General features: G+C 42.8%; 2 protein-coding genes across 2 annotated transcripts; one reads left to right on the forward strand and one right to left on the reverse strand.

Moving 5' to 3' along the window:
* Positions 1-15,203: 15,203 nt before the first annotated feature.
* LOC140710778 (centromere protein V-like protein 1) lies at positions 15,204-17,007 on the reverse strand. Its single transcript, XM_073013208.1, has one exon. The coding sequence runs from the start codon at positions 17,005-17,007 to the stop codon at positions 16,189-16,191; it is 819 nt and encodes a 272-aa protein (XP_072869309.1). The 3' UTR covers positions 15,204-16,188.
* A 16,505-nt stretch (positions 17,008-33,512) lies between these two features.
* On the forward strand, positions 33,513-35,316 carry LOC103231996 (centromere protein V-like protein 1). The gene has a single exon (XM_007991740.3). The coding sequence runs from the start codon at positions 33,513-33,515 to the stop codon at positions 34,329-34,331; it is 819 nt and encodes a 272-aa protein (XP_007989931.2). The 3' UTR covers positions 34,332-35,316.
* Positions 35,317-72,089: the final 36,773 nt, after the last annotated feature.

Here is a 72,089-nt window from a genome sequence, read left to right on the forward strand (position 1 = left end):
AGCCAGTTCACAATAAAGTATCTGACTGTTATGAATCCAACTTGGAAGAAGTTCGTCCCGGTGACCCACCTGTGGTTCCCAGAAGCAGGGTTAAGCACCTTAGTCCTCAAAGCAAACAAATGTATCGGGGATATCCATCTCCCTTAGGAAATGCAGGGTGAGGCTTTCCCTAAGGGTCAGGCCTGAAAGTTGGTGGGAAGAGTTGGTGCCTATCTTCTAGGTATTGTCCGGTTTGTCTTCAAACTAAGAGTGCCTGTTGGTGTGCCATTTTCATGCTTCCATAGGACAGCAGGGCTCATAGGTCCAGCCATCTTTCCTGTCCTCAGCCCAGAACACCATCCTCTTTGCCTCTACCTGCCCTGCCTTCCTCATGGGTTTGGGTAGCTCTACTTTTCATTCACCACAGTGCCATCATCCCTGTCCATGCTCTGCTCATCAGAGATACTCCAGGGTATGTTCCCTTCCCCACAACTCCACTAACATGGTATTCATAGTCTTCCAGGCCCCGCAGAGCCCGGCCGGCCTATCTCTCCAGGCTCTTATGCCAATTGTGTGCAAATCTCTCTGCTTTTGAGTCATATGGTGAAAAATTAGTCTCAGACATCCAGACACTTGCCTCACACTTATAACTAGGTCTCTGCACTGCTAAGAATCTGGCCTTTCACCCACAGCTGGTCCATGTTGTTCTCCTGATGGACATAACAGAATTGCCCAACAAAAACGCAAATCCTATAATAGGTTCTTTTTAACGCAATATTTCTGAAATGCTCCAGGCTTCCTTATGGCATGCATTCTATTCTCCTTCATTGCAATGACTGATAAACCCAATTTGTTTAACTGCCTATGTACTCCTGGTCCTCTTTGACTGGAAGGCATTGACAATTCTCATGCTGGCCTTCCTTCAGTTTATCAAACATGCCGATTTCTTTACTGCCTTATAGCCTTTACACATACAGGTCCCTCTGCCTAGAAAACTGTTCTCCTCATCCTTTTGCCCTAGGTGAAACTTCTCCAATTTATTTACTAATTAAATAATTCATTCCACAATAAGCATCTAACATTTGCCAAGGGCCAAGCACTGTGTAAGTTACAGGCAATTCAGTGAGGAGCAAAACCAGACATGGTGCTATCCGTCCTCTTGCTTACAGGTCTGCAGATAACATTAACCAAACATCACATTAATGAGCATACAATCTGTAATGACAGTGTCCTGATGATAAGAAGCAAATTTCTATGTGGGATCACAATAATGGGGCCCTAACCTAGACTTGATGTGGGGCACAATTGAGTGGCACCAGAGCTGAAATCTGAAGGAGGAATGGCACATCCTTAAAAAGCCATGGTTGGGCTGGACACGGTGGCTCACGAGTGTAATGCTAGCACTTTGGGAGGCTGAGGCTGCCGGGTCACTTGTGGTCAGGAGTTTGAGACCAACCTGGCCTACATGGTAAAACCCCATTTCTACTAAAAATACAAAAAATTGCCAGGGCCTGGTGGCGGGCGCCTGCAATCCAGTTACTCTGGAGGCTGAGGCGGGAGAACCCCTTGGACCTGGGAGGCAGAGTTTGCAGTGAGCCAAGATCATGCCACAACACTCCAGGCTGGGGAACAGCGACTCCGTCTCAAAAAAAAAAAAAAAAAAAAAAAAGCAGTGATGGTCGTTCAGTCCTTACTGAGGGCAACAGCATGTACGAAGGCCTTGTGGTCAGCATTATTGTAACAAGTCCAAGGAACTGACTGGAGTGAAAAGCACAAGTAGGAGAGTGCTGTGAGATGGGGAGTCAAAGAAGGAAAGTGGCTGAGGGCCACTCAGCCTGATAACTGAGTCTGTGTAATCAGATGGCCTGCATTTGGCCCAGAGCTCTCTCAGTGAGTAGCTCTGTAACAGGGGGCCAAGTAATTGAACCTTGTGGGGCCTTTACCTGTATCCCATCGGATGATGAAAAAAGCTACCTTACAGGGTTCTTGTGAGAATTCAGTGACATCGTGACTGTAAAGCACACAGAACCATCAACTCTGATGACCAGTGGCGGTCATTCAGTGCATGCGAGCAGTCATTACTGTGACTACGATGGATGGGCTAGGATGACAGGGCTGAATCAAGAGTGGCATCACAGGTGCAAAACTGCAACATACACCCATTCCCTGTTGCCGACACTCCACTGGCACGACTCTGGCTGTGAACATTCTCTTAAATTTTGCATCCCAAGTGCCTCTCTTGTCGCACCCTAGTCCTGAACCTCAGGGAGAGGTCAGAACACTTAGGCTATGCTAAAGATTTTGGCTTTTACCCTGAGAGCATGGAAGAGCTCTTACGGTTGTAACTAGGTGGAGTGACTGGGATGTGCATGTGTGTATGTGACAACCTCTTCTTGTAAATATCATGTGGACAGATTTGGACTGGAGAGAGGCCAGAGTGAATGTGGGTAATGGCCAGTTAGGAAACACTTCAAATTGTCAAAGTATGACATGGTGAGAACTTGGGCAAGAATAGTGATAGTGAAGATGGAAAAAAGGGAGAAGTTTGACGGATATCTAGGAGAAAAATCTGTAAGAGTTGGCAAGAATACCATGCAACAGGTAAGGGAGAAAGAAGTGACAAGGATGATGCTTAAATTGCTGGCGTGTACCACTGAATAGAGTCTGATGCCATTGAATGGGATGACAACACTGAAAAGGAACCAAATACAGGGGGACGAGCATGCATTTGTCCTGGGTCCTGTGGAGTCAGAGTTGCCTTTAACACACTCAATCGGATATATTGCACGGAGAGTTGGTCATTCTAGTCTGGAGCTGTGCTGACGGTGTGGCCTGATAAAGAAATATTCTTGGTGACTTATAGATGGCTAGTTCAAGGTGAGGGTCAGATTGGGGTCGCCTTAGGGAGAGAGCACGGATTGATAATAAGTGGCCCTAGGACCAAGCCCAGAGGAAGTCAAACACGCAACGCCCGGGTAGTGGAGGATGAGCTTATGGAGGAGCTACGTGAATGGCCAGAAAGGGAGAACAACATCGGGAAAGCAGTGGCACAGAATTGAAAAGATAAGAGTGTTTCTAGGAGGAAATAGTGCTCCGTGGTATCAGAGAGGGAGGAAGGTCATGCAATTGAAGACTGGACAATTTTCTTGACGTGTAGTGAGCCAGAGGCCACAGGAGATATTAGTCAATGAAAGACAATGCGTGCGGGTGGGTGCCAGAGTGAAGGTCAGGTGCAGGCTGACAGGTGAGAGAGAGGTGGAGGAATGGCGGTGGAGCACCCACACCTTCTTCAAGACACCTGGCCGTGAAGGGAGGGAGAGAGAAAAGACGCTTTGTGGAGGGGTTCATTAGTGAAAGGAAGGGTGATTTTAGAAAAAATAAAGGAAAACGAGATAACGTGCCAAGTTTAAATTTTCAACATTACGAGTTTTCTCTGGCTCCAGGCTGTGTGCTCAGCACTTTACATCCATTAGGGGGCATTGAAGTCTCTCAGGATTCCAACGGTATGGGGTTATTACCACATTTGAGGGATGAAGACCCAGGGTTGGAGAGGTTATGTGACTACACCTAAGTGGCAAGGTATGTACCAGAGTGACAGGAAGACTAGGCACCTCCCCAGTGCAGTACCCTATCATGTTTCCCTTGAATTTTGGCTGCTGCTCCTGGATTCCTTCAGTTGTCCCTGTCTTTCCCCTACTTTGGCTGTGTGTGTCATGTGACAGAACCAAACCAGACTTCCCAGCCTCCTAGAGGGAGAGGGGAAGTTTCTTGAAGGCAGGAATGGGAAGGTGGGGGAATGCTTCTGGGGTACCCCTGAGCTTTGTCTCTGGCTCTGTTGAGTTGTAGGGGTGGCTCTCTTCAGCATGTATTCAAGGACTGGGAGTGGAGGTTGATGATGGCCAATTGTCTGGAGACTGAGTACAGGATACGGTAGATGTTTTCTCTGGCTGCTCTGACTTACTCCTGAGGAGCAGGCAGTGAGCTCAGGGACAGACAGGAACTCTTTTGTACAACAGGGAGATTGCCTCCTAGGGCTCACATCAAAGGAGAAAAGTGACAGGGACAGGAGGGATGGACACTGTTTGAAATCCCAGCACCGGGCCTTCTTGAGCCTTGGACAGAAGTGCAGCCACCTGTGCAGGTGGATTTCTGTCATCAAAGGCACCTCCCGCAAGGAATCTGGCAGTGCCCCTTCAGCCCACCCTGAGCAAAGCCTGTCTGCTGCTCTCCGTGGACCTGCAGGAAAACGGTTTCTGTCTCTGCCTTAGTGTCACCTTATAGATTGATTGAGGGGACACGCAAGTTCATCAAAAATTAGGTTTGTGTCTCCTGCTCTCTTCTCTAACACGCAGAACAGAGTTAACTTTATGAATGAACAAAGTAACTGCTTCACATCCAACTCCAAGTTTATTCAATGTAGGTAATAAGAGCTAAAAACATGACACAATTGTATGTTGAAATGGTGCTAGTAGTTAAATTTATTCAGTGCTTGCTGTGTGGCAAACACTCTTCTATGTGTTTGTATGAATTCTTTCACTATGGCATGTGATAGGAAGAAAAGGCACCTAGGCTGCTGTAACATGGTGACCTGACCTAGTTTGAGGGGTCAGAGAAGACCGCCCGGAGAGTGTCATTTACAATATTGTTCAAAAACACTTAACATGAGATCTACCTTCTTACCAAACCCTAACGTGTACAAGACAGTGTTAACCGTGAGCACAATCTTGTACGGAAGTCTCCAGAGCTTATTTTTCTGGCATAACTGAAACTTGACGCCCACTGATGAGCAACTCCGCATTTCTCCCACCCCATTCAGCCGCAGGTAACCACCATTCTACTCTCTGCTTCTATGAGCTGACTACAGTATATTCCTCGTTTCAGTGGAATCACCTAGTATTTGTCTGTCTGTGAGTGGCTCATTTTTAGGGCACTATTCACGATAGCCAGGGTACACAACATATTAAATGTCTATCACTGGGCCGGGCCGGATGGCTCACGCCTATAATCTCAGCAATTTAGGAGGCTGGGGAGGGCAGATCACTTGAGGTCCGGAGTTCAAGATCACCCTGGCCAACATGACCATACCCATCTCTAGTAAAACTACAAAAACTAGCCGGGTGTGGTGGTGCACGCCTGTAGTCCCGGCTACTCAGGAGGCTGAGGCACAAGAATCGCTTGAAACCAGGAGGCAGAGGTTGCAGTAAGCCGAGATTGCACCATTGTACTCCCACCTGGCCCTGTCTAGAAAGAAAAAGAAAGAAAGAAAGAAAGAAAGAAAGAAAGAAAGAAAGAAAGAAAGAAAGAAAGAAAGAAAGAAAGAAAGAAAGAAAGAAGAAAAAGAAAGATACATTCTATCACTGGATGAATGGATTAAGAAGATGTGGCATACACATGATACAGCTTTAAGGAATGAAATCCTGCCATGTGGGACCACATAGATGAACCTCGAAGGTTTTATGCTAGGGAAAGTTAGCTGGGCTCGAAAGTACATAGACTGTGAGATTTCACCTCTGTGAGGTACTGAGAAGAGACAAATGCTTAGAAAGTGAAGGTAGAGTAGAGATCACCAGGGGCTGTGGGAAATGGGGAGAAAGGGAGTTACTGTGTGAGGAATACAAAGTTTCTGTTTGAGAAGATGAAAACTTCTGGAAATGGATAATGGTGAGGGTTGCACAGCAATGTGAATGTACTTACGTGCCAGTGACATGTAAACTAAAAAGGGTTTAAATGCCAAATATCATGGTCTGCATATTTTACCACAATCAAAATGTTGCCGTAAAGAAAAAATCGTAGGGAAACGTTGTCGCATTTTCCTTTGCCCTCGTTCCACCTTCTCCCCGACCTGATGGCGGCATTGCACCCAGCAGCCTGTATCCCCCGTGTGGAACCCTGGTACCTGGTTCCGGAGGGAGCAGAGCAGAGCTTATTCAAAAATCATGGTTTTCATCGGTTCTAACCTGTCTAGGGGCTTCCTGAAAGACAGAAGCAAGATGCTCCTCTCTGTTTGACCTAACAGGGAAGTCAGAGCAGAAAAATGTTGGGCAGCTCCTGAAAACCTTATAAGGCAAATCAAAAAACTGCAGCTGCATGAGGCAGAAACTACAGTTGAAACCTATAGCAGATAACACAAAACCTGGGGGATATGCTGGCGGACAGACCATTTGGGAAATTAGAACATTCAGAAGCAGTCCCGAACCCTGGGGATTGTCGAAAGCCAGGTGCGTGCCCAGGATTGGATGCATGCTCAGAAAAGACCTGAGAAGACCCTAAGCTTTCACCAGCTGATCTCTGGACTCAGTCTAAACAGGAAGTGACAGCCAAGACAGAGTTGTAAGTGGCCTGGCTGAGGGTTGAAGGAGTGCTGCAGCCCAGAGCAAATCCACAAAGTCTGACAGAGGAATTTTTTGCTTTTTTTTTTTGTAAGTTCTAGGCTGTCAAGGAAATTGCTGTCAAAATACAAGCTGAAAACAAACTAAAGGAACAGAGAGTTCAGTGGCCACACATGACAACGAAAGCAGGCTCTCCCAAAAGGGTTTGGAAAACCCTCTAGACAAAATCAACGACCGTAGCTTTTAGAAATCAACAACTGCAAATCCTGAAGAAGGTAGAGGATCTAATTTTCCGTGTTACCACATTACCACACTCAAAGTCCTAGTTTTCAGCAGCAACAAAAGAATCCAAAAGCCTACAAGGAAACTTGAAAGTATGACCCATTCAAGGGAAAATTGCAAACTGCCAACTCAATGGTAGTTTCTCAAAAAGAAGAGTGTTTCCTCCTGTTCATAGAGTTGGAGATATAAAATGACATGAGGACAGAACATTCCATTGTGCTCAACTTTATGAACACCACGGTGACCTTTGAGAGAGCCATTTCATTGGGATGTGGGGTACAAGAATGAGTTTTAGGATGAATAGGTGATGAAGTAATGACAAGTGTGGAAAGCTCTAAGTTTCATTGTGAATGGAAGGAGATAAGGTAGTGGATGCAGGGTAATATGGGGAAGACGGAGGGTGCTTTGAGCGTTTGATTGTTGATTTTTATCATTATAAGGTTTTCATGACCAGTGCGTGATTTAGTGCTATTGGAAAGATATGTTTGGGAAGGACAGGTTGAAGTTGACGGGGGCCATCGGGAGCATAAATGTATCATGGATACTATAAGATTCCTGGGAAGATGGGAACAGTGAGATTCAAAGCACACATTGAAGGATTACCCGGAAAGAGCAGGAGGGACGTTCTGTCATAAATGGAGGAAAGGCAACAACTTGTGCCTGTACATGCAGGTAGGTGTTCACAATTGCTGGTAGGAAATGGAGAGAGTCTTTCCTGAGGTCTTGGATTTTCTCAGGAAAATAGGAGGTGCGGCCAGCTTCTGAGAGTGAGGGAAAGGAGATCAGGGGTTTTCAGAGTCATACAGTTGTATAATAAATGGTCATTACAGGTAGTTGGAGAGAGAGCTGGTTGGGAAAATACAGTAGACTAACTGGCCCCCATATAGGGCTTGGTTGAGGTTGAGGTCTACGATTGTCCATGGTACTGGTCTCCGGACTCATCTGACTTTTCCCCAGTCTTCTGCTGTTTCTTGACTTCAGGCCTAAGTTCATCCAGTCTTTGATGAAGGAACGTTTCTGGGTTGGATGACTGAGCAATGCTAGCGTACTCAGTTGAAGCATTAAATACAGGGGCATGCACAAATTTGCAGCTGAGGGGAGTGCACTGAGATAGATCTGAGTTTGAGGTTCTTGTGAAAACATCCAGGATGTACAGAAGGCAACTGGATGTTTCAGTGTGGTGCTCAGCGATTACTTTCAGACCAGGAATACACGTTTGTGAGTCCTCTCAGCAATCAGCCAGACGAAGCCATGAGCGTGAGTTAATTCACCCCAGGATGTAGGAAAGATAGCATGGAAAGAGCTGGCCGAGGACCAAACCTAGGGAATAGTAACACTGAAGCACACAGGGAAACAGAAGCCCAGGAAGGAGATGGAGAAAGGAATCTCCGAGGGATAGGATAGTAACTAGGAGAAAAAGTAGAACCACAGATGTGAAGGAAGGAGGGAGGGTGATGCTGTGGAGATGTAAGGCCAGATCAGAAGGGAGAGAGGAGTCCATTGGGATTCATTAGGTAGGACATCCTTGTTACATTATGGATACCTATCAGTTGGGACAGCTTGGGGGCCCACGTGAATGAAGACAGACTACATGAAATTGAAGAGTGAGGAAGAGAAGTCCAGGGTACTTCATTTAAAAGGAAATGAGGAAGAGTTTGGTAGGTAGAGTGGAAGACAAAGGAAGGTTATTTGGGCTGAAGGATACTTGAATACATTTTTAGAATCAGGAAAAGAAGACCTTAAAAAGGGAGAAAGTGAAAACGCAGGAGTAACAAACTCCATTTTTATCATTCTAATCTCTTATTCTGAGCGCAACCCTCCAGGGAAGGTAGTAGTATCGCTGTGGCAGAGATGCAGTGTTGGCAGAGATGCAGAGTTGGCAGAGATGAGGCGACTGCAAGGGAGAATTTCAGTCACTTGCCTGTGGTCACACAGCTTGTAAGTGGGATCCAGGACTTGAACACAGTTATAACTCCAGAATGGTTGCACTCCCCAGGGTAACTTCTCACAAATACCTTAAACCTTGTTCTTTCTTGGAAAAAAAAAGAAAAAAGAAAAAAAGAAATTGACATACTAGACTCAGTACATTGTTTAAACATTTACCTTCTTAATGAATCCTCCCCGTACTCTGGTAAGTAATATGAGTTTCACCCTTCCTGGAGTGTCTGTTAATCCCAGGCACCGAGTTGAATGTTTCATATTCATTGTTATTTAATTCCCACGATGTCATGTCAAAGTAGATGTAGGAAATGAAGTTTCACAGCGGTCACAGCTATTGCCAAACTACATGTTAACCATTGATTTCTGCTTCTCATCTCCCAAAAATACATCAGGTTATCAGTGCTTTTCAAAAGTCTCAACCAATTAGTGGACATGAATGTTACTCATGTACATTTGGAAATAAATAGAGGTAAGTGCACATAAAGTGGACGATAAATGGTAGTTTTGAAAAAAGACTTTGTTGGCATATAATCCACATGCCATAAACTTCACCCATTTAAAGTGTACTATTCAGGTGTTTTTTTTTTTGTTTTTTTTTGTTTTTTTTTTTTTTTTTTTCCATTCTGCGTATTCACAAGGTTCTGCAACCATCACCACAATCGCATTTTAGAACCTTATAATCACGTTGGAAAGAAGCCCCATACACATTAACAGTCACTTCCCACCCTGTTCTCCTTCTCCAAGCAAATGGCAATAAAATTTCTCAGTCCATAAGTTTACATATACTGGACGTTCTTCCAAATGGAATCACATAATATGTGGTCTTTTGTGATTTTCTTTCACGCAGCATCACGTGTTCCAGGCTCATGTTATGTTATGGCATGTATCAGTATTTCATCCCTTTTTGTTGCCAAGCCATACTCCCCTGAATGGAGAAACTAAATTCCATCCGTCAGTTCATCAACTGATGGACGCCTGCACCCGTCACAGCCTTTGTCCACTAGGAATAACGATACCGTGTATGTTTGTGCACAGGATTTTGTTTGGACATAGAGTTTCATTTCTCTTTTGTAGAAAGCTAAGAATGAACCTCCTGGGCCATATGGAAATTCTGTTTCTAGTACTGAGGAGCAGCCAAATTCTTTCAAACCAGGCTGCCCTATGTTATAGTCCCACTAGCAATATATGAGGACTCCAGTCTCTCCACATCCTTGTCAGTAATTGTTATCGCCTGTCTTTTTTATTCTTGTCATCCTACTGAGTATGAAGTGGTAGCTCACTGTGGTTTTGATCTGCATTTCCCTACTGGCTAATGATGATGGTGGGTGGCTTTTCGTGTGCCTATTGGCCGTTTGTATACTTTCTTTGCCAAAATGTCTATTCAGATTCTTTGCTCATTTTTGAATTAGGTCATTTGACTGTTGATTTATCAGAGTTCTTTATATATCCTGGATACGTCTACCATCAGATGTATTTTCTATGGGTTGTCTAAAAGTCCACGTTATCTACTTTTTTGTTTTGTTGCTTGTACTTTGGTGTTGAATGCATACACAAACACACAAAAGCCTTTGCCTAAAGGAAGGTCACAACGTAAGAGTTACGGAAGAGAAACGTAAGATTTAGTCTTATATTTCCTTATAAGAGTTTTATCATTGTAGCTCTTATATTTAGGTCTCTGATCCGTTTTGAGTTAATTTTTGTATGTAGTGTGAGGTAAGATCCAATCCACTCTTTTGTGTCTAGTGGTCCCTTATCATTTTGTGAAATTAGTTTCTTTCTTTTCTTTTTTTCTTTTTCAATTGACAAGTAAACATTGTATATATTTATGGTGTACCTCAGGATGCTTGGTATCTGTATACGTTGTGGAATGGTCAAATCAAGCTAATTAACATATTCCACCCTTCACGTATTTATCAGTTTTTGTTGTTGTTGTTGGTGGTGGTGGTGGTAGAATCACCTAAAAGCTACTGTCTTAGGAATTTTCAAATAACCAATCTATTGCTATTGAGTATAACCACTATGACTTACAATAGCTCCCTTGAACTTATTCCCCCTGTCTAACAGAAATTTTCTACCCATTGCCAACACTCCCTATGCCCCCCGAACCCTTAACCTCCAGTAGCCACCATTTGTACTCTCTGCTTCTGTGAGTTCCAATTCTGAGACCCCACATGTAAGTGAGATCACTTGCTATTTGTCTCTCTGTGCCTGGCTTATTTCACTTGACCTAACATGCTCCAGGTTCATTCATGTTGTCACAAATGGCAGGATTTCTTTCCTTTTTAAGGAGGACTCATGTTCCTACCACGTACTCCACAACTCGGGGAGACAACGAGGCTCCGCCTGAGTTCCTCCTCCCGCCAGTAGGCTGAGGCAGGCATACGGCTCGACATGTCTCTTTCTTCTGTCTTGCAGATAGTTCTCTTCCATTGCATTAGGTCCATATCTTGGGAACCATTGTCATCTCGGTTCTTTCGTTGCTTTTCGGGGGAAGGATCAATGTGGTGCTTTTATTTCCCTCCAATACAGCCAGAAATGCAATCTCCTGAAACATAATTTTTAATATCCCATATTTAGCGAGATCTTATTCAGGTTGGCAGAAAGAAAATGGGAAAGAGAATCTTCATCAAAGTGTCTCTAGGAAAGATTTTCCAATGTGCAAGAAGATATACTCAGGCAAGACAGTCGGTTTTTCCCATGGACACCCTTGTGCCTGCATGTGATACTGGAAACACTTATTTTAGAGATGCGAATCCTAACCAACTACCTCTGGGATGCTGGGAGCAATCTCCCTGGGTCTTCTAGAGGCGGGAATTGGCCACCTTGCAATGACGAGAGTTTATCTCAGAGACCATGCGGCTGTAATTTGGTTTTCCCCAGCTGGTATCTGCAGCTCTCCCCGGCTGTTAACAATTTCTCCAATGCCCACTTGTGGGTCCGAATTCACTGTTGCTTACATGTTTTACAGCCTGACCCATGAGAACGACCTTCACTCACTTCAAGTCTACTATTTAAGCGAGAGACAGCGATGGCATCAACCCCACCAACCGCACACCTCACATTGGGAAGAGCATGCAGACTGTGATAGTGGCTCAGAGTCAAGTCTCAGGAATTGTGGTGGAGTCACAGAAATTGTGGTGCCATTCCCAGAAAAACCTTGATCCTGGTCATAATGGAGGAGGGGAAAGTTATCAGGGTAACTCATTGAGGCATTTACTGCAGAGTCCCAGGCAAAAGTGATAAGGTCTAGGTCCCTTTGGCCCAAATATCGGGGGTATAATAACATAAGTCGTATTAGGAACAGCGGGTGACATTTCTTGATCATTTGACGCATCAGGGCATGGAGCTCCATATTCTCCTTCCAGCACTTCACTTAAAATCCTCAGTAAATTAAGATATATGTAGTTCTGTCGCCGTTGTACAGATGAGGAAACCAAGGCCCAGAACGGTGTACTGACTTGTCTGACAAAGGGTGCCCTATCGCTGTGCTCCTGCAGGACCCTGTACTTTGCTGACCCATGCCCCCGTCACACAGTTTTGAACGGAAAAGGCTATCTCTGTTCCTCACACCATACACTGGGAGATGACAGGGTCTAGGGCAAGTTGTAACTTAATAAGGAACCAGAAGGCCTATGTTCTTCCCTCCCCCTACCTTTTTGTAGCTGAATTGCTTTTATGCTCAGTTTTTACATCAAAGAAGTGTGGATGACAGCTCCCGAGATAGTGGTCCTGGAAGTAGTGCCTACACCTCAGTCTGTGTGCAGTTAAGACAAAAGCTGCATTTGGATTTTTGCTCAAACAACAACAGGATGAATAAAAAGGGCTCAAATGCAGTAAGTGCTTATATAGGCTAAGCTCCATCATTCTTTCATGTGCATGCTCTCATTGAAGCCTCACAGAGAAGGTGAATGCTACTCTTAAAACTTGTTGCCATTCCAGGCAGGAACAAGTAGCAGAGTTGGGACACAAGCCCAGGTGGATGTCCGTTCAAAGCCTCTGTCCTCAAAATAAGTGTTTTCCAAACTGTGATATGCAGGTCGTTTGTGGCCATAGACACAAGTATATTGGCGCGTAAACAAACAACGTGGGGGCTCATGAAATAGCAGAGCATCTAATCTATGGTCGTTTCAGATTTTTACAGGAGGCCCGTATCATGGTGGCGTGCACTGGGCAGCTGGCCAAAGGATCTCGGCCAGGGATGAAGAGCTGCCTTTGATGTGAGGTGGAGATAGGGTGAAATGCGTAGAGAATTGGATCCATGAAAACAGAGAGGGGCCAGGATGAATGGGGCAGAAGTGCCTGAGAGCTACTTTTTCCCCGGTCCTTACTGACCATGCTGTTCAATCACCCTAGCTTTCCAACTTCTCCCTGCCACCTGCCCCCTTGGCATCCATGGGCTTGGTCCTTCCATTATCAGCGTCTCAGTTTTTTCCTCCACCAATTGAGATTAACAGTAGGAGTTCTGAAAGATTTTAGTGAGAAGTAAATAAAGGAACACACGTGAAGTATTTGTTAGAGAGAGAGAGAGTGCTTAGGTCTATTTCATATTTTTCATTTTCAAAGGTACATGGACACATTATGTATCACACCTGTAATCTCAGCACTCTGGGAAGCGAGGCAGTTGGGAAGCTTGAGCTAAGGAGTTCAAGATCAGCCTGGTTCACATGACGAAACCCCATCTCTACAAATACAACAAGAGATTAGCGGGCTGTGGTGGCACGTGCCTGTAATCCCAGCTACTTGGGAGGCTGAGGTGAAAGGATCAGTTGAGCAGGGGAGGTGGAGGCTGTAGTGAGCCGAGATCGAGCCACTGCACTCCAGCCTGGGCACCAGAGCGAATATCTGTCTCAAAAAATAAAACAAAATAATAGAAATTATGTATAATAATAAACATTTTCATTACATCTATTTCTAGTTATATTTTATGACCAGTGATATTGTCTTCCATTTGGTTTCATGATGGGAATTTTCCTTTTTAAACACATTTCCAAGTCTTCCCTTGACACTTGTCAGAAAGGAAATTCACCTTCTAGTCTGGAGTTCGTCCTAAGATGTCATCTGAAGAGCCAGCATACAAACAGGCGGCCTTTGTGGATCCGGTGCCAGATGTGCTCTTCCATTCTACTGAGAGGGGGGTGTTTCCCTTTCCTTCCCTATGGTATTCTATGGAAGAACTGAGCTACATTCTAAGAACCTCGCTTGAGCATCTTTACCCGACTCCACTTTTTGTCCATAGCCTTAAGTCCTTCTCACATTCTGTTTGACACATTCCAAACCCGCTGTAAACGCTTGTGGAATGGATGAACAAGTGAACAAAGGGCTTAGAAAGGATGGAGGAAAGGGCAGTCAGTGGCATGGGGCTAAGGCAGTCCAGCATATGCAACCAGCAGGAAGTTAACTATTTCTGGTGGGGTCAGAAATACCTACGGTCCCGAAGACAATAAGACTTCTACCCTGGACTGGGTTTGCGTGGGCCAAGGTCGGCTCCAGGACTAAGCAGCCAGCCCCCTTCTGACTGTCGTCTTCCCTCCGTACCTCCAGTCATTCATTTAGTCTGCTCTTGGTCTTGCTCAGAGATAGGAGTCAGTCACCTATTTTGTTTCCTTCTTATGTCTTCAGTCACACACAGCTGTACACAAACAATATGTGACCCATTAAGCACATCTGAGTGGCCACCATGTGGGAGAACCGAATGAAACATAACCAGCTCCCCAGCTAACCTAGCCCACTGTGCCAGACTGTATGGCCACAAGTATATCTCCCATCTCTCGTACTGTGATAAAAGTTGCCCCGTTCATACCGAGACCTGCGATTTAATCTCCCTCCCACGCCTGAATCTGAAAAGACTGTGACTCACCTCTAATCAACAGAGTATGACACAGTTGACTCAACATGACTTCTGAGTCTTGCCTGTGAGAAGTGATGCAACATTCACCTTGGATACGGAAGAGTGCTACTTGGAGCCTGAGTCATGAGGTGGGAAGCCTGACTACTGGGAGGCCCACCCTGCTGTGAGGAAGCCAAAGGCCATGGAGTGGTGACACGGAGGCCCTCCACTCGCCAGGCCTAGTCTTCCACTCCTCTCTATGCAGGCACCAGGGATGTCAGTGAATGAGCCTTCAGATGGTTCCAGTCCCCAGCCAATCAGGCCTCTGCAGCTGAGGTCCCAGACCATGCAAGGCAAGCCATGTCCACTGCGCCCTTTCTGAATTCCTGCCTCTGATATTCCATGCATATGATACAATGGCGGTGATTTTATGGACTCACTGTGGGACCGTTTGTTACATAGCAAGAGGAACAGGAATGCAGGACACACCCCCCACTCAAAGCCATTCCTCTTCCGTAGAGTTAAACCTTAATCTGATGCTGGCTTAGATTATTTCACTGCCAATTCTTCATGGTTTTCCCATGTGTATGGACGCCCCTAAACAATGCAGTTTCATATTGTCTGGGTGCCTTGATAGGAGGAGTTTTGGGGGCCTGAAATGGAGAAAAAAAGCATTCATGGATCAGGTAGTCAAGGCAAGGCACTGTGTTTACCCTGAGAACAAACTCTCTGTTAGCTGTTAACACTCTTGAGGAGAGAGCAAGTTGAGGAATCGGGTTTAATCTACTCCATACCGGTTATATAGCGAGTAGGCAGCAGGTCCAGGATTCAAAGACAGGTAGTGTATCCCCAGAGGCCGAGTGTGTAAACCCTCTGCTAATTCCCCTCATCAGAAATGTAGGGGACCCTGGGGAAGTTGTCTCTACCACAAAAGCCAGAGTCAGCACCACCTCCTCAAATAATCTGAGACCAAGTACTTTCAAGAACCAAGCCTTGCCATAGCCGAGCCGGACATTACAGACACACCAACACACATCGTTTCCTAGAAGGTATTTACTGATTTCTATATACTTAACACATGTACAAGACAGGTATTTCAAAAGATTAAAGAGGGCATACAATGCACGGATGTCTTTCTCATTCCTGTGTGGACAGTGTCTTTCTCATTCCTGTATCCCCATCTCCTTACCCAGAGACACTTTCCAAACAAAAACAAGCAAAATAGTAACAGCTTTTGGTGATTAAGAGTAATGAGGTATGTAACACGACCAAATCTTGAAATATATCATTAAGAAAACAGGAAATAGCATAACTCGAATCTAAGTAGTGACAATATGAACGTCTACCTAAAACTCACAGGTGCGGGAGCACACGCACACCATAATCAATGGAAGACGTCCTAGTACATGTTTACAAACTGTTTGTGTGTTGCCGTCCTAAACACCAGACGCAAAGCGCTGAAAACAACAAGCCTGTTCACAATAGCACCAGCAACGTACAGTACACAGGAATCATCTGCAGGTGATTTGTGACAACTGTAGGCAGAACAGTAATAGCGAGAGATACAATGGATGGCTTGAAAAATCAGACACTCTTCTTGCTTATCGAATTGCAAGATTAACGTTGTGCTACACAGACAAAGGTGTGTTCAAGATTTGGACCGTAAGCGAGTTCACTGAAAACTAGTGGAGAGGAAGGGTAAATACTGGAAGGGAATCCACGGTTTGACCAGGCCAGAAACACCTCTTTCACAGCATGTGATCTGTGCAGGTACTCGGATGCTCCCCGCAGGGCCGCCCGGGTCGGTTTCGGGCGGGCTTGCGGCCCCAATCACTGCTCCTGTTCGCGGGGACAGGCAGGGGCTGACTGGGAGGACGTCTTGTGGATGGCCTTGGGCTTCTCGGCGGCCTCCTCCCCCGGGTCGCCACCGCCGACCTCCTCGATGACCACGCTGCGCACGGTGCCCTCGTCCAGGCAGTGCGGGGCGACGCCGTACACGCGGGGACCAGAGACAGCTGCGTGGAAACTCTGCACCCCGCACCTGCTGCAGAAGCTGTGCAGCGCCGGGTGCGTGTCGGACCGATAGGTGACGATGCTGTCCGCGCCCTGGAGCAGCGTGAAGCGCGAGGCCGGGACGAGGAAGTGGCGGTGCTGCTTCTTCCTGCACAGCCTGCAGCTGCAATCCACCACGCGCAGATCTGCCGGGGCCCAGACCGCAAAGCGGACCGCGCCGCAGTGGCAGCCCCCGGTGTGATGCACGAGGCCCAGGTACTCGAAGGTGTCCAGCAGGACCTTGGCGGCGCCCTCGCAGCTGAGGCCCCGCAGCTTCCTGAACGTCTCCCAGCGCTCCCGCTGTGCGCCCAGGTCCAGCTCCTTGGGGGACGGGGCGGGTCCCGGCGGGTCCGGCGGTGGCGCGGAGGGCAGCCGGTCTCTGGGGCCCGCCTTCCGGACCCGCCGCCAGCGGCGCTTCCGTCGCCACCTATCCAACCACCTCTTGGCCGCCGCGTGGCTCCCGACCCCGACTTGGACCCGGGGGCACTGCGCGCGGCTGGCGCCAGTGACCGCGATGGCCGCGCAGCCGGCGGGAGGATCCCCGGGCCGCTTTCGCCTCCGCGGCTGAGCGGTGGCCCGGTTCCTCACTCTGCCCATGGCGCCTGCAGCCTCCGGAGCGCGTGCCCACCCCCCACCCTCATTTCCCCGTCAGTCGCTGAGCAGCCTCCTTGTCTGCGCCAGTAGGATTGGCCCCTTGTTGAATGCGATGTAAAGAGACCCTTCCCTTGACCCTATCACAACAGCCTTTCCTGACCTGAAAGGCAGTCGGGAGGCATTCAACAAACACCTGCAGGGCACCAGACACCCCGCCTGGGCGCTGGGATGTGGAGATGCATCAGGCTTTCCAAAGCACTCACATTCATTTAGGATCAGATGTATGCAAATACAGCCCCCAACGCCTTGGGACACTTTGCTCTGACAGAAATAAGAACCAGGGGCTCTGGGAACAGAGAGGAACGCCCACACACTGTAATTGGAGGGGCGTGTGGGAGGGGCACGGAAAGACTCCTCTAAAGTCTTCTTGGGGGCTTGATTCTTTTTTTCGGGTGTAGTGTTTTATTTTTCTCTCTCGTAATTTTCGTTGCGATCAAGTCCTCTTTACCTAATGTTGACATACCTACTTCTGCTGTTTTAATTAATATTTACCTGATGTGACTTTTCCCACCCGTTGTATCCTTTTCATTTACCCAGGGCAACGGAAGTGGAACTGAGTTTCATATAAACATGGGATAGTCAGACTGTGTTTCTCACTGACTCTGCCAATATCTACCTTTTCATACATGTTTTTAGTTCATTTCCATGATCGCCGGGCTAGTGTTTAAGTCCAGAGACTTACTGTTTGTTTTCTTTTGTTTCCTCCGTGTCTTGGCTAACCGAGACCTCCTTTTTGTTGTTGTTGTTTTTTGTTGTTGTTGTTGTTGTTGTTGTTGTTGTTTGCCCTTCTGTGGCTTACGTGTACACTTTGCAGGATTTTTCTTGATTTCTGAAAGTGTTTTCGAGTGCTTTATTTTGTAAAATTGTCTCAGTGGTTGCTCTGGGATTTTCAATGTGCATATGTGACTTACCACAGGCTCCTGGTATCCAGTTCTCACCACTTCCATTGAAGTGTAGAAGCATCAGCCCCTTTTAGCCCCTCTGCCTTTCTGTGTGGAATATTGGATGGTTTCATATTTTTTGCTTTAATCACCAAACATGACTTCCACAATTCACAAGGAAAACGGTGGCTTAAGGTTTGTCCCCTAAGGGTGTTTTTTCCACTGGTCTTGACTCCTTTCTGACAGATACTTCCAGAGGCCATCTTTTATTCTTTCCTCTTTTGTTTGGAGCACCTGCTCTAGCCATTCTTTCACCGTGAGTCTGCTCGTGATAAAATGCTTTCTTTAACCTGAGAATGTCTCGATTTCCCCTTCATCCATGAAGGATGGTATCACTGGATACAGACTTCACAGCTGACAGGACTTTTGTTCAACACCTGAAACTTTTCAGGACACTTCCTAATGGGCCCCACTGGTCAGAGGAGACATTTGCCCTCATTAAAACTGGCGTTCTCCTATAATCAATGAACCACGTCGGCCTTGCTGCTTTCAGCGATGTTATCAGCTTCAAAAACTGACTATGCGGTGTGTGTTGCTGTGAATTGCTTTGTGGTTGTCTTATCTGAAGTTTGCTCATTTTCCAGAATCTATGGGTTTATGGTTTTCATTAAAATTTGGATATTTTCAGCCTTCTTTTCTTATATTACTTTCAGTCCACTCTCTACTTTCGATACTCCAGTCGTAGGGATATTGGAACTTCGTTATTGTCCTAACTTTACTGAGGATCCATTCAGCTTTTAATCATTCCATGACCTCTCTCTCTCGCTCAGGCGTAGTCAATCCTATTTTCTGTTTGTTTGTTTTGTTGTTTGAGGAAGAATCTCGCTCTGTCACCCAGGTTGGAGAGCAATGACACAATCTCGGTTCACTGCAACCTCTGCCTCCCGGGTTCAAACGATTCTCCTGCCTCAGCCTCCCAAGTAGCTGGGATTACAGGCGCCGGCCACCACGCCAAGCTAATTTTTGTATTTGTAGTAGAGACGGGGTTTCCCCACGTTGGCCCGCGGTTGATCTGCCTGCCTCGGCCTCCCAAAGTGCTGGAATTACAGGCGTGAGCCACCGCGCCCGGCCGTCAGTCTTATTGATTGGGCCTCCATTACGATGATGGTATCTTTTGTCATCACAGGTCTCTTACCGAGTGCATCCAGCAATGTTTCCAAATTCTGTCACTGTTTTCGTTTTCTGTTCCATCATTTCTTTTTTATACGTCTTCTACTCACCGCTGAGATTTTCCATTTTCTAGTCTGGTTCCAGACTATTTGCAATTACATAATGAAGCATTTTTGTGATGGTTGCTGTAAAATGTTTGTCAGATAATGGCAACGTGTGCATCGTCTCTATGTTGGCACCACTAGATTGTATTTCCTCATTCAAGTTGTGTTATTCCTGGTTCTTGACGTGGTGGGCTCTGCTCCACCGCATACAATGTATTTTGCTTGTTACTTTAGGAGTCTCTGGACATGAGACAACTATTTGATGTTAGAAGTCAGCTACTTTCTTTAGTTTTAGCCTGTAGATTCTGGTGTCCATTTTTAGGTTCCGGGATTTTTAAAAAGTTTATTTTCAGAGCATTTGCGATGCTATTTTTTTGTGTTTGGCTTATCTGCCGACACAGCAGCCCCAACTGTTCCCTGCTGGTGGTATTTGAGAGGCAGAAAAAACTAAATTCCACAGTTTATTCCAGGTTTGCTACTTCCTACCTAATATCTTTTTTTTCCCCCCGTTCCAAGATACCATGCAGCCTACCACACTACATTTAATCATCATAGGCTGGGACAACTTCTCAGACTTTACTTGTTTCCGTGACCTTGAGAGTTTTCAGGGTTACTAGTGAGGTATTTTCTAGAATATCTTTTTTTTTCTTTTCTCTTTATTTCTATTTTTATGTTTGTTTATTTATTTATTTATTTATTTATTTATTTATTTATTTGAGACAGGGTTCCCTGCTTTGTCACCCAGGCTGGAGTACGCAACGGCAATGGTGGGATCTCAGCTCACTGCAACCGCCACATCCCAGGTTCAAACCATCCTCCTCCCTCAGCCTCCCATAGTACATGGCACTACAGGCATGCACCAACATGCCCGGCTAATTTGTGATGTGTGTGTGTGTGTGTGTGTGTTGTAGAGACAAGGTTTTGCCATGTTGCCCAGGCTGGTCTCGAACTCCTAGACTCAAGTGATCCGCCTGCTCCAACCTCCCTAGAATATTTTTCAACTCAGATTTTTCTAATGCTTATCTCATGATTAGACTGATGTTGTGAGCTACCAGAGAATCACCACAAAGGTAAAGAGCTGTTTTCGTCTGATCGCATCAAGGGTACATAATATCAACATCAGTTTTGATTGTGTAAGTTGACCTTGGTCACCTGGCAGAAGCAGTGTTGGACTGGGTGCTCCCATGAAAAGTTACTCTTTTAGCCCCTGTCCACATGCTACTCTTTGGAAGGAAGTCATTAAGCCAAGTTCACACCTAACTGGTGCTAAGTTATAAATCCTTTCTTTGAGGCAGAGTATCTACATACGTTCTTTGGAATTCTCCTTCACGGCACAGCTGTCTATGCTCCTGCATTGATTTCGTTATTCAATCATTTATGTATATCATGATACTTTCATGGATACTTACTTGATACTTTAGGTTATAATCCAACACTTTGCTATTTCTTTTTTATTATTATCATTTTTGCAGTTGTGGCCACTGGGTGCATGTTCAGTTCACCCCTAGGTCCCGTTGGTATGCTCCCATTGTTTGCGGTTCCATTTTGTGTAATTCCTTGCTTTGTGGCTCATCCTGCACATTTCTGTCTTGCATACGTTCTAGACTTGTCTGGCCTGTTTCCTAGCTCCTAGGATCAGCCAATTCTCCAAGGATCTCTGTTTCCTTTTATCAGAAAATGGTATCAGAGACCAACGTCTGGCAAGTAGGTGTGCTCGTACCTGCAAGAGTCTAGTGGTTTCTAGACCCTCTCTGCCGAAACAGAGAGGAAATACATATGTATGTATACTAACCCATGTATATACATATATATTTCTATAAATATTTTGATACGTGACCATGAGGATCTATAATAAGCTGAATATGAGTTCCTACCCATGTCTGCAACTCTATTCCATTGCAGCACGAATCATTCTTGCCCCCACCACATTACGATCTGCACCTCCCTCTCCAGCAGTGAAAAACCTGCCTCTCACCCTCCACCATCCATTTACTAATTGTTCAGCTCCAGTATACATGGAGAACGGTATCAGATTTTTCAACCTGTGTCCATACCCGCAACAGGTTTGTCTAGTCGAGTATGCTGCATATGTACAGTTTCCTTTGTCTTTAGCCTTACACACTTCTTTCATTTTCAGAGTTGCTTAGATCAGCACTTTGTACTTCACAGCCTTCAGTGAAGCTTTTCACCCGTTGGTAAGGTTAGAACCTTTTGTCACATGCTGCATTTCAGCCTGATAGTTCCCTACCTCCGTAATGATGTCCTCACACAGAGAGAGCTATTTTTATTTCCTCTTCTTCGGAGGACACGAACCCCATCATAAAGACTCCACCCTCATGACCTCATAACCTCAAACCCCATTACCTCCCAGAGGCCTCACTTGCAAATACCATCACACTGGGAGTCGGGGCTTCAACACGTGAATTTGGGCGGGAAGCAAACATTCCGTCTATAACGCACATGATAGTTTCACTGCCCTAAAGCATTACCTGTGCTTTACCTACTCATGTCCTCCTGCAAAAGTCCCCTCCACACACCTTGCCTCCTTCTACTCATCCTTTTGAATAAAGTTTCTCCTTACTAATCCTGGATTTGTATTTTGTTCGACAACACATACGTTTTGAAGCAAACTGGGCAGATACTTAATAGCGAGAATGCTGGACACTGTGGCAAGACTGTTGAGCCTCGTTAAGGACCAAGCGGACTGTCTTCCAAATTTGCTGGAAGATGGAGACTTCCCACTTTACATGAATGGACATTCCTGTTGTTCTGCATCCTTGGCAGCAGTTGGTTTGTCAGTTTGGGGGTCTTAGCCCTTCTGTTAGATGTGTAGTGTCATGTAATTATTATTTGAATTTGCATTTATCTATCAATGCCAAATAACAGTAAACATTCTTTCACATGCTCATTTATCACTTCCAAATCTTTGGTGAGGTGTCTGCTCAGACCTTTAGCTCATTTTTAAACTGGGTTATTTGTGGTTGTTTGGTCTTTGAATGTCAACAGTCCTTTGAATATTTGGAATCAAGTCTTTTCTCAAATATCTCTTTGAAAATATTTTATTTCAGTCCTTAGGTTGTCTTTCTTCCTTAACAATAATGTCTTCCACACAGCAGAAGTTTTAAGTTTTAATAAACTCCAAATTATTGCTTCTTGTTCACGCACTCTGTGGTAGGGTTTGTGACTAAAACCCCATCAGGAAACACAAAGACATGTTGATGTTTTCCCTGTGTTTTCTTCCCTGTGTTTTATAGTCCTATATTTCTTTACATATAATATAGTTTGTTTGTTTGTTTTGTTTTGTTTTGAGACAGAGTCTCGTACTATCGTACAGGCTGGAGTGCAGTGGCACGATCTCGGCTCACTGCAACCTCTGACTCCCAGGTTCAAGCTGGGACTACAGGCATCTGCCACCACGCCCGGCTTTTTTTTTTTTTTTTTTTTTTTTGTATTTTTAGTAGAAACGGGGTTTCACTATGTTGGCCAGGCTGATCTCGAACGCTTGACCTCGTGATCCACCTGCCTCGGCCTCCCAAAGTGCTGGGATTACAGGCGTGAGCCACCGTGCCTGGCGTATATTTCGTATTTTTATGTTTCCTGTGTTTTATATTTTGAATTTTACATACGGGACTTTGGCCCTTTTTGAGTTAATTTTCATTAAAGTGTGAGTTCTTGGTCTAGGTTAATGTTTTTTCCATATGGACCCGAAATCTCCCACCACCGTTTATTGAAAAGACTATCTTTTTCCCATTGTATTGTGCTCGTGCCTTCGCCAAGGATCAGTTGAGAAATATTTCTGCAGTTCGATTACTGGGCTTGCCGGTCTGTTGCATTGAACTGTGTGTGTATTCTTAGTACATGCCGCCCTGTCTTGATTACTGTAGTTTTATAGTAGGTCTTAGAATCTCATCTTATGACTTTTGCAACTCCGTTCTCTTTTTTTAGAATGGCTTTTCTTTTCTAGCACATTTGTGCTTCAATACGAAATTTCGAGTCAATATGTTGATATCTGCAACGTGATTGCTGTAATTTTGATTGGGATTCTGATGTTACAATAAATCAGTCACGGAGGATTTGAAATCTTCTAACAATTACGAATCTTCCAGTCCATATATGTGACCTCTCTCTGCACTTATTCAGATCTTCTTTGTTTCGTTTGTTTGTTTGTTTGTTTGTTTGTTGTTTTTCTCATCAATATTTGTAGTCTCTGCAAGGAGATCCTATGCCTGACATTTAGATTTAGACCTAAGTACTTAATAGGTAGAGTTGGTGTTGTAAAGGGCAACTTAAAAAATCAAATTCTCATTGTTCACTGGTCACATACAGCTAAACAGTCATCATCAATATATTGATTGTGTCCTGTGACCTTGAAAACCTCGTTTATTGATTCAGCAGTTTGTTGCAGTTCTTTGGAGTTTTCTACATAGATAACTGTATCCTCTGTAAGTAAAAAGTCCCTCTTTCTTTATGTTGTTGTCTCTTCAGGTTTTACCTAAGCATTGGTAGCCTCTCTTAGCATATGGATCATATGGCTTTTAGAACTACTTTTTGCCCTAGGCTTTACAATATACATATTTACCTAGCCCAGTCCACCGTCTAGTAACGGTACATCACTTAGTGTGCAGTGCAGGTACCTAACCCGACAGAATTCCCAGTTAACCCCTCATGAACTTATCCAAATGCTATATAGTCACCAAATACATTGTCACTATTATTTTAAACAAACCGTATTCCTTTAGACCTTGTAAGAATAAGCAACAGAAAAGGTGTGATTTTACCTCCACTTGTTCCTTCACTGATTCTGGCCCTGCCTTTGTGTAGATTCAAGCGTCTCATCTATGTTATTTTTCCTTCTATCTTTTAACATTTCCCCCAGAGCAGAGTTTCTGAAGGTTAATTTGCTGGATTTTAATTTGTCTGAGAAAGTCTTTGTTTCCTGTTCAGTTGTTAATGATAATTTTGCAGGGCATACAATTCTAGCTAGGTGATATTTTTCTTCACTCAACACTTTAATATTTCAGTCTACACTCTTCTTTTCTCATGGATTCTGACGAGAAGTTGGCCATAATTCTCTTCCATGTTCCTCTACCAGTAAGGTGTTTTTATTGAGGTTTTCAGTGTTTTTATTGAGGTTTTCAGAATTTCTCTTCCTCTTTAGTTTTCTGCAGTTTCAATATGTCTAGACGTGAGTTTGTGGGGTGTGTGTGTGTGTGTGTGTGTGTGTGTGTGTGTGTGTATTTGGTATATATGCTGCTTGATACACGCTGAGAGATTCCTGACTCTGTGCTTTGGTGTCTGTCATTAATTTTGACAGCACTAGGCCGTTATTGCTTCCAACGTTTATTCTGCTCTGTTCTCTCCGTCTTCTTTCTGTGTCTGGGATTCAGATTAATAGGTCGAACCTTTTGCAATTTTCACACAGTAAGATGTTCGATTCCATTTCTTCCCCTCCTTTTCCTCTTTGCATTCCATTTTGGAAAGTGTCTGCTGTCCTCTAACCTTTCTGCACGCTTTCCAATTCTTACCTTGGTTGTGCTGACTCTACTGATGAGCTTCTGGGAGACATTCGTCATTTCTGTTAGTGTTTTTGATTTCTAGCATTTCCTTTTAATTCTTTCTCAGAATTCCCATCTCTCTCTCCCTTTGTCCTCCTGCTTGAATCTGGGCCTCACAGAGTGCTCCTGCTCAGGGAGAGCCTGTGTCTTGCAGCACGTTGAGCTGTAACCCGCCGTTATTTCCCTGGAGCCTGGTTGTAGTGGTGGTAAGGTGTAGGGGCGGGAAAGCATTCCACAGCTTTATGACTGGATCTCCGTCTTTCAGTGAGACTGTGTCTCTGGGCTGTGACCTTGACAAGTGTTTCTCCAGTGGTATTACCCTCTCCCCACGTCCTCGGTCCTTTCCCTGGCTTCAGCATTCCCAAATAATACCTTTACACACTTGAGCCCTCTTGATTTTTTTTTCCCCCACAGGTGACACTAGAAGCCTGGAGGGGCAGAGGTTAGAGGAATACCCTTCCTGCACCTAAGATAAGGCTTTGGTCAAGTCTCTAGCTCTGAAGAGTGGGCTTTTGTCTTGGAGAAGGCACCGGGAGTATTTGACAATGATTACTCTTCCTCTCTCCCAGCCAGAAAAACCACCGCATCTTTTTCAGATCTTCACCGTCAAGACCCATATCTCGAGCCAAAGGCTATGAACATGTGGATGCCCCTGAGACTGCAGCTCCCAGCGTATTCTCACACTAACGCTAGTCCACACACAGCCTCAAGCACTTCATCGTATTTACTACTGAAGCACTCCTACAGGCTTCTGTCTACAGAAGCTGCTGATTCAGGTAAGCAGATCTCAGCTGTGACACTGGATTTGACAGTCTCTCAGGACTCCAGGGTGGTGTTCTGCTGTCCCCTCTCGGTTCTCTGATGAGTCCAAAAGATATCAGAATCTGTTTTCCAGTGTTTTCTTGTTGTAAGGGTGGGATTGGTCATTTGTCTATTTACACATAGAGCTGAAAGTGGAAGTCTCATTTGTGGCCATTTTTGAAACATGTCACCATCAGAATAAGTCTACGGTTTGCAAATATCTTGCTAAGTACTAGGAGAAGCAGATAAGAGTTGAAGGTAGTTGTTGCAGGGAGCCAGCAGGAGAAGTAGGTGTGTGTGGTGGGGATGGGAGGTTTTCAGAACCAAATGATTTCTGTGTTCATTGAATGCGAATTACTATTACATTATTTAGTAATGTAATTACTAAATGGTATGACTGTTTAACTCTTAAAATCCCATATATATATGTTTTGAGAAAATTAAATAATGGACAATACATTTTATGGGGAAATTGTCTAGAAATTTTGCATGAAAGAATGCACAGAAATTGTAAACATAATTTGAAGACTAAATAAACGCCCTCAAATGCATACAGTTACTAAAACTGTTATTACCTCTCGCTTGCCGGTTGATGTCAGTTGTCAGTATTACCTCCTCACTATGCATGCATTGCCTAGGATCACAGCAGCTTTGCACACTAATTGGCCAGGGTGATGATGTGAAAATCGGCCTCTCCCAAATCATGAGGAGGCAATGACGTGGAAGGGGACCTTATCCCCATTTCACAAATGGAGAAACTAAGGCTAAAAGAGACTAAGTAACTTGCTGAAAGTCATACACTAAGGAAGTGGTGGATCTGGGACAGACTCCCAAGTTGTGTCTGACATCAGCACCCATGTCCTTTCTGGTGTACTTCTCTGCCTGTCCAAGGGTGGGCAGCATTTTGAATTGTCACACCTTTATCGGATAATGGTGTTCTTTTGTTGTTGTTGTTGTTTTTTTCATCTGAGTTTGGAAAAAGTAGACAAGCAGAGATGAATACAATCATCTAATACTTTTTAGAAAATACAAACCCATAAGCCTCATTAAATTGACTTAGAAGCTGGAAACAAAGATAGAAATCTTCCAAATTTGTTTACTGAAAGTAGCCTGATACCAAAATCTGGAAAAGACAGTACGGTGGACTGGGCTAGGTAAATATGTATATTGTAAAGCCTAGGGCAAAAAGTAGTTCTAAAAGCCATATGATCCATATGCTAAGAGAGGCTACCAATGCTCAGGTAAAACCTGAAGAGACAACAACATAAAGAAAGAGGGACTTTTTACTTACAGAGGATACAGTTATCTATGTAGAAAACTCCAAAGAACTGCAACAAACTGCTGAATCAATAAACGAGGTTTTCAAGGTCACAGGACACAATCAATATATTGATGATGACTGTTTAGCTGTATGTGACCAGTGAACAATGAGAATTTGATTTTTTAAGTTGCCCTTTACAACACCAACTCTACCTATTAAGTACTTAGGTCTAAATCTAAATGTCAGGCATAGGATCTCCTTGCAGAGACTACAAATATTGATGAGAAAAACAACAAACAAACAAACAAACAAACGAAACAAAGAAGATCTGAATAAGTGGAGAGAGATGTCACATATATGGACTGGAAGATTCGTAATTGTTAGAAGATTTCAAATCCTCCGTGACTGATTTATTGTAACATCAGAATCCCAATCAAAATTACAGCAATCACGTTGCAGATATCAACATATTGACTCGAAATTTCGTATTGAAGCACAAATGTGCTAGAAAAGAAAAGCCATTCTAAAAAAAGAGAACGGAGTTGCAAAAGTCATAAGATGAGATTCTAAGACCTACTATAAAACTACAGTAATCAAGACAGGGCGGCATGTACTAAGAATACACACACAGTTCAATGCAACAGACCGGCAAGCCCAGTAATCGAACTGCAGAAATATTTCTCAACTGATCCTTGGCGAAGGCACGAGCACAATACAATGGGAAAAAGATAGTCTTTTCAATAAACGGTGGTGGGAGATTTCGGGTCCATATGGAAAAAACATTAACCTAGACCAAGAACTCACACTTTACTGAAAATTAACTCAAAAAGGGCCAAAGTCCCGTATGTAAAATTCAAAATATAAAACACAGGAAACATAAAAATACGAAATATACGCCAGGCACGGTGGCTCACGCCTGTAATCCCAGCACTTTGGGAGGCCGAGGCAGGTGGATCACGAGGTCAAGCGTTCGAGATCAGCCTGGCCAACATAGTGAAACCCCGTTTCTACTAAAAATACAAAAAAAAAAAAAAAAAAAGGCCGGGCGTGGTGGCAGATGCCTGTAGTCCCAGCTTGAACCTGGGAGTCAGAGGTTGCAGTGAGCCGAGATCGTGCCACTGCACTCCAGCCTGTACGATAGTACGAGACTCTGTCTCAAAACAAAACAAAACAAACAAACAAACTATATTATATGTAACGAAATATAGGACTATAAAACACAGGGAAGAAAACACAGGGAAAACATCAACATGTCTTTGTGTTTCCTGATGGGGTTTTAGTCACAAACCCTACCACAGAGTGCGTGAACAAGAAGCAATAATTTGGAGTTTATTAAAACTTAAAACTTCTGCTGTGTGGAAGACATTACTGTTAAGGAAGAAAGACAACCTAAGGACTGAAATAAAATATTTTCAAAGAGATATTTGAGAAAAGACTTGATTCCAAATATTCAAAGGACTGTTGACATTCAAAGACCAAACAACCACAAATAACCCAGTTTAAAAATGAGCTAAAGGTCTGAGCAGACACCTCACCAAAGATTTGGAAGTGATAAATGAGCATGTGAAAGAATGTTTACTGTTATTTGGCATTGATAGATAAATGCAAATTCAAATAATAATTACATGACACTACACATCTAACAGAAGGGCTAAGACCCCCAAACTGACAAACCAACTGCTGCCAAGGATGCAGAACAACAGGAATGTCCATTCATGTAAAGTGGGAAGTCTCCATCTTCCAGCAAATTTGGAAGACAGTCCGCTTGGTCCTTAACGAGGCTCAACAGTCTTGCCACAGTGTCCAGCATTCTCGCTATTAAGTATCTGCCCAGTTTGCTTCAAAACGTATGTGTTGTCGAACAAAATACAAATCCAGGATTAGTAAGGAGAAACTTTATTCAAAAGGATGAGTAGAAGGAGGCAAGGTGTGTGGAGGGGACTTTTGCAGGAGGACATGAGTAGGTAAAGCACAGGTAATGCTTTAGGGCAGTGAAACTATCATGTGCGTTATAGACGGAATGTTTGCTTCCCGCCCAAATTCACGTGTTGAAGCCCCGACTCCCAGTGTGATGGTATTTGCAAGTGAGGCCTCTGGGAGGTAATGGGGTTTGAGGTTATGAGGTCATGAGGGTGGAGTCTTTATGATGGGGTTCCTGTCCTCCGAAGAAGAGGAAATAAAAATAGCTCTCTCTGTGTGAGGACATCATTACGGAGGTAGGGAACTATCAGGCTGAAATGCAGCATGTGACAAAAGGTTCTAACCTTACCAACGGGTGAAAAGCTTCACTGAAGGCTGTGAAGTACAAAGTGCTGATCTAAGCAACTCTGAAAATGAAAGAAGTGTGTAAGGCTAAAGACAAAGGAAACTGTACATATGCAGCATACTCGACTAGACAAACCTGTTGCGGGTATGGACACAGGTTGAAAAATCTGATACCGTTCTCCATGTATACTGGAGCTGAACAATTAGTAAATGGATGGTGGAGGGTGAGAGGCAGGTTTTTCACTGCTGGAGAGGGAGGTGCAGATCGTAATGTGGTGGGGGCAAGAATGATTCGTGCTGCAATGGAATAGAGTTGCAGACATGGGTAGGAACTCATATTCAGCTTATTATAGATCCTCATGGTCACGTATCAAAATATTTATAGAAATATATATGTATATACATGGGTTAGTATACATACATATGTATTTCCTCTCTGTTTCGGCAGAGAGGGTCTAGAAACCACTAGACTCTTGCAGGTACGAGCACACCTACTTGCCAGACGTTGGTCTCTGATACCATTTTCTGATAAAAGGAAACAGAGATCCTTGGAGAATTGGCTGATCCTAGGAGCTAGGAAACAGGCCAGACAAGTCTAGAACGTATGCAAGACAGAAATGTGCAGGATGAGCCACAAAGCAAGGAATTACACAAAATGGAACCGCAAACAATGGGAGCATACCAACGGGACCTAGGGGTGAACTGAACATGCACCCAGTGGCCACAACTGCAAAAATGATAATAATAAAAAAGAAATAGCAAAGTGTTGGATTATAACCTAAAGTATCAAGTAAGTATCCATGAAAGTATCATGATATACATAAATGATTGAATAACGAAATCAATGCAGGAGCATAGACAGCTGTGCCGTGAAGGAGAATTCCAAAGAACGTATGTAGATACTCTGCCTCAAAGAAAGGATTTATAACTTAGCACCAGTTAGGTGTGAACTTGGCTTAATGACTTCCTTCCAAAGAGTAGCATGTGGACAGGGGCTAAAAGAGTAACTTTTCATGGGAGCACCCAGTCCAACACTGCTTCTGCCAGGTGACCAAGGTCAACTTACACAATCAAAACTGATGTTGATATTATGTACCCTTGATGCGATCAGACGAAAACAGCTCTTTACCTTTGTGGTGATTCTCTGGTAGCTCACAACATCAGTCTAATCATGAGATAAGCATTAGAAAAATCTGAGTTGAAAAATATTCTAGGGAGGTTGGAGCAGGCGGATCACTTGAGTCTAGGAGTTCGAGACCAGCCTGGGCAACATGGCAAAACCTTGTCTCTACAACACACACACACACACACACACATCACAAATTAGCCGGGCATGTTGGTGCATGCCTGTAGTGCCATGTACTATGGGAGGCTGAGGGAGGAGGATGGTTTGAACCTGGGATGTGGCGGTTGCAGTGAGCTGAGATCCCACCATTGCCGTTGCGTACTCCAGCCTGGGTGACAAAGCAGGGAACCCTGTCTCAAATAAATAAATAAATAAATAAATAAATAAATAAATAAACAAACATAAAAATAGAAATAAAGAGAAAAGAAAAAAAAAGATATTCTAGAAAATACCTCACTAGTAACCCTGAAAACTCTCAAGGTCACGGAAACAAGTAAAGTCTGAGAAGTTGTCCCAGCCTATGATGATTAAATGTAGTGTGGTAGGCTGCATGGTATCTTGGAACGGGGGGAAAAAAAAGATATTAGGTAGGAAGTAGCAAACCTGGAATAAACTGTGGAATTTAGTTTTTTCTGCCTCTCAAATACCACCAGCAGGGAACAGTTGGGGCTGCTGTGTCGGCAGATAAGCCAAACACAAAAAAATAGCATCGCAAATGCTCTGAAAATAAACTTTTTAAAAATCCCGGAACCTAAAAATGGACACCAGAATCTACAGGCTAAAACTAAAGAAAGTAGCTGACTTCTAACATCAAATAGTTGTCTCATGTCCAGAGACTCCTAAAGTAACAAGCAAAATACATTGTATGCGGTGGAGCAGAGCCCACCACGTCAAGAACCAGGAATAACACAACTTGAATGAGGAAATACAATCTAGTGGTGCCAACATAGAGACGATGCACACGTTGCCATTATCTGACAAACATTTTACAGCAACCATCACAAAAATGCTTCATTATGTAATTGCAAATAGTCTGGAACCAGACTAGAAAATGGAAAATCTCAGCGGTGAGTAGAAGACGTATAAAAAAGAAATGATGGAACAGAAAACGAAAACAGTGACAGAATTTGGAAACATTGCTGGATGCACTCGGTAAGAGACCTGTGATGACAAAAGATACCATCATCGTAATGGAGGCCCAATCAATAAGACTGACGGCCGGGCGCGGTGGCTCACGCCTGTAATTCCAGCACTTTGGGAGGCCGAGGCAGGCAGATCAACCGCGGGCCAACGTGGGGAAACCCCGTCTCTACTACAAATACAAAAATTAGCTTGGCGTGGTGGCCGGCGCCTGTAATCCCAGCTACTTGGGAGGCTGAGGCAGGAGAATCGTTTGAACCCGGGAGGCAGAGGTTGCAGTGAACCGAGATTGTGTCATTGCTCTCCAACCTGGGTGACAGAGCGAGATTCTTCCTCAAACAACAAAACAAACAAACAGAAAATAGGATTGACTACGCCTGAGCGAGAGAGAGAGGTCATGGAATGATTAAAAGCTGAATGGATCCTCAGTAAAGTTAGGACAATAACGAAGTTCCAATATCCCTACGACTGGAGTATCGAAAGTAGAGAGTGGACTGAAAGTAATATAAGAAAAGAAGGCTGAAAATATCCAAATTTTAATGAAAACCATAAACCCATAGATTCTGGAAAATGAGCAAACTTCAGATAAGACAACCACAAAGCAATTCACAGCAACACACACCGCATAGTCAGTTTTTGAAGCTGATAACATCGCTGAAAGCAGCAAGGCCGACGTGGTTCATTGATTATAGGAGAACGCCAGTTTTAATGAGGGCAAATGTCTCCTCTGACCAGTGGGGGCCATTAGGAAGTGTCCTGAAAAGTTTCAGGTGTTGAACAAAAGTCCTGTCAGCTGTGAAGTCTGTATCCAGTGATACCATCCTTCATGGATGAAGGGGAAATCGAGACATTCTCAGGTTAAAGAAAGCATTTTATCACGAGCAGACTCACGGTGAAAGAATGGCTAGAGCAGGTGCTCCAAACAAAAGAGGAAAGAATAAAAGATGGCCTCTGGAAGTATCTGTCAGAAAGGAGTCAAGACCAGTGGAAAAAACACCCTTAGGGGACAAACCTTAAGCCACCGTTTTCCTTGTGAATTGTGGAAGTCATGTTTGGTGATTAAAGCAAAAAATATGAAACCATCCAATATTCCACACAGAAAGGCAGAGGGGCTAAAAGGGGCTGATGCTTCTACACTTCAATGGAAGTGGTGAGAACTGGATACCAGGAGCCTGTGGTAAGTCACATATGCACATTGAAAATCCCAGAGCAACCACTGAGACAATTTTACAAAATAAAGCACTCGAAAACACTTTCAGAAATCAAGAAAAATCCTGCAAAGTGTACACGTAAGCCACAGAAGGGCAAACAACAACAACAACAACAACAACAACAACAAAAAACAACAACAACAAAAAGGAGGTCTCGGTTAGCCAAGACACGGAGGAAACAAAAGAAAACAAACAGTAAGTCTCTGGACTTAAACACTAGCCCGGCGATCATGGAAATGAACTAAAAACATGTATGAAAAGGTAGATATTGGCAGAGTCAGTGAGAAACACAGTCTGACTATCCCATGTTTATATGAAACTCAGTTCCACTTCCGTTGCCCTGGGTAAATGAAAAGGATACAACGGGTGGGAAAAGTCACATCAGGTAAATATTAATTAAAACAGCAGAAGTAGGTATGTCAACATTAGGTAAAGAGGACTTGATCGCAACGAAAATTACGAGAGAGAAAAATAAAACACTACACCCGAAAAAAAGAATCAAGCCCCCAAGAAGACTTTAGAGGAGTCTTTCCGTGCCCCTCCCACACGCCCCTCCAATTACAGTGTGTGGGCGTTCCTCTCTGTTCCCAGAGCCCCTGGTTCTTATTTCTGTCAGAGCAAAGTGTCCCAAGGCGTTGGGGGCTGTATTTGCATACATCTGATCCTAAATGAATGTGAGTGCTTTGGAAAGCCTGATGCATCTCCACATCCCAGCGCCCAGGCGGGGTGTCTGGTGCCCTGCAGGTGTTTGTTGAATGCCTCCCGACTGCCTTTCAGGTCAGGAAAGGCTGTTGTGATAGGGTCAAGGGAAGGGTCTCTTTACATCGCATTCAACAAGGGGCCAATCCTACTGGCGCAGACAAGGAGGCTGCTCAGCGACTGACGGGGAAATGAGGGTGGGGGGTGGGCACGCGCTCCGGAGGCTGCAGGCGCCATGGGCAGAGTGAGGAACCGGGCCACCGCTCAGCCGCGGAGGCGAAAGCGGCCCGGGGATCCTCCCGCCGGCTGCGCGGCCATCGCGGTCACTGGCGCCAGCCGCGCGCAGTGCCCCCGGGTCCAAGTCGGGGTCGGGAGCCACGCGGCGGCCAAGAGGTGGTTGGATAGGTGGCGACGGAAGCGCCGCTGGCGGCGGGTCCGGAAGGCGGGCCCCAGAGACCGGCTGCCCTCCGCGCCACCGCCGGACCCGCCGGGACCCGCCCCGTCCCCCAAGGAGCTGGACCTGGGCGCACAGCGGGAGCGCTGGGAGACGTTCAGGAAGCTGCGGGGCCTCAGCTGCGAGGGCGCCGCCAAGGTCCTGCTGGACACCTTCGAGTACCTGGGCCTCGTGCATCACACCGGGGGCTGCCACTGCGGCGCGGTCCGCTTTGCGGTCTGGGCCCCGGCAGATCTGCGCGTGGTGGATTGCAGCTGCAGGCTGTGCAGGAAGAAGCAGCACCGCCACTTCCTCGTCCCGGCCTCGCGCTTCACGCTGCTCCAGGGCGCGGACAGCATCGTCACCTATCGGTCCGACACGCACCCGGCGCTGCACAGCTTCTGCAGCAGGTGCGGGGTGCAGAGTTTCCACGCAGCTGTCTCTGGTCCCCGCGTGTACGGCGTCGCCCCGCACTGCCTGGACGAGGGCACCGTGCGCAGCGTGGTCATCGAGGAGGTCGGCGGTGGCGACCCGGGGGAGGAGGCCGCCGAGAAGCCCAAGGCCATCCACAAGACGTCCTCCCAGTCAGCCCCTGCCTGTCCCCGCGAACAGGAGCAGTGATTGGGGCCGCAAGCCCGCCCGAAACCGACCCGGGCGGCCCTGCGGGGAGCATCCGAGTACCTGCACAGATCACATGCTGTGAAAGAGGTGTTTCTGGCCTGGTCAAACCGTGGATTCCCTTCCAGTATTTACCCTTCCTCTCCACTAGTTTTCAGTGAACTCGCTTACGGTCCAAATCTTGAACACACCTTTGTCTGTGTAGCACAACGTTAATCTTGCAATTCGATAAGCAAGAAGAGTGTCTGATTTTTCAAGCCATCCATTGTATCTCTCGCTATTACTGTTCTGCCTACAGTTGTCACAAATCACCTGCAGATGATTCCTGTGTACTGTACGTTGCTGGTGCTATTGTGAACAGGCTTGTTGTTTTCAGCGCTTTGCGTCTGGTGTTTAGGACGGCAACACACAAACAGTTTGTAAACATGTACTAGGACGTCTTCCATTGATTATGGTGTGCGTGTGCTCCCGCACCTGTGAGTTTTAGGTAGACGTTCATATTGTCACTACTTAGATTCGAGTTATGCTATTTCCTGTTTTCTTAATGATATATTTCAAGATTTGGTCGTGTTACATACCTCATTACTCTTAATCACCAAAAGCTGTTACTATTTTGCTTGTTTTTGTTTGGAAAGTGTCTCTGGGTAAGGAGATGGGGATACAGGAATGAGAAAGACACTGTCCACACAGGAATGAGAAAGACATCCGTGCATTGTATGCCCTCTTTAATCTTTTGAAATACCTGTCTTGTACATGTGTTAAGTATATAGAAATCAGTAAATACCTTCTAGGAAACGATGTGTGTTGGTGTGTCTGTAATGTCCGGCTCGGCTATGGCAAGGCTTGGTTCTTGAAAGTACTTGGTCTCAGATTATTTGAGGAGGTGGTGCTGACTCTGGCTTTTGTGGTAGAGACAACTTCCCCAGGGTCCCCTACATTTCTGATGAGGGGAATTAGCAGAGGGTTTACACACTCGGCCTCTGGGGATACACTACCTGTCTTTGAATCCTGGACCTGCTGCCTACTCGCTATATAACCGGTATGGAGTAGATTAAACCCGATTCCTCAACTTGCTCTCTCCTCAAGAGTGTTAACAGCTAACAGAGAGTTTGTTCTCAGGGTAAACACAGTGCCTTGCCTTGACTACCTGATCCATGAATGCTTTTTTTCTCCATTTCAGGCCCCCAAAACTCCTCCTATCAAGGCACCCAGACAATATGAAACTGCATTGTTTAGGGGCGTCCATACACATGGGAAAACCATGAAGAATTGGCAGTGAAATAATCTAAGCCAGCATCAGATTAAGGTTTAACTCTACGGAAGAGGAATGGCTTTGAGTGGGGGGTGTGTCCTGCATTCCTGTTCCTCTTGCTATGTAACAAACGGTCCCACAGTGAGTCCATAAAATCACCGCCATTGTATCATATGCATGGAATATCAGAGGCAGGAATTCAGAAAGGGCGCAGTGGACATGGCTTGCCTTGCATGGTCTGGGACCTCAGCTGCAGAGGCCTGATTGGCTGGGGACTGGAACCATCTGAAGGCTCATTCACTGACATCCCTGGTGCCTGCATAGAGAGGAGTGGAAGACTAGGCCTGGCGAGTGGAGGGCCTCCGTGTCACCACTCCATGGCCTTTGGCTTCCTCACAGCAGGGTGGGCCTCCCAGTAGTCAGGCTTCCCACCTCATGACTCAGGCTCCAAGTAGCACTCTTCCGTATCCAAGGTGAATGTTGCATCACTTCTCACAGGCAAGACTCAGAAGTCATGTTGAGTCAACTGTGTCATACTCTGTTGATTAGAGGTGAGTCACAGTCTTTTCAGATTCAGGCGTGGGAGGGAGATTAAATCGCAGGTCTCGGTATGAACGGGGCAACTTTTATCACAGTACGAGAGATGGGAGATATACTTGTGGCCATACAGTCTGGCACAGTGGGCTAGGTTAGCTGGGGAGCTGGTTATGTTTCATTCGGTTCTCCCACATGGTGGCCACTCAGATGTGCTTAATGGGTCACATATTGTTTGTGTACAGCTGTGTGTGACTGAAGACATAAGAAGGAAACAAAATAGGTGACTGACTCCTATCTCTGAGCAAGACCAAGAGCAGACTAAATGAATGACTGGAGGTACGGAGGGAAGACGACAGTCAGAAGGGGGCTGGCTGCTTAGTCCTGGAGCCGACCTTGGCCCACGCAAACCCAGTCCAGGGTAGAAGTCTTATTGTCTTCGGGACCGTAGGTATTTCTGACCCCACCAGAAATAGTTAACTTCCTGCTGGTTGCATATGCTGGACTGCCTTAGCCCCATGCCACTGACTGCCCTTTCCTCCATCCTTTCTAAGCCCTTTGTTCACTTGTTCATCCATTCCACAAGCGTTTACAGCGGGTTTGGAATGTGTCAAACAGAATGTGAGAAGGACTTAAGGCTATGGACAAAAAGTGGAGTCGGGTAAAGATGCTCAAGCGAGGTTCTTAGAATGTAGCTCAGTTCTTCCATAGAATACCATAGGGAAGGAAAGGGAAACACCCCCCTCTCAGTAGAATGGAAGAGCACATCTGGCACCGGATCCACAAAGGCCGCCTGTTTGTATGCTGGCTCTTCAGATGACATCTTAGGACGAACTCCAGACTAGAAGGTGAATTTCCTTTCTGACAAGTGTCAAGGGAAGACTTGGAAATGTGTTTAAAAAGGAAAATTCCCATCATGAAACCAAATGGAAGACAATATCACTGGTCATAAAATATAACTAGAAATAGATGTAATGAAAATGTTTATTATTATACATAATTTCTATTATTTTGTTTTATTTTTTGAGACAGATATTCGCTCTGGTGCCCAGGCTGGAGTGCAGTGGCTCGATCTCGGCTCACTACAGCCTCCACCTCCCCTGCTCAACTGATCCTTTCACCTCAGCCTCCCAAGTAGCTGGGATTACAGGCACGTGCCACCACAGCCCGCTAATCTCTTGTTGTATTTGTAGAGATGGGGTTTCGTCATGTGAACCAGGCTGATCTTGAACTCCTTAGCTCAAGCTTCCCAACTGCCTCGCTTCCCAGAGTGCTGAGATTACAGGTGTGATACATAATGTGTCCATGTACCTTTGAAAATGAAAAATATGAAATAGACCTAAGCACTCTCTCTCTCTCTAACAAATACTTCACGTGTGTTCCTTTATTTACTTCTCACTAAAATCTTTCAGAACTCCTACTGTTAATCTCAATTGGTGGAGGAAAAAACTGAGACGCTGATAATGGAAGGACCAAGCCCATGGATGCCAAGGGGGCAGGTGGCAGGGAGAAGTTGGAAAGCTAGGGTGATTGAACAGCATGGTCAGTAAGGACCGGGGAAAAAGTAGCTCTCAGGCACTTCTGCCCCATTCATCCTGGCCCCTCTCTGTTTTCATGGATCCAATTCTCTACGCATTTCACCCTATCTCCACCTCACATCAAAGGCAGCTCTTCATCCCTGGCCGAGATCCTTTGGCCAGCTGCCCAGTGCACGCCACCATGATACGGGCCTCCTGTAAAAATCTGAAACGACCATAGATTAGATGCTCTGCTATTTCATGAGCCCCCACGTTGTTTGTTTACGCGCCAATATACTTGTGTCTATGGCCACAAACGACCTGCATATCACAGTTTGGAAAACACTTATTTTGAGGACAGAGGCTTTGAACGGACATCCACCTGGGCTTGTGTCCCAACTCTGCTACTTGTTCCTGCCTGGAATGGCAACAAGTTTTAAGAGTAGCATTCACCTTCTCTGTGAGGCTTCAATGAGAGCATGCACATGAAAGAATGATGGAGCTTAGCCTATATAAGCACTTACTGCATTTGAGCCCTTTTTATTCATCCTGTTGTTGTTTGAGCAAAAATCCAAATGCAGCTTTTGTCTTAACTGCACACAGACTGAGGTGTAGGCACTACTTCCAGGACCACTATCTCGGGAGCTGTCATCCACACTTCTTTGATGTAAAAACTGAGCATAAAAGCAATTCAGCTACAAAAAGGTAGGGGGAGGGAAGAACATAGGCCTTCTGGTTCCTTATTAAGTTACAACTTGCCCTAGACCCTGTCATCTCCCAGTGTATGGTGTGAGGAACAGAGATAGCCTTTTCCGTTCAAAACTGTGTGACGGGGGCATGGGTCAGCAAAGTACAGGGTCCTGCAGGAGCACAGCGATAGGGCACCCTTTGTCAGACAAGTCAGTACACCGTTCTGGGCCTTGGTTTCCTCATCTGTACAACGGCGACAGAACTACATATATCTTAATTTACTGAGGATTTTAAGTGAAGTGCTGGAAGGAGAATATGGAGCTCCATGCCCTGATGCGTCAAATGATCAAGAAATGTCACCCGCTGTTCCTAATACGACTTATGTTATTATACCCCCGATATTTGGGCCAAAGGGACCTAGACCTTATCACTTTTGCCTGGGACTCTGCAGTAAATGCCTCAATGAGTTACCCTGATAACTTTCCCCTCCTCCATTATGACCAGGATCAAGGTTTTTCTGGGAATGGCACCACAATTTCTGTGACTCCACCACAATTCCTGAGACTTGACTCTGAGCCACTATCACAGTCTGCATGCTCTTCCCAATGTGAGGTGTGCGGTTGGTGGGGTTGATGCCATCGCTGTCTCTCGCTTAAATAGTAGACTTGAAGTGAGTGAAGGTCGTTCTCATGGGTCAGGCTGTAAAACATGTAAGCAACAGTGAATTCGGACCCACAAGTGGGCATTGGAGAAATTGTTAACAGCCGGGGAGAGCTGCAGATACCAGCTGGGGAAAACCAAATTACAGCCGCATGGTCTCTGAGATAAACTCTCGTCATTGCAAGGTGGCCAATTCCCGCCTCTAGAAGACCCAGGGAGATTGCTCCCAGCATCCCAGAGGTAGTTGGTTAGGATTCGCATCTCTAAAATAAGTGTTTCCAGTATCACATGCAGGCACAAGGGTGTCCATGGGAAAAACCGACTGTCTTGCCTGAGTATATCTTCTTGCACATTGGAAAATCTTTCCTAGAGACACTTTGATGAAGATTCTCTTTCCCATTTTCTTTCTGCCAACCTGAATAAGATCTCGCTAAATATGGGATATTAAAAATTATGTTTCAGGAGATTGCATTTCTGGCTGTATTGGAGGGAAATAAAAGCACCACATTGATCCTTCCCCCGAAAAGCAACGAAAGAACCGAGATGACAATGGTTCCCAAGATATGGACCTAATGCAATGGAAGAGAACTATCTGCAAGACAGAAGAAAGAGACATGTCGAGCCGTATGCCTGCCTCAGCCTACTGGCGGGAGGAGGAACTCAGGCGGAGCCTCGTTGTCTCCCCGAGTTGTGGAGTACGTGGTAGGAACATGAGTCCTCCTTAAAAAGGAAAGAAATCCTGCCATTTGTGACAACATGAATGAACCTGGAGCATGTTAGGTCAAGTGAAATAAGCCAGGCACAGAGAGACAAATAGCAAGTGATCTCACTTACATGTGGGGTCTCAGAATTGGAACTCACAGAAGCAGAGAGTACAAATGGTGGCTACTGGAGGTTAAGGGTTCGGGGGGCATAGGGAGTGTTGGCAATGGGTAGAAAATTTCTGTTAGACAGGGGGAATAAGTTCAAGGGAGCTATTGTAAGTCATAGTGGTTATACTCAATAGCAATAGATTGGTTATTTGAAAATTCCTAAGACAGTAGCTTTTAGGTGATTCTACCACCACCACCACCAACAACAACAACAAAAACTGATAAATACGTGAAGGGTGGAATATGTTAATTAGCTTGATTTGACCATTCCACAACGTATACAGATACCAAGCATCCTGAGGTACACCATAAATATATACAATGTTTACTTGTCAATTGAAAAAGAAAAAAAGAAAAGAAAGAAACTAATTTCACAAAATGATAAGGGACCACTAGACACAAAAGAGTGGATTGGATCTTACCTCACACTACATACAAAAATTAACTCAAAACGGATCAGAGACCTAAATATAAGAGCTACAATGATAAAACTCTTATAAGGAAATATAAGACTAAATCTTACGTTTCTCTTCCGTAACTCTTACGTTGTGACCTTCCTTTAGGCAAAGGCTTTTGTGTGTTTGTGTATGCATTCAACACCAAAGTACAAGCAACAAAACAAAAAAGTAGATAACGTGGACTTTTAGACAACCCATAGAAAATACATCTGATGGTAGACGTATCCAGGATATATAAAGAACTCTGATAAATCAACAGTCAAATGACCTAATTCAAAAATGAGCAAAGAATCTGAATAGACATTTTGGCAAAGAAAGTATACAAACGGCCAATAGGCACACGAAAAGCCACCCACCATCATCATTAGCCAGTAGGGAAATGCAGATCAAAACCACAGTGAGCTACCACTTCATACTCAGTAGGATGACAAGAATAAAAAAGACAGGCGATAACAATTACTGACAAGGATGTAGAGAGACTGGAGTCCTCATATATTGCTAGTGGGACTATAACATAGGGCAGCCTGGTTTGAAAGAATTTGGCTGCTCCTCAGTACTAGAAACAGAATTTCCATATGGCCCAGGAGGTTCATTCTTAGCTTTCTACAAAAGAGAAATGAAACTCTATGTCCAAACAAAATCCTGTGCACAAACATACACGGTATCGTTATTCCTAGTGGACAAAGGCTGTGACGGGTGCAGGCGTCCATCAGTTGATGAACTGACGGATGGAATTTAGTTTCTCCATTCAGGGGAGTATGGCTTGGCAACAAAAAGGGATGAAATACTGATACATGCCATAACATGCATGAGCCTGGAACACGTGATGCTGCATGAAAGAAAATCACAAAAGACCACATATTATGTGATTCCATTTGGAAGAACGTCCAGTATATGTAAACTTATGGACTGAGAAATTTTATTGCCATTTGCTTGGAGAAGGAGAACAGGGTGGGAAGTGACTGTTAATGTGTATGGGGCTTCTTTCCAACGTGATTATAAGGTTCTAAAATGCGATTGTGGTGATGGTTGCAGAACCTTGTGAATACGCAGAATGGAAAAAAAAAAAAAAAAAAAAAAAAAAAAAAAAAAAAAAAAAAAACACCTGAATAGTACACTTTAAATGGGTGAAGTTTATGGCATGTGGATTATATGCCAACAAAGTCTTTTTTCAAAACTACCATTTATCGTCCACTTTATGTGCACTTACCTCTATTTATTTCCAAATGTACATGAGTAACATTCATGTCCACTAATTGGTTGAGACTTTTGAAAAGCACTGATAACCTGATGTATTTTTGGGAGATGAGAAGCAGAAATCAATGGTTAACATGTATTTTGGCAATAGCTGTGACCGCTGTGAAACTTCATTTCCTACATCTACTTTGACATGACATCGTGGGAATTAAATAACAATGAATATGAAACATTCAACTCAGTGCCTGGGATTAACAGACACTCCAGGAAGGGTGAAACTCATATTACTTACCAGAGTACGGGGAGGATTCATTAAGAAGGTAAATGTTTAAACAATGTACTGAGTCTAGTATGTCAATTTCTTTTTTTCTTTTTTCTTTTTTTTTCCAAGAAAGAACAAGGTTTAAGGTATTTGTGAGAAGTTACCCTGGGGAGTGCAACCATTCTGGAGTTATAACTGTGTTCAAGTCCTGGATCCCACTTACAAGCTGTGTGACCACAGGCAAGTGACTGAAATTCTCCCTTGCAGTCGCCTCATCTCTGCCAACTCTGCATCTCTGCCAACACTGCATCTCTGCCACAGCGATACTACTACCTTCCCTGGAGGGTTGCGCTCAGAATAAGAGATTAGAATGATAAAAATGGAGTTTGTTACTCCTGCGTTTTCACTTTCTCCCTTTTTAAGGTCTTCTTTTCCTGATTCTAAAAATGTATTCAAGTATCCTTCAGCCCAAATAACCTTCCTTTGTCTTCCACTCTACCTACCAAACTCTTCCTCATTTCCTTTTAAATGAAGTACCCTGGACTTCTCTTCCTCACTCTTCAATTTCATGTAGTCTGTCTTCATTCACGTGGGCCCCCAAGCTGTCCCAACTGATAGGTATCCATAATGTAACAAGGATGTCCTACCTAATGAATCCCAATGGACTCCTCTCTCCCTTCTGATCTGGCCTTACATCTCCACAGCATCACCCTCCCTCCTTCCTTCACATCTGTGGTTCTACTTTTTCTCCTAGTTACTATCCTATCCCTCGGAGATTCCTTTCTCCATCTCCTTCCTGGGCTTCTGTTTCCCTGTGTGCTTCAGTGTTACTATTCCCTAGGTTTGGTCCTCGGCCAGCTCTTTCCATGCTATCTTTCCTACATCCTGGGGTGAATTAACTCACGCTCATGGCTTCGTCTGGCTGATTGCTGAGAGGACTCACAAACGTGTATTCCTGGTCTGAAAGTAATCGCTGAGCACCACACTGAAACATCCAGTTGCCTTCTGTACATCCTGGATGTTTTCACAAGAACCTCAAACTCAGATCTATCTCAGTGCACTCCCCTCAGCTGCAAATTTGTGCATGCCCCTGTATTTAATGCTTCAACTGAGTACGCTAGCATTGCTCAGTCATCCAACCCAGAAACGTTCCTTCATCAAAGACTGGATGAACTTAGGCCTGAAGTCAAGAAACAGCAGAAGACTGGGGAAAAGTCAGATGAGTCCGGAGACCAGTACCATGGACAATCGTAGACCTCAACCTCAACCAAGCCCTATATGGGGGCCAGTTAGTCTACTGTATTTTCCCAACCAGCTCTCTCTCCAACTACCTGTAATGACCATTTATTATACAACTGTATGACTCTGAAAACCCCTGATCTCCTTTCCCTCACTCTCAGAAGCTGGCCGCACCTCCTATTTTCCTGAGAAAATCCAAGACCTCAGGAAAGACTCTCTCCATTTCCTACCAGCAATTGTGAACACCTACCTGCATGTACAGGCACAAGTTGTTGCCTTTCCTCCATTTATGACAGAACGTCCCTCCTGCTCTTTCCGGGTAATCCTTCAATGTGTGCTTTGAATCTCACTGTTCCCATCTTCCCAGGAATCTTATAGTATCCATGATACATTTATGCTCCCGATGGCCCCCGTCAACTTCAACCTGTCCTTCCCAAACATATCTTTCCAATAGCACTAAATCACGCACTGGTCATGAAAACCTTATAATGATAAAAATCAACAATCAAACGCTCAAAGCACCCTCCGTCTTCCCCATATTACCCTGCATCCACTACCTTATCTCCTTCCATTCACAATGAAACTTAGAGCTTTCCACACTTGTCATTACTTCATCACCTATTCATCCTAAAACTCATTCTTGTCCCCCACATCCCAATGAAATGGCTCTCTCAAAGGTCACCGTGGTGTTCATAAAGTTGAGCACAATGGAATGTTCTGTCCTCATGTCATTTTATATCTCCAACTCTATGAACAGGAGGAAACACTCTTCTTTTTGAGAAACTACCATTGAGTTGGCAGTTTGCAGTTTTCCCTTGAATGGGTCATACTTTCAAGTTTCCTTGTAGGCTTTTGGATTCTTTTGTTGCTGCTGAAAACTAGGACTTTGAGTGTGGTAATGTGGTAACACGGAAAATTAGATCCTCTACCTTCTTCAGGATTTGCAGTTGTTGATTTCTAAAAGCTACGGTCGTTGATTTTGTCTAGAGGGTTTTCCAAACCCTTTTGGGAGAGCCTGCTTTCGTTGTCATGTGTGGCCACTGAACTCTCTGTTCCTTTAGTTTGTTTTCAGCTTGTATTTTGACAGCAATTTCCTTGACAGCCTAGAACTTACAAAGAAAAAAAAGCAAAAAATTCCTCTGTCAGACTTTGTGGATTTGCTCTGGGCTGCAGCACTCCTTCAACCCTCAGCCAGGCCACTTACAACTCTGTCTTGGCTGTCACTTCCTGTTTAGACTGAGTCCAGAGATCAGCTGGTGAAAGCTTAGGGTCTTCTCAGGTCTTTTCTGAGCATGCATCCAATCCTGGGCACGCACCTGGCTTTCGACAATCCCCAGGGTTCGGGACTGCTTCTGAATGTTCTAATTTCCCAAATGGTCTGTCCGCCAGCATATCCCCCAGGTTTTGTGTTATCTGCTATAGGTTTCAACTGTAGTTTCTGCCTCATGCAGCTGCAGTTTTTTGATTTGCCTTATAAGGTTTTCAGGAGCTGCCCAACATTTTTCTGCTCTGACTTCCCTGTTAGGTCAAACAGAGAGGAGCATCTTGCTTCTGTCTTTCAGGAAGCCCCTAGACAGGTTAGAACCGATGAAAACCATGATTTTTGAATAAGCTCTGCTCTGCTCCCTCCGGAACCAGGTACCAGGGTTCCACACGGGGGATACAGGCTGCTGGGTGCAATGCCGCCATCAGGTCGGGGAGAAGGTGGAACGAGGGCAAAGGAAAATGCGACAACGTTTCCCTACGATTTTTTCTTTACGGCAACATTTTGATTGTGGTAAAATATGCAGACCATGATATTTGGCATTTAAACCCTTTTTAGTTTACATGTCACTGGCACGTAAGTACATTCACATTGCTGTGCAACCCTCACCATTATCCATTTCCAGAAGTTTTCATCTTCTCAAACAGAAACTTTGTATTCCTCACACAGTAACTCCCTTTCTCCCCATTTCCCACAGCCCCTGGTGATCTCTACTCTACCTTCACTTTCTAAGCATTTGTCTCTTCTCAGTACCTCACAGAGGTGAAATCTCACAGTCTATGTACTTTCGAGCCCAGCTAACTTTCCCTAGCATAAAACCTTCGAGGTTCATCTATGTGGTCCCACATGGCAGGATTTCATTCCTTAAAGCTGTATCATGTGTATGCCACATCTTCTTAATCCATTCATCCAGTGATAGAATGTATCTTTCTTTTTCTTCTTTCTTTCTTTCTTTCTTTCTTTCTTTCTTTCTTTCTTTCTTTCTTTCTTTCTTTCTTTCTTTCTTTCTTTCCAGACAGGGCCAGGTGGGAGTACAATGGTGCAATCTCGGCTTACTGCAACCTCTGCCTCCTGGTTTCAAGCGATTCTTGTGCCTCAGCCTCCTGAGTAGCCGGGACTACAGGCGTGCACCACCACACCCGGCTAGTTTTTGTAGTTTTACTAGAGATGGGTATGGTCATGTTGGCCAGGGTGATCTTGAACTCCGGACCTCAAGTGATCTGCCCTCCCCAACCTCCTAAATTGCTGGGATTATAGGCGTGAGCCATCCGGCCCGGCCCAGTGATAGACATTTAATATGTTGTGTACCCTGGCTATCGTGAATAGTGCCCTAAAAATGAGCCACTCACAGACAGACAAATACTAGGTGATTCCACTGAAACGAGGAATATACTGTAGTCAGCTCATAGAAGCAGAGAGTAGAATGGTGGTTACCTGCGGCTGAATGGGGTGGGAGAAATGCGGAGTTGCTCATCAGTGGGCGTCAAGTTTCAGTTATGCCAGAAAAATAAGCTCTGGAGACTTCCGTACAAGATTGTGCTCACGGTTAACACTGTCTTGTACACGTTAGGGTTTGGTAAGAAGGTAGATCTCATGTTAAGTGTTTTTGAACAATATTGTAAATGACACTCTCCGGGCGGTCTTCTCTGACCCCTCAAACTAGGTCAGGTCACCATGTTACAGCAGCCTAGGTGCCTTTTCTTCCTATCACATGCCATAGTGAAAGAATTCATACAAACACATAGAAGAGTGTTTGCCACACAGCAAGCACTGAATAAATTTAACTACTAGCACCATTTCAACATACAATTGTGTCATGTTTTTAGCTCTTATTACCTACATTGAATAAACTTGGAGTTGGATGTGAAGCAGTTACTTTGTTCATTCATAAAGTTAGCTCTGTTCTGCGTGTTAGAGAAGAGAGCAGGAGACACAAACCTAATTTTTGATGAACTTGCGTGTCCCCTCAATCAATCTATAAGGTGACACTAAGGCAGAGACAGAAACTGTTTTCCTGCAGGTCCACGGAGAGCAGCAGACAGGCTTTGCTCAGGGTGGGCTGAAGGGGCACTGCCAGATTCCTTGCGGGAGGTGCCTTTGATGACAGAAATCCACCTGCACAGGTGGCTGCACTTCTGTCCAAGGCTCAAGAAGGCCCGGTGCTGGGATTTCAAACAGTGTCCATCCCTCCTGTCCCTGTCACTTTTCTCCTTTGATGTGAGCCCTAGGAGGCAATCTCCCTGTTGTACAAAAGAGTTCCTGTCTGTCCCTGAGCTCACTGCCTGCTCCTCAGGAGTAAGTCAGAGCAGCCAGAGAAAACATCTACCGTATCCTGTACTCAGTCTCCAGACAATTGGCCATCATCAACCTCCACTCCCAGTCCTTGAATACATGCTGAAGAGAGCCACCCCTACAACTCAACAGAGCCAGAGACAAAGCTCAGGGGTACCCCAGAAGCATTCCCCCACCTTCCCATTCCTGCCTTCAAGAAACTTCCCCTCTCCCTCTAGGAGGCTGGGAAGTCTGGTTTGGTTCTGTCACATGACACACACAGCCAAAGTAGGGGAAAGACAGGGACAACTGAAGGAATCCAGGAGCAGCAGCCAAAATTCAAGGGAAACATGATAGGGTACTGCACTGGGGAGGTGCCTAGTCTTCCTGTCACTCTGGTACATACCTTGCCACTTAGGTGTAGTCACATAACCTCTCCAACCCTGGGTCTTCATCCCTCGAATGTGGTAATAACCCCATACCGTTGGAATCCTGAGAGACTTCAATGCCCCCTAATGGATGTAAAGTGCTGAGCACACAACCTGGAGCCAGAGAAAACTCGTAATGTTGAAAATTTAAACTTGGCACGTTATCTCGTTTTCCTTTATTTTTTCTAAAATCACCCTTCCTTTCACTAATGAACCCCTCCACAAAGCGTCTTTTCTCTCTCCCTCCCTTCACGGCCAGGTGTCTTGAAGAAGGTGTGGGTGCTCCACCGCCATTCCTCCACCTCTCTCTCACCTGTCAGCCTGCACCTGACCTTCACTCTGGCACCCACCCGCACGCATTGTCTTTCATTGACTAATATCTCCTGTGGCCTCTGGCTCACTACACGTCAAGAAAATTGTCCAGTCTTCAATTGCATGACCTTCCTCCCTCTCTGATACCACGGAGCACTATTTCCTCCTAGAAACACTCTTATCTTTTCAATTCTGTGCCACTGCTTTCCCGATGTTGTTCTCCCTTTCTGGCCATTCACGTAGCTCCTCCATAAGCTCATCCTCCACTACCCGGGCGTTGCGTGTTTGACTTCCTCTGGGCTTGGTCCTAGGGCCACTTATTATCAATCCGTGCTCTCTCCCTAAGGCGACCCCAATCTGACCCTCACCTTGAACTAGCCATCTATAAGTCACCAAGAATATTTCTTTATCAGGCCACACCATCAGCACAGCTCCAGACTAGAATGACCAACTCTCCGTGCAATATATCCGATTGAGTGTGTTAAAGGCAACTCTGACTCCACAGGACCCAGGACAAATGCATGCTCGTCCCCCTGTATTTGGTTCCTTTTCAGTGTTGTCATCCCATTCAATGGCATCAGACTCTATTCAGTGGTACACGCCAGCAATTTAAGCATCATCCTTGTCACTTCTTTCTCCCTTACCTGTTGCATGGTATTCTTGCCAACTCTTACAGATTTTTCTCCTAGATATCCGTCAAACTTCTCCCTTTTTTCCATCTTCACTATCACTATTCTTGCCCAAGTTCTCACCATGTCATACTTTGACAATTTGAAGTGTTTCCTAACTGGCCATTACCCACATTCACTCTGGCCTCTCTCCAGTCCAAATCTGTCCACATGATATTTACAAGAAGAGGTTGTCACATACACACATGCACATCCCAGTCACTCCACCTAGTTACAACCGTAAGAGCTCTTCCATGCTCTCAGGGTAAAAGCCAAAATCTTTAGCATAGCCTAAGTGTTCTGACCTCTCCCTGAGGTTCAGGACTAGGGTGCGACAAGAGAGGCACTTGGGATGCAAAATTTAAGAGAATGTTCACAGCCAGAGTCGTGCCAGTGGAGTGTCGGCAACAGGGAATGGGTGTATGTTGCAGTTTTGCACCTGTGATGCCACTCTTGATTCAGCCCTGTCATCCTAGCCCATCCATCGTAGTCACAGTAATGACTGCTCGCATGCACTGAATGACCGCCACTGGTCATCAGAGTTGATGGTTCTGTGTGCTTTACAGTCACGATGTCACTGAATTCTCACAAGAACCCTGTAAGGTAGCTTTTTTCATCATCCGATGGGATACAGGTAAAGGCCCCACAAGGTTCAATTACTTGGCCCCCTGTTACAGAGCTACTCACTGAGAGAGCTCTGGGCCAAATGCAGGCCATCTGATTACACAGACTCAGTTATCAGGCTGAGTGGCCCTCAGCCACTTTCCTTCTTTGACTCCCCATCTCACAGCACTCTCCTACTTGTGCTTTTCACTCCAGTCAGTTCCTTGGACTTGTTACAATAATGCTGACCACAAGGCCTTCGTACATGCTGTTGCCCTCAGTAAGGACTGAACGACCATCACTGCTTTTTTTTTTTTTTTTTTTTTTTTTTTTTTGAGACGGAGTCGCTGTTCCCCAGCCTGGAGTGTTGTGGCATGATCTTGGCTCACTGCAAACTCTGCCTCCCAGGTCCAAGGGATTCTCCCGCCTCAGCCTCCAGAGTAACTGGATTACAGGCGCCCGCCACCAGGCCCTGGCAATTTTTTGTATTTTTAGTAGAAATGGGGTTTTACCATGTAGGCCAGGTTGGTCTCAAACTCCTGACCACAAGTGATCCGGCAGCCTCAGCCTCCCAAAGTGCTAGCATTACACTCGTGAGCCACCGTGTCCAGTCCAACCATGGCTTTTTAAGGATGTGCCATTCATCCTTCAGATTTCAGCTCTGGTGCCACTCAATTGTGCCCCACATCAAGTCTAGGTTTGGGCCCCATTATTGTGATCCCACATAGAAATTTGCTTCTTATCATCAGGGCACTGTCATTACAGATTGTATGCTCATTAATGTGATGTTTGGTTAATGTTATCTGCAGACCTGTAAGCAAGAGGACAGATAGCACCATGTCTGGCTTTGCTCCTCACTGAATTGCCTGTAACTTACACAGTGCTTGGCCCTTGGCAAATGTTAGATGCTTATTGTGGAATGAATTATTTAATTAGTAAATAAATTGGAGAAGTTTCACCTAGGGCAAAAGGATGAGGAGAACAGTTTTCTAGGCAGAGGGACCTGTATGTGTAAAGGCTATAGGGCAGTAAAGAAATCGGCATGTTTGATAAACTGAAAGAAGGCCAGCATGAGAATTGTCAATGCCTTCCAGTCAAAGAGGACCAGGAGTACACAGGCAGTTAAACAAATTGGGTTTATCAGTCATTGCAATGAAGGAGAATAGAATGCATGCCATAAGGAAGCCTGGAGCATTTCAGAAATATTGCGTTAAAAAGAACCTATTATAGGATTTGCGTTTTTGTTGGGCAATTCTGTTATGTCCATCAGGAGAACAACATGGACCAGCTGTGGGTGAAAGGCCAGATTCTTAGCAGTGCAGAGACCTAGTTATAAGTGTGAGGCAAGTGTCTGGATGTCTGAGACTAATTTTTCACCATATGACTCAAAAGCAGAGAGATTTGCACACAATTGGCATAAGAGCCTGGAGCGATAGGCCGGCCGGGCTCTGCGGGGCCTGGAAGACTATGAATACCATGTTAGTGGAGTTGTGGGGAAGGGAACATACCCTGGAGTATCTCTGATGAGCAGAGCATGGACAGGGATGATGGCACTGTGGTGAATGAAAAGTAGAGCTACCCAAACCCATGAGGAAGGCAGGGCAGGTAGAGGCAAAGAGGATGGTGTTCTGGGCTGAGGACAGGAAAGATGGCTGGACCTATGAGCCCTGCTGTCCTATGGAAGCATGAAAATGGCACACCAACAGGCACTCTTAGTTTGAAGACAAACCGGACAATACCTAGAAGATAGGCACCAACTCTTCCCACCAACTTTCAGGCCTGACCCTTAGGGAAAGCCTCACCCTGCATTTCCTAAGGGAGATGGATATCCCCGATACATTTGTTTGCTTTGAGGACTAAGGTGCTTAACCCTGCTTCTGGGAACCACAGGTGGGTCACCGGGACGAACTTCTTCCAAGTTGGATTCATAACAGTCAGATACTTTGTTTTGAACTGGCTGAGACGATCAGCAGTGGGTGAACCGCTGGCCTGGTTGGACTCTAGGGATGGATAGGACAATTCATAGTTTATATTTATAGCAGTGTGAGTACAGTGGACTCCACATGCTCCTTTTATATGAGGCCCCTCATTATATCATTTGACCTGCATAGTAGAGTCACAAATTCAGGCTTGTATAGCTCCAAAGCCTGTTATTTATTTTTCTTTTCTGTTCTTTCCTTTATCACAGATTAAGAAATGGAATAGGTGATACATGCACACCTGCTGTAAAATTCCAAAGTTTCTAAACTATGTGCAGGCAACGGGTCTTCTCACCTCCATTGCTGAACCATCCAGAGCTATTTCTTAAAGGTCCCTCCTCTTTTGGGCCAAGCTTTTAAATGCCCTTGTGGAGGAACATCACTGGGATTCAGGCATACACATCATGCAAACTCCTCTTTCTATATACTAAGGAAAGTACCAAATGGTGTGTGGACCTGGCGTTTGTTTCCATCTCAGAATGGATCCTGGGACAGAGCACGGTGGCTCACGCCTGTAACCCCAGCACTTTGGGAGGCCGAGGTGGGTGGATCACCTGAGGTCGGGAGTTCGAGAGCAGCCTTTAGTAGAGTGGAGAAACCTCATCTCTACTAAAAATACAAAATTAGCCGGGTGTGGTGGCACACACCTGTAATCCCACCTTCTCGGGAGACTGAGGCAGGAGAATCGCTTGAACCCGGGAGGGGGAGGTTGTGGTGACCTGAGATCCTGCCACTGCACTCCAGCCCGGGCAACAAGAGCAAAAATCCATCTAAATAATGATAATAATGTATCCTGGAGTACATTCTGTGCTTAATACAGTCAAAAGTTATTGCATGCTTCCTATGCCATTGTTGTAAATGCTTCAAATCAATTAAGCTCATCCTCACCATAACCTAGGGAAGTAGGTGCTTTCCTCATTTTGTGCATGAGGAGTGAAGAACACGTGCAATTGACATAACTTGCCATAGGTAATACTTCTAAACGAGGGAAGAACCAGGATTTGCACTCATGCAGTGTAGCTCCACACAGGTGAAAGCATTCTGCTCTTTGTCATGCCTGCATGGTATCCTTTGACGCGGATATATCCTTTGCTTTATTTAGCCGGTGCCCTGTTGACACAGGGGTTTGCCCGGGCTTAGGCTATTACAGACAACACCGCATTGAGTAAACTAACATGTAATGTCATTCCATACAAGTGCAAGTACATCCAAAGGACCAATTCATAGCAGCAGGATTTCTGGAGGAGGGGGGTAAAGCACACACCATGTGGACAGATATTGCTAAATTGCCTTCTCTAGGTGTTACATCAAGTTACACTCATACTAACAATGCAGGATGTGACTCTTCCCATATCCTCACCAAATCAATCTGTTTCAAACCTTTGCATATCTGTCCATAGGATGATAGATCATGGACAGTATTTTACTGTGCTTCAGATACCCGTTTCTCTCATCAGGAGTGAGGCTAGGAAGTTTTATATTCATTTGGGAGCTTTTTCTGTTTTTCTTTTTGTGGGCTGTTCAGGCCCACATATACAGAGATGACTAGCTGTCCTCCAGACTTGTTTCCTTTTCCTCCTGGGGTTTCCCAGCATCCTGGCAGGTAGCTGTGGCTGGTGGACTGAGGCCTGGGCAATGGGTGGTGGGCCCGAGTGGCAACTCTCCCAAGCATGATTCATAAAACCTCCTATAGGATCCTCCTACTCTTTCTTCCCCATCTGCTGGAAAGATGTTTGCACCCAGAGTGACCCATGAAGCCAAGTGTTGAAGATAGCAGAGCTTCTGTCAACTGGTCCTAGATTATTTTCAAAAAGAAGAGCCAACCCTCCCCTCACATTTAGTTTTCTTCTTCCCTTTAATCTGTTCAAGTGGTGAATTACATTCATTTCTTTTCTAATGTTAAACCAACCTTGCTTTGCTAGAATAAATATAACTTGGTCATAATATAGCATATTAGTGTGTTCTCACACTGCTATAAAGAAATACCTGAGACTGGGTAATTTATTAAAAAAGAGGTTTATTTGGCTCATGGTTTTATAGGCTGTATAAGAAATATAGGGGCTTCTTCTTCTGGGGATGTCTCAGAGAACTTACAATCATGGCTGAAGGCCAAGAGGAAGTAGGCACCTCTTACATGGCCGGAGCAGGAGGAAGACAGATTGGGGGAGGTGCTACACACTTAAAGGACCAGGTCTCCTGATAACTCACTATCAGGAGAAAAGCACCATGGGGATGGTGCTGCATGATTTATAAGAACTCTGTCCCCACGATCCAGTCACCTCCCACCAGGCCCCATCTTCACACACACTATGGATTAGAATTGAACATGAGACTTGAGTGGGCACACACATGCAAATCCTATCATGTACTATCTTTTTTTTCAAAAATTTTTAAGCTTTCATAGTATCTTTTAAAACGAAATTGCTAGAGGCCAGACGCAGTGGCTGTCGCCTGTGATCCCAGCACTTTGGGAGGCTGAGAAGGGCAAATCACCCGAGGTCAGGAGTTCAAGACTAGCCTAACCAACATGGTGAAACCCCGTCTCTACTAAAAATTAAAAAATTAGCCCGGCATGGTGGTGCAAGCCTGTAATCCCAGCTACTTGCGAGGCTGAGGCAGGAGAATTGCTTGAACCTGAGAAGCAGAAGTTGCAGTGAGCCAAGTTTATGCCATTGCACTTCAGCCTGGGCAACATGAGGGAAACTCTATCTCAAAAAAAAAAAAAAAACAAAAAATAAAAATAAAAAGATATTGCTAGCTTTTTTAACAAGTACATTGCATGTGATATTTTTATGTGTGTTTCTGAGACAGATTTCTTTGAAATTTGCCATTCTCAAATTATCCTTGTCTAGTTTCCATGTCAAGGTTCTCTGAAAAAGTTGTGCAGTGTTGGAGTGATCTCTCACGTAAACATTGAGAGAACTCATTTATGAACCATCTGGGACTAGAGATTTTTTGTCAAAATTATTTAATTACTGATTGCATTTATTTCACATTTACAGATCAAATCATGTTTTAACATACTCTCTCAGGTTTCAGTATTTTAAGTTTTCACTATTTTAAGTATTTTACTGTTTGTTCATTTCTTTTTTCTTTTCTTTTTTTTTTTTTTTTCCAGACGCGTCTTGCTCTGTTGCCCAGGCTGAAGTGCAGTGGCATGTTCTCAGCTCACTGCATCCTCCACCTCCAGGGTTCAAGTGATTCTCCTGCCTCAGCCTCCTGAATAGATAGGCTTACAGGTGCCCACCACCGCACCCGGCTGATTTTTGTATTTTTAGTAGAGACGGGGTTTCACCATCTTGGCCAGGCTGGTCTTGAACTCCCGACCTCATGATCCACCCGCCTCGGCCTCCCAAAGTGCTAGGATTACAAGCATGAGCCAGCTTGCCTGGCCTGTCCACGTCTAAATTTTCAATTTATTGGCATGAAGGTCTCTAGTGATGTGCCTCCCAGTATGGATTCCTGATATTACCAATTTGTGTCCTTTTATCTTTGTAAGTCTCACCCGAGATTTATGAGTTTTGCAGGCTTTTTTTTTTTTTTTTTTTTTTTTTGGAGATGCGGTTACTTGAAAACATTTTAGAATTCCCCTTCCAGAATCGCTTGAACCTGGGAGGCGGAGGTTGTAGTAGTGAGCCGAGATTGCACCATTACGCTCCAGCCTGGGCGACAGAGTGAGACTCCGTCTTTAAAAAAAAAGATTCCATTTCTTTGTAATACTATTGAGTATATCACTTTGAATCTTTTTTTAAGTAACCACTCTAATACATATATTTAACCACCATCTATAGGTATTGATATTTTATGCCTTTCCATGAAGCGCAGAAAGTTCCATTTAGGTCTGTACACTTTCCTAACTTTAAAAGTATAATTGTCTCAAATACTTTTCTGACATAGATTGAACACTAAAACAAATGCTATAGTTTTTGCTTGAACCATCAAGCATGATCAAAGAAGCTCATGAAGAGAAGTGTAGCTTATATTATTTAATCCTATTTCCATTTATTCATTTTTTTCTTTTTTCCTTTCTTATGTTTCCAGCTTTTTTCAGTTACGCCTTTCTATTTCAAGAGCTTCTTTTAGCCATTCTTTAAGTGTAGGTCTGCCAGTGACACGGTATCTTAGTTTTTCTTGTTCTGAGTATGTCATTATTCTCCTTTCATTTCTGAAAGATAGTATCTCCAGATATGAAATTTGCACTTGTCAACTTATTCTTCACGAACACGAACAAATATCATGTCACTTCTTTCTTTCCTCTATGCTTTGAAAGAGAAATCTGCTGTCACTAGAATTTACGTTCCCCTATAAGTAATGAATCATATTTGTGTGCTTTGTTTCTTGAATTTTTTTGGCTTGAGGTTTCAGAAGTTTAAATATCATGTGTTTTGGCATGGATTAATTTGGATTACCAAATTTGGGGTTCACTTATTTCTTTGAATCTATACTTATGTGTTTTGTTTTGTTTTGTCAAATCTGGGAAGAAGTCAGCCATTTTAAAAAATAGTTTTTAAAGCAAATTACATTTTATATCTGAAGGCATAGCTATCTAGAGAGCCTCAAGATAACTAAAACTACTACAACATGGTACCAACATACTTTTAAAAAATAAACATTATATTTTATCCCAGGTTTAAATTTACAGAATTACTATGATCCTCATATTTCAGTTTGGGAAACACTTATTTTGAAGAAAGGGGCTTTGAACTGACATTTATTTACTTTGATTTGTGCCTCAAATCTATCACTTATTGTTATCTGAATTTGTAATGTGTTTAAAAACGTACACTCATTGTCTCTGTGAGGCTTAAGTGAGGCAATGCACTTTAAAAAAAATAATACTGCATGTGAGCTCTTTTTTGTTTCTGTTGCTGTTAAAGAAAAAATTCGAAGGCAGCTTTTGTCTCAATTGTACACAGCTTGAGGTGTAGGCAGTACTTTGAGAACTACTACCTCAGGAGCCATCCCCCACATTTCCTTGACTTTAAAACCAAGCAAAAAAGCAATTCAGAGGATAAGGTCGCATAGCTACAAAAAGGTAGGAGGAGAGAAGAATATAGGCCTCCTGGTTCTATTAAGTTCCTACTTTCCCTAGATGCTAACATCTCCCAATGTATTGTGTGAGAAACAGAGACAGCTTTTTCCATTCAACACTATGTGACAGGAGCAGAGGTAGGCAAAGTACAGGATCCTGCAGGAGCACACAGATGGGGAACCCATTGTCAAACAAGTCAATAAACCATTCAGGGTCTCTGTTTTCTTATCTGTAAAATGGTTATAGAACTACATATCTTTTAATTTATTGAGCATTTTAAGTGAAGTGCTGGAAGAATACAGCGCTCCATGCCCTGATGTGTCAAACTGTCAACAAACGTCACATATTGTTGCTAATGTAACTTATGTTGGTATACTCAGATATTTGGACCAAAAAAACCTAGACCTTATTGGTTCTGCTTGGGTCTCAGCAGTAAATCGGTCAGTGAGTTACCCCATACCTTTCCCCTCCCCCATCGTGACCAGGAGATCAAGGTTTTTCTCTGAATGGCACAAGTTTAGAGATTCCTTCACAGTTTCTGACACTTGGCTCTGAGACACTATCACAGTCTTCATGCTCTTCCAAATGTACGAAGCACAGGGAAAAAGCATGAGGTGTGAGGTTGCAGGGGCGGGGTTGATGTCATTCCTGTCTCTCACTTATAATAATAGACTTGAAGTGAATGAAACCTATTCTCATGGGTCAGGCTGTAAAAGATATAACCAACATTGACTTCACACCCACGAGTGGACATTGGAGGAACTGTCAACAGCCCGAGGGAGTTGAAGGTACCTGCTGGGGAAAGCCAAATTATGACCTCGTGGTCTTTGAGATAAACCCTCATCATCTCAATGTGGCAGATTCCTGCCTGTAGAAGGCCCTGAGAGCTTGCTATCAGCATCAGAGAGATATCCCAGTTAGGACTGGCATGTCTACAAAAAGTGTTTCAGGATTACATGCAAGTACAACAGTGTCCAGTAGAAAAAGAGTGACCGTCTTAACTTAGTATAACTTCTTGGGTATTCAAAAATCTTTTCTAGAAAAACTTTGATGAAGATTCTCTTTCCCATTTTTTTTCTTAGTCTGAATAAGATCTTGCTAAATATGGGATATTAAAAATTGTGTTTCATGAGATTCTATTTCCAGGAAAGATGGAGAAAAGGCTACCAGATTTACCCTTCCCCCTAGAGCAATGAAATAAACTAGGCGGCATACATGAAACAATAACTTCCAAGATATTGAACATAAAGCAATGAAAGAGTAATCTGAAGAGATGAGAAACAAAAACAAATTGAGTAACATGACTGCCTTAGTTTACTGCAGGAAAGGATAACCCAGGCAGAGCTTGGTGGTCTCCCTGTGTGGAGTACATTATAGGGGAGTCAAGGTGGCTCTAGTTTTCAAGCAGAGTGTTAGAGAGGAGAGAGCTGCACAGAGGGAGAACTTCGGACCTTTGTAGAGATTTTCCTTTGAGTATTTAAGTAAGTGGTACAGAAGTTTGCATATAAGACTACTAGAGTTTAGGGAAAAAGCCATCTGAAAGGATTGAATAGCATTAAGCTCACACACGGTGGGGAATGTGACTCCCACCAGCTGCAGTGGAAAAGCTCACAATTCACAGAGCATCAAGCAAAGTACCCAAAAGGCTTTGCTTTGAGAATGGAAGAAAATTATTCCCAGAGTGAACATCGCTCTGCTCATAAAAATAAAAATAAAACTTGAAATGATAAACTATTAATAGTTTATAAATTTCTTAACCACATCTGAGAACAAAAAGGAAAACTACAGAAATATAAAAATAGTTATTATTCACCTAATCAAAGTTAACAATATCTGGCATCTAATAAAAAAAAATCAAGCATGCAAGCAAGCAGGAAAATACAACCATTAACCCAGAGAAAATGCATTCAATGGAAACAAATTGAGAATGACACAAATGGTAGAATTACTAGACAAGGATATTAAAATGGTTATTATCACTATTCCATATGTTAGGGAAACTCGAGGGAGAGATTGAGCATGTCTAATAGAATTTTTAAATATATGTCCCTCAGTTTGTTTCTCATCTCTTCAGATTACTCTCTTTCATTGCTTCATGTCCAATATCTTGGAAATTATTGTTTTATATTCCCAGTCCATGACTTGATATATTTTTTAAAAGTAATAGATTTAATTTTTTGGAGAAATTTTAGATGTACAGAGAAAAATGAGAAAAAGTACACAGAATTCCTATATATCTCTACCCTCACCAATTTCCCCTATTTTTAATAACTTGCATTAATATGGTACACTTGATGAATCATATTGATATACATTATTGTTAACTAAAGTCTATAGTTTACATCAGAGTTGACTCTTTGTGTTGTACTTTCTACGACTTTTGACAAAAGTAGGATATTTGTTCACCTTTACACTATCATATGAAATAACAATTTCACTGCTCTAAAAATCACCTGCAATAAAATACCTAGGAATCCAACTTACAAGGGATGTAAAGGACCTCTTCAAGGAGAACTACAAACCACTGCTCAGTGAAATAAAAGAGGACACAAACAAATGGAAGAACATACCATGCTCATGGATAGGAAGATTCAATATCGTGAAAATGGCCATACTGCCCAAGGTAATTTATAGATTCAATGCCATCCCCATCAAGCTACCAATGAGCTTCTTCACAGAATTGGAAAAAACTGCTTTAAAGTTCATATGGAACCAAAAAAGAGCCCGCATCTCCAAGACAATCCTAAGTCAAAAGAACAAAGCTGGAGGCATCACGCTACCTGACTTCAAACTATACTACAAGGCTACAGTAACCAAAACAGCATGGTACTGGTACCAAAACAGAGATATAGACCAATGGAACAGAACGGAGTCCTCAGAAATAATACCACACATCTACAGCCATCTGATCTTTGACAAACCTGAGAGAAACAAGAAATGGGGAAAGGATTCCCTATTTAATAAATGGTGCTGGGAAAATTGGCTAGCCATAAGTAGAAAGCTGAAACTGGATCCTTTCCTTACTCCTTATACGAAAATTAATTCAAGATGGATTAGAGACTTAAATGTTAGACCTAATACCATAAAAATCCTAGAGGAAAACCTAGGTAGTACCATTCAGGACATAGGCATGGGCAAAGACTTCATGTCTAAAACACCAAAAGCAACAGCAGCAAAAGCCAAAATTGACAAATGGGATCTCATTAAACTAAAGAACTCCTGCACAGCAAAAGAAACTACCATCAGAGTGAACAGGCAACCTACAGAATGGGAGAAAATTTTTGCAATCTACTCATCTGACAAAGGGCTAATATCCAGAACCTACAAAGAACTCAAACAAATTTACAAGAAAAAAACAAACAACCCCATCAAAAAGTGGGCAAAGGATATGAACAGACATTTCTCAAAAGAAGACATTCATACAGCCAACAGACACATGAAAAAATGCTCATCATCACTGGCCATCAGAGAAATGCACATCAAAACCACAATGAGATACCATCTCACACCAGTTAGAATGGCAATCATTAAAAAGTCAGGAAACAACAGGTGCTGGAGAGGATGTGGATAAATAGGAACACTTTTACACTGTTGGTGGGATTGTAAACTAGTTCAACCATTATGGAAAACAGTATGGCGATTCCTCAAGGATCTAGAACTAGATGTACCATATGACCCAGCCATCCCATTACTGGGTATATACCCAAAGGATTATAAATTATGCTGCTATAAAGACACATGCACACGTATGTTTATCGCAGCACTATTCACAATAGCAAAGACTTGGAATCAACCCAAATGTCCATCAGTGACAGATTGGATTAAGAAAATGTGGCACATATACACCATGGAATACTATGCAGCCATAAAAAAGGATGAGTTTGTGTCCTTTGTAGGGACATGGATGCAGCTGGAAACCATCATTCTTAGCAAACTATCACAAGAACAGAAAACCAAACACCGCATGTTCTCACTCATAGGTGGGAACTGAACAATGAGATCACTTGGACTCGGGAAGGGGAACATCACACACCGGGGCCTATCATGGGGAGGGGGGAGGGGGGAGGGATTGCATTGGGAGTTATACCTGATGTAAATGACGAGTTGATGGGTGCAGCACACCAACATGGCACAAGTATACATATGTAACAAACCTGCACGTTATGCACATGTACCCTACAACTTAAAGTATAATAATAATAAATAAATTTTTTTAAAAAAGTACAAATACACATAAAAATTAGCACTAGACCAACAATGACTGTGTACCATGAACTGAAGAATATTAATTTTACCATTTGCACCTGAGGTTAACAATATGTCAATGACTTAAATAATATCATATCTCTGAAAGTAATTTCTCCTGTATTTCCAAGACAAATGTTAGATAATTTTCCATTTTTTCCATTCAACAAAATAAACAGGAAATATAATTAAAGTTTAACTTGAGGATTGGGATTTAGAAAGGAAGACAGGAATTAAGAATAATCCTTAGTTCTCTTCCTAATTTTCACCTCTCTCACTGATACATATGTATTATTTTTTTTGTGTGTCTTTTAGAATCTAATAAACATGTTCTATATTATATAACAAACTAAAAAAAAATAAAAATAAATAAAAATAAAAATCACCTACATTCCACCAATTCATTCCTTCTTCCCACCCTGGGAATGCTTTGAAAACACTGATCTTTTCACTATCTCTACAGTTTTGCTCTTTCCAGAATGTCATATAGTTGGAATCATACAATATGTAGCCTTTCCAGATTTTTTGACAATTTTCAAATCATGTTGTTATTTTCTTATTGTTGAGTTTTAAGAATTCTTTGTGTATTTTTTTATGCTAGTCCCTTGATACTATATTGCAAAAATATATTCCCAGTCTTTGACTTGTGTTTTCATTCTCTTAACAGTATCTTTTTACAGAGCAGAGCATTCTAATTTTAATGAAGTCCGGTTTAGCAATTTTCCCTTTTATGAACTGTGTTTTTGTGTTGTATCTAAGTCATCACACAAGTCAAGGTCACCTAAATTTTACTCTATGTTATCTTCTAAGAGTTTTATAGACCTGCATTTTATATTTCGGTCTACTATCCATTTGGAGTTAATTTTTGTGAAAAGTGTAAGGTCTGTGTATAGGTTCATTTTTTTCCCAGGTGGATGTGCAGTTTTGAGCACCATTTGTTGTAAAGATCATAATTTATCCATTGAATTGCCTTTCCTCCTTTGTGAAAGATGAGTTGACTATATTAGGGTGGATCTATTTGTGGGCTGTCTACTCTGTTCCATTGATCTATTTTTCTATCCTTTTGCTAGTAACACACTGTCTTGGTTATTGTATCTTTATATAAGTCTTGAAGTAGGATAGTGTTAGTTCTCCAACTTTGTTCTTCTTTGGTATAGAGAACCCAGAATCAATCCACGCACCTCCAGGGCACTCATTTTCAGAAAACATGCCAAGAACATACACTGGGGAAAAGACAGTCTCTTCCATAAATGGTGCAGGGAAAACTGGATATTCACATGCAGAAGAATGACACTAGACCCCTATCTCTTGCCATATACAAAAATATAATCAAAATGGATTAAACACTTAAATCTAAAACCTCAAACTATGAAATTACTACAAGAAACATTGGGAAAATTCTTCAGGACATTTCTCTGGGCAAAAATTTCTTGAATAATACCCAATTGGCACAGGCAACCAAAGCAAAAATGATCAAATGGGATGACATCAAGTTAGAAAGCATCTGCACAGCAATGAAAACAATCAACAAAGTGAAGAGCCAACGCACAGAATGGAATAGGAGATAATATTTGCAAATTACCCGTCTGACAATGGATTAATAACCAGAATGAGCTCAAACAGATCTGTAGGAAAAAAATCTAATCATCTAATCTAAAAATGGACAAATGATCTGAATAGACACATCTCAAAAGAAGACATACAAATGGCAAACAGACATATGAAAAGGTGCTCAACATCACTGAGCATCAGAGAAATGCAAATCAAAACTACAATGAGATATCATCTCACCCCAGTTAAAATGGCTTTTATTCAAAACACAGGAAATAATGGATGCTGGCAAGGATGTAGAGCAAAGGGAACCGTTGTGCACCATTGGTTGGAATACACATTAGTAAAACCACTATGGAGAATAGTTTGGAGGTTCCTCGAAAAACCAAAAATAGAGCTACCATATGAACCAGCAATCCCACTGCCAGATATTTAACCAAAAGATAAGAAATCAGTATCTCAAAGTGATATCTGCACTCCTACGTTTGTTGAAGCACTGTTCACAATAGCCAAGATTTGGAAGCAGCCTTAGTGTCCATCAGCAGATGAATAGATACAGAAAATGGGGTACATATACACAACGAACTACTATTTAGTCATAAAAGAGAATGAGATTCTGTCATTCGCAACAATGTGGATGGAACTAGAGGTCATTTTATTAAGTGAAATAAATCAGGCATAGAAAGACAAACACCATATGTCCTCACTTATTTGTGGGATCTGAAAATCAAAACAACTGACTTATTGGAGATAGAGAGTAGAAGGATGGCTACCACAGACTGTGAGTGGGTGGCATGGGGAGGTGGCAATTGTTAATGGATACAAAAAAGTAGTTAGGAAGAATGAATAAGACCTAGTATTAGATAGTACAAGAGGGTGAATATAGTCAATAATAATTTAATTGTACATTTAAAAATAGTTAAAAGAGTATAAATGGATTGTTTGTAACACAAACAGTAAATGCTTGAGAGGATGAACACCCTATTTCCGATGATGTGATGATCATGCATTACATGCCCATGTCAAAATATCTCATGTATCCCATAAATATATACAACTATTTGATAAAAACAAAAATTAAAAATTAAGAAAGGAAATAATACAAAGAGTAGATGCAAACAACAGAAAACAAGTAGCAAGATGGGTGACTTAAACCAAAACATATCAATAGTATTACAAATTATATCCTGAGCAAGATAGCTGAATAGGAACAGCTCCAGCCTCCAGCTCCCAGTGCGAGCAACACAGAAGACGGGTGATATGTGCATTTTCAACTGAGGCTCTGCTGCTCATACCCAGGCAAACAGGGTCTGGAGTGGACCTCAAGCAAACTCCAACAGACCTGCAGCTGAGGGTCCTGACTGTTAGAAGGAAAACCAACAAACAGAAAGGACACCCACACCAAAACCCCATCAGTACGTCACCATCATCAAAGACCAAAGGCAGATAAAACTATAAAGATGTGGGGTTTTATCTGCAGGGCAGAAAAGCTGGAAATTCAAAAAATCAGAGCGCATCTCCCCCTCAAAAGGAACGCAGCTCATCAACAGCAACAGATCAAAGCTGGATGGAGAATGACTTTGAGGAGTTGAGAGAAGAAGGCTTTGGTCGATTAAACTTCTCAGAGCTAAAGGAGGAACTACGTAACCAGTACAAAGAGACTAAAAATCTTGAAAAAAGAATGTAAGAATGGATAACTAGAATAATCAATGCAGGGAAGACCATAAACGAGCTGATAGAGTTGAGAACCATGACAGGAGAATTACGTGACAAATGCACAAGCTTCAGTAACCGACTCGATCAACTGGAAGAAACAGTATCAATGACTGAAGATCAAATGAATGAAATGAAGTGAGAAGAGAAGTCTACAGAAAAAAGAGGACAAAGATGTGAACAAAGCCTCCAAGAAATATGGGATTATGTGAAAAGACCAAATCTACATCTGATTGGTGTGCCTGAAAGTGAGGGGGAAAATGGAACCAAGTTGGAAAACACTCTGCAGGATATCATCCAGGAGAACTTCCCCAACCTAGTAAGGCAGGCCAACATTCAAATTCAGGAAATATAGAGAACATCACAAAGATACTCCTCGAGAAGAGCAACTCCAAGACACATAATTGTCAGATTCACCAAAGTTGAAATGAAGGAAAAAATGTTAAGGGCAGCCAGAGAGAAAGGTCGGGTTACACACAAAGGGAAGCCCATCAGACTAACAGCAGATCTCTCAGCAGAAACTCTCCAAGCCAGAAGAGAGTGGGGGCCAATATTCAACATTCTTAAAGAAAAGAATTTTCAACCCAGAATTTCATATACAGCCAAACTAAGTTTCATCAGTGAAGGAGAAATAAAATCCTTTACAGATAAGCAAATGCTTAGATTTTGTCACCACCAGGTCTGCCCTACAAGAGACCCTGAAGGAAGCACTAAACATGGAAAGGAACAACAGGTACCAGCCATTGCAAAAACATACCAAAATGTAAAGACCATCAATGCTAGGAAGAAACTGCATCAACTAACCAGCAAAATATAGCTAATATCACAATGACAGGATCAAGTTCACACATAACAATATTAACCTTAAATGAAAATGGACTAAATGCTCCAATGAAAAGACACAGACTGGCAAATTGGTAAAGGGTCAAGACTCACCAGTTTGCTATATTCAGGAGACCCATCTCAGATGCAGAGACACACATAGAGGCTCAAAATAAAGGCATGGAGGCAGATCTACCAAGCAAATGGAAAACAAACAAACAAACAAAAAAAGCAGGGGTTGCAATCCTAGTCTCTATTAAAACAGACTTTAAACCATCAAAGATCAAAAGAGACAAAGAAGGTCATTATATAATGATAAAGGGATCAATTCAACACGAAGAACTAACTATCCTAAATATATATGCACCCAATACAGGAGCACCCCCATTCATAAAGCAAGTCCTTAGAGACTTACAAAGAGACTTAGACTCCCATACAATAATTATGGGAGACTTCAACACCCCACTGTCAACATTAGACAGATCAACAAGACAGAAAGTTAACAAGGATATCCAGGAATTGAACTCAACTCTGCACCAAGCGGACCTAATAGACATCTACAGAACTCTCCACCTCAAATCAACAGAATATACATTCTTCTCAGCACCACATTGCACTTATTCCAAAATTGACCACATAGTTGGAAGTAAAGCACTCCTCAGCAAATGTAAAAGAACAGAAATTATAACAAACTGTCTCTCAGACCACAGTGCAATCAAACTAGAACTCAGGACTAAGAAACACAATCAAAACTGCTCAACTACCTGGAAACTGAACAACCTACTTCTGAGTGACTCCTGGGTACATAACGAAATGAAGGCAGAAATAAAGATGTTCTTTGAAACCAATGAGAACAAAGATACAACATACCGGAATCTCTGGGACACATTTAAAGCAGTGTGTAGAGGGAAATTTATAGCACTAAATGCCCACAAGAGAAAGCAGGAAAGATCTAAAATTGACACCCTAACATCACAATTAAAAGAACTAGAGAAGCAAGAGCAAACACATTCAAAAGTTAGCAGAAGGAAAGAAATAACTAAGATCAGAGCAGAACTGAAGGAGATAGAGACACAAAAAAACCCTCCGAAAAAATCAATGAATCCAGGAACTGGTTTTTTTAAAAGATCAACAGAATTGATAGACCACTAGCAAGACTAATAAAGAATAAAAGAGAGAAGAATCAAATAGATGCATTAAAAAATGATAAAGGGGATATCACCACCGACCCCACAGAAATACAAACTACCATCAGAGAATACTATAAATATCTCTACGCAAATGAACTAGAAAATCTAGAAGAAATGGATAATTTCCTGGACACTTACACTCTCCCAAGACTAAAGCAGGAAGAAGCTGAATACCTGACTAGACCAATAGCAGGCTTTGAAATTGAGGCAATAATTAATAGCCTATCAACCAAAAAAAGTCCAGGACCAGATGGATTCACAGCCAAATTCTACCAGAGGTACAAGGAGGAGCTGATACCATTCCTTCTGAAACTATTCCAATCAATAGAAAAAGACGGAATCCTCCCTAACTCATTTTACGAGGCCAACATCATCCTGATACCAAAGCCTGAAAGAGATACAACATAAAAAGAAAATTTTAGACCAATATCCCTGATGAACATCGATGCAAAAATCCTCAATAAAATACTGGCAAACCAAATCCAGCAGCACATCAAAAAGCTTATCCACCATGATCAAGTGGGCTTCATCCCTGGGATGCAAGGCTGGTTCAACATATGCAAATCAATAAATGTAATCCAGCATATAAACAGAACCAAAGACAAAACGCACATGATTATCTCAATAGATGCACAAAAGGCCTTTGACAAAATTCAACAGCCCTTCATGCTAAAAACTCTCAATAAATTCGATACTGATGGAACATATCTCAAAACAATAAGAGCTACTTATGAGAAACCCACAGCCAATATCATACTGAATGGGCAAAAACTGGAAGCATTCTGTTTGAAAACTGGCACAAGACAGGGATGCCCTCTCTCACCACTCCTACTCAATATCGTGTTGGAAGTTCTGGCTAGGGCAATCAGGCAAGAGAAAGAAATCAAGGGTATTCAGTTAGGAAAAGAAGAAGTCAAATTGTCCCTGTTTGCAGACGACCTGATTGTATATTTAGAAAACCCCATTGTCTCAGCCCAAAATCTCCTTAAGCTGATAAGCAACTTCAGCAAAGTCTCAGGATACAAAATCAATGTGCAAAAATCACGAGCATTCTTATACACCAGTAACAGATAGAGAGCCAAATCATGAATGAACTCCCACTCACAATTGCTTCAAAGAGAATAAAATACCTAGGAATCCAACTTACAAGGGATGTTAAGGACCTCTTCAAGGAGAACTACAAACCACTGCTCAGTGAAATAAAAGAGGACACAAACAAATGGAAGAACATACCATGCTCATGGATAGGAAGAATTGATATTGTGAAAATGGCCATACTGCCCAAGGTAATTTATAGATTCAATGCCATCCCCATTCAGCTACCAATCACTTTCTTCACAGAATTGGAAAAAACTGCTTTAAAGTTCATATGGAACCAAAAAAGAGCCCGCATTGCCAAGACAATCCTAAGTCAAAAGAACAAAGCTGGAGGCATCATGCTACCTGACTTCAAACTATACTACAAGGCTACAGTAACCAAAACAGCATGGTACTGGTACCAAAACAGAGATATAGATCAATGAGACAGAACAGAGCCCTCAGAAATAATACCACACATCTACAGCCATCTGATCTTTGACAAACCTGACAAAAACAAGAAATGGGGAAAGGACTCCCTATTTAATAAATGGTGCTGGGAAAATTGGCTAGCCATAAGTAGAAAGCTGAAACTGGATCCTTTCCTTACTCCTTATACAAAAATTAATTCAAGATGGATTAGAGACTTAAATGTTAGTCCTGATACCATAAAAACCCTAGAAGAAAACCTAGGTAATACCATTCAGGACATAGGCATGGGCAAGGACTTCATGTCTAAAACACCAAAAGCAACAGCAATAAAAACCTACAGAATGGGAGAAAATTTTTGCAATCTACTCATCTGACAAAGGGCTAATATCCAGAACCTACTAAGAACTCAAACAAATTTAGGAGAAAAAAACCAACAACCCCATCAAAAAGTGTGCAAAGGATATGAATAGACATTTCTCAAAAGAAGACATGCATACATCCAACAGACACATGAAAAAATGCTCATCATCACTCGCCATTAGTGAAATGCAAATCAAAACCATAATGAGATACCATCTCACACCAGTTAGAATGGCAATCATTAAAAAGTCAGGAAACTACATGTGCTGGAGAGGATGTGCAGAAATAGGAACACTTTTACACTGTTGGTGGGATTGTAAACTAGTTCAACCATTGTGGAAAACAGTATGGCAATTCCTCAAGGATCTAGAACTAGAAATATCATATGACCCAGCCATCCCATTACTGGGGATATGCCCAAAGGATTATTAGTCTTGCTGCTATAAAGACACATGCACACGTATGTTTATTGCGGCACTATTCACAATAGCAAAGACTTGGAATCAACCCAAATGTCCTTCAGTGACAGACTGGATTAAGAAAATGTGGCACATATCCACCATGGAATACTATGCAGCCATAAAAAAGGATGAGTTTGTGTCCTTTGTAGGGACATGGATGCAGCTGGAAACCATCATTCTCAGCAAACTATCGCAAGAACAGAAAACCAAACACTGCATGTTCTCACTCATAGGTGGGAATTGAACAATGAGATCACTTGGACACAGGAAGGGGATCATCACACACCGGGTCTTATTGTTGGGAGGGGGGAGGGGGGAGGGATAGCATTAGGAGATATACCTAATATAAATGACGAGTTAATGGGTGCAGCACACCAACATGGCACATGTATACATATGTAACAAACCTGCACATTGTGCACATGTACCCTAGAACTTAAAGTATAATTTTAAAAAATAGTATTACATATTAAATGGTATAAATATCCCAATTAAAAGATGAGGAGCATCATAAGATTAAAAAAAAAGGAAATCCAATATGATACCTACATAAATCCACTTAATTTACAAATGGTATAAAAGGTTAAAAGTAATAGGATGGAAAACGTAAATCATGCAATCAGTCATCAAAATAATGCTGGAGTGACGATATTAATTTCAAACAAAGTAGATGCCAGAGCAATGAATATTATCTGGGATAAGGAGAGTCATTTCATTATGATAAAGAGCTCAATTCTTCAAGGGGATATAATAATTCTAATTATGTACTTAATAACAGAATTCAAAATACATAAAGAACTGACAAATCGATTATACTGTAATCATAGACAAGTCCAAAATAATAATAGAGATGTCAACACGTCCTCTCAAAAAAACTGATAGAACAAGTACAAAGAAATTCAGTAAGGATATAGAAGACTTGAACAACAGGTTCAGCCAACCTAACCTATTGACATTTTTGCAGTGCTGAACCAAACAACAACAGAATACACATTATTCTCAAGCATACATGGAATGATTAAATAATAGGCCATAAACAAGTCTCAATAAATTAAAAAGTTTTGAAATAGCAGAAAGTATATTCTCTGACTGAAAGGTAATTGAATTAGAAATCAATAACAGAAAGATATTGTGAAAATCTACACTTGAAAACTAAACATCATACTTCTAAATAACCCATGAGCCACAAGAACAAATTAAAAGGATAATCATAAATTATCGTGAAATGAGTAACTATCCAAAACGTGTTTACATTTCTGGGATGCAGCTAAAGCAGCATTTAGATGAGAATTTACAGCACTGGATGTTATTTAAACAAAATCTCAGGCTAATAACATTAAGTTCCATCTTAAGAAGCAATATAAAGGTCAAATAAAGGCTGGGTGCGGTGGCTCACTCCTGTGTTCCCAGCACTTTGGGAGGCCGAGGAGGGCAGATCACTTGAGGTCAGGAATTCAAGACTAGCCTAGCCAACATGGTGAAACCCCATCTCTAATAAAAATACAAAAATTAGCTGGGCATGGTGGCAGGCGCCTGTAATCCCAGCTACTCAGAAGTCTGACGCAAGAGAATCGCTTGAACCCAGGAGGTGGAAGTTACAATGAGCCAAGAGCACACCACTGCACTCCAGCCTGGGCAACAGAGTGAGACTCCGTATCAAAAAAAAAAAAAAAAAAAAATCAAATGAAACTCAGCGTAAGAATAAAAAAATAGCAAAAATCAGATAAGAAATCAATGAAATAACAGAAAAACAATAGAGAAAACCAATGTAGCCAGAAGCTAGGTTTTTGAGAAGATCAAAATATTGATTAATCTTTAGCCAGATTGATCAGGAAAGTAAGAGAGAAGACAAAAATTATCAAGATCAGGAATGAGAAGTGTGATATCACCATAGATTCTACAGATATTAAAAAATAGAGGCCAGGCATGGTGGCTCATGCCTATAATCCCAGCAGCTTGGGAGGCTGAGGAGGGCGGATCATGAGGTCAGGAGTTCAAGACCAGCCTGACCAACATGGTGAAACCCTGTCTCTACTACAAAGACAAAAAATTATCTGGGCATGGTGGCGGGCGCCTGTAATCCCAGCTATTCCGCAGGCTGAGGCAGGAGAATCGCTCGAACCTGGGAGGCAGAGGTTGCACTGAGCTAAGATTATGCCATTGCACTCCAGCCCGGGCGACAGTGCGAGACTCTGTCTTAAAAAAAAAAAAAAAAAGAGAAAAATTATTTTTAAAAAACGATATGTCAACACATTTAATAACTTCAATAAAGTAGAGAAATTCATTGAGAGACAACAGCTAGTCAAGAAGAAATAGATAATCTGACTAGCTCTGTATCTACCTTTGCAGTGTGAGGCCTAAAATTAAGGTCCAATATTATGTATTACCTTGACACCTGGTGAAATTAGGAGGATCTTAAATGGTGAATCCACAAGTTCCCTTCCCTCTCTGCTCCCATGGATAAGGCTCCCTAGGCAAACAATCCTCCTTATCGAGCAGACCAGATGCAGTTCCTGCTTATCTCTGAGTAGCAGGTCTTAGTTCTCTGTCAGGCTATAGAATTACTGAAACAAGCCAATCACATCCTCCCATGTGAACCTGGGGCACTTTAACAATACTACAAACTCTGCCTTTCACAGGCCCTTGTTTTCCACTTTATTTCTGAGTGCAACACTATGTATGTCACCGTATGGTGCATGGTATCTTCCTCTCTCAGGTTGTGAGTATATGTTACTAATAAATTGCTATCAGTCTCATTTGTCCAGTGTCGTGTCATATGCCAGCCATTTCCATAAACCTAGGCAGGAATCCCTCCCTCACTAATGGGGTAAATAGCAGGTGATTAAAACACCCTTCCATACATTAAGCTTATACTTTAAAACCTTCCACAAAGAAAATTAAAGGCCCAGATGGATTTACTTGTGGATTCTACTAATCATATAAGGAAGAAATAATGCCACCTACACAATTTTTTTCCAGAAAATTAAAGAAATGGAATATTTTCTGACTTATTATATGAGGCCAGCATTACCTGGGGAAAAGGATAATGCATCATGACCAAAGAATGCAAAGGCAGTTTAACCTTAGAAAAACAAATCAATATAATTCACAATATTAACAAATTTGTAAAATAGTCATTTTAATAGATGCAGAAACATCATTTGGCAAATCCAGCATTCACTCCTGGTAAAACTCTTACCAAACTAGAAACAGAAGCAATCTTCCTCAAGTTGATAAGAAAACGGCATCTATGAAAAACCTACAGGTAACTTGAAATGTAGTGATGAAGACTGAGTACTTTTCTCTTAAAATGAGAAAAAAGTGGACAAATGTGTCATCCATTGGTTAATCTAACCAGTGCAATAATACAAGAAAAAATGTTAATAAAAGGGTCAGAAGAAAAACTTGGAAAGGAGTAAGTAAAACTGTCTCTTTTGTCTATGAAGATATGATCATCTTCATAAAATAATCCTATAGAAACTGCCAAAAAACCTCATTACTATATCTACAAAAATTACTTGCCTTTCTATATACTACTAACAAACAATTTGATATTTAAATAAAAATACCAGCATGATAACATTAAAAGCATGAAATACTTAGGGATAAATCTCACAAAAGGTGACAAAACCTATACACTGAAAATTGTACCAAGAGATTTTTGAGGATGATCTAAATACATGGATAGTTATGTCATATTCATGTGGAAGACTCGATTTTGTTAATACCTGAACTGATCTAGAAACACAGATTCAATAAATACTCCAACAGACTATTTTGTAGCTAATTCCAAATCTCATATGAAATTACAAAGGATGCAAAATAGCCAAAATGACTTTAAAAAAGAACAAATTTGGACAATTTACAGTAGAAAGCTACACTAACAAAGATAGTATAGTAATGGTAAAAATATGGGGAAAATATAGGCAAAAAATGAATAGAATAGACATCAGCAACAGACCACACATGTGTGTTCAATTGTATTTCAACAAAGGTGCAAAGGTAATTCAGTGCAAAAAAGACAATCTCTTCAATAACCAGTGATGGAAGAACCTGCTATCTATACCCATGCAGCACATCCTAGATAAAAATTAATTGGATCACAGATGTAAATGTAAAATGCAAAGCTATACAACTTCTAGAAGAAAATATAGAAAAATCTTTGGGACCATACAGTAGGCAACAATATCTTATATGAAACTCAAAAAGCTTGATGAAAGAAAAGTGACAAATTGGAATTCATTAAAACTAAGAACTTCTGTCCTTCAAAAGACATCATTAAATGAAGGAAAGGGTAAGCCACAGAACTAGAGGAAATACTAGAAAATCACATACCTAATAAAGGACTTGTATCTAGTGTACATAAGGAACTATCAAAACTCAATAATAACAGAACAAGCAATCCAAATTTTTAAATGGGAAAAAAATGAACAGATGCTTTACTTAAGAAGATATATGAATGGCAAATGAGCACATAAAATGCTCAACATCGTTAGTCATTAGGAAAATGGAAATTACAACACAAAGACATACCATTCTATATTTATTGGAGTATCTCAAACTAAAAATCCTGACCACATCAAGTGTTCCTGAGGATGTGAAGAAACAGGAGCTCTCAAACATTGTTTGTGAATTGTAAAATGTTACAACCACTTTGGTAAATGGATTGGCA

The sequence above is a fragment of the Chlorocebus sabaeus genome, chromosome X (genome assembly GCF_047675955.1).
Source record: "Chlorocebus sabaeus isolate Y175 chromosome X, mChlSab1.0.hap1, whole genome shotgun sequence".
Taxonomy (NCBI): Eukaryota; Metazoa; Chordata; class Mammalia; order Primates; family Cercopithecidae; genus Chlorocebus; species Chlorocebus sabaeus.

Bases quoted from the DNA above. Each gene is read 5' to 3' on its own strand.
- LOC140710778 (XM_073013208.1), bottom strand. From the start codon at position 17,007: ATGGGCAGAGTGAGGAACCGGGCCACCGCTCAGCCGCGGAGGCGAAAG.
- LOC103231996 (XM_007991740.3), top strand. From the start codon at position 33,513: ATGGGCAGAGTGAGGAACCGGGCCACCGCTCAGCCGCGGAGGCGAAAG.